Source organism: Rhinopithecus bieti, unplaced genomic scaffold, assembly GCF_001698545.2.
Source record: "Rhinopithecus bieti isolate Rb0 unplaced genomic scaffold, ASM169854v2 scaffold_11803, whole genome shotgun sequence".
Classification (NCBI taxonomy): domain Eukaryota; kingdom Metazoa; phylum Chordata; class Mammalia; order Primates; family Cercopithecidae; genus Rhinopithecus; species Rhinopithecus bieti.
The window spans coordinates 546,682-618,770 of record NW_016807064.1 but is presented as its reverse complement, the minus strand read 5'-3'; the positions used below and the strand labels follow the sequence as shown (position 1 = coordinate 618,770).

Genomic DNA, 72,089 nt, shown 5'->3' with positions numbered 1-72,089 from the left:
ATTAACTATAGTCACCATGGTGTACATTAGGTCCCCAGAACACATTCATTTTATAACTGAAAGTTTGTACCTTCTGACTGACATTCCCCCTTTCCCCCACCTGTCTTCCCCTGAAAACAGCCATTCTACTCCCCGATTCTACGAATTTGATATTTTTGATTCCACATATAAGTAAGATCATACAGTATTTGTCTTTCTAGGTCTGGTTTATTTCACTTACCATAATGTCCTCCAGGTTCATAGATATTTTCACAAATGGCAGGATTTCATTTTGTATGGCTAATTAATATATTCTAGTGTGCATGTGTGTGTATATATATATATATATAGAGAGAGAGAGAGAGAGAGAGAGAGAGAGATTTTTCAAAAGAAGACATACAAATGGTCAACAGGTATATGAAAATGTGCTCAGTATCACCAATCATCAGTGAAATAAAAATCAAAACCACAATGAGATATCACCTTACACCCTTTAAGATGGTTATTATCAAAAAGATGAGAGACAAATTCTCAAAAAGACAAGGATGTGGAGAAAAGGGAACCGTTGTGTTAATGGGAGTGTAGATTGGTACAGTCATTGTGGAAAACAGTATGAAGGTTCCTCCAAAATTGAAAAATAGAAGTATCGTGTAAAAAATATATGCACATATATCACTTCTGTGTATATATCCAAAGGAAATAAAATCAGCATCTCAAATAGATATCTGCACCCCCATGTTCACTGCAGCATTATTCACAATAGGCAAGGTATGGAAATAACCTGTGTCCACCAATGGATGAATGGATAACTTAAGTAATTTTTAATGAAAACTCTCTTTGTTTCTGAAAATGCTATTATTTCTAATATATGTTTGTACTTGTTATTGTGTTCGTTTTAAACATTTTGCCTTTTCAAAACAACATAATAATTTCCTAGCTTCAGGCACCTCTGGCCTGTGCTAATATAATGATGTAATGATCAGTTCTCTCTGAGAGATTTTTCTGATACTGTCTTTCCTAAATGTAGTCTCCAAACTCTGAACAATAAAACTCTTAAGATATACTTTTCACTCAAGTAATCCTTGGTGCTTCTCAAATGGCCCACTCAGTTTACTTTTATACATTATAAGGGATGCATGCTGGAAATAATTAATACATTATATTCTTCATATATTAGTTATCTCACCATGAAGGATACTAAAATAAATAATCCAGAGACACCTGTTGGGCCCTAGTACCAAAAGAGTCCTCTCCTTTCTTAAGCAGGAATTACAATTCCTGAATTCCCTAACTGTGTAAAACCCTTCTCATTATAGGTAAAAGAAAACGCTATGATTTGTGGTGCTTATCCCCTAAAGTGGAACCCTGTCACAAGCCCATTGCTTTTCTTAGCATGTCTCTTGACTCTGTTAATTCATGTTTGTTTGCGCGTGATAGTGGCAGCAGCTTAACTACTTGAAGCCTCAACAGAAAGTGTTCTGGCCTCACCTCTCATATCATGACTCCCTAATAGAGTGCAAGCCTCATTACTTTAAAATAACATCCAACACCTCCTAGCCAAACTTATTCCCACTATAAATTTTTACTTTGCTGATTCCCATATAATAGTCAACTGTTGCTCCAATCTAAGAGCAGCTACCTTACTTTCTCTTCCTGGTAAAGATAAACTTCATGACTATTTAACTGTTTTTCATAATGTCCTATCCTGACTTGACTAATGTTTTCCTAAAAACTTCAGTATATTTTGTTGATGACCCATGTCTTTACAATGGTCTCTATATTTTGTGCTAGGCACTCTGTTACGGAAGCTCCCTTATTTAAAATTTTAAGTTAACATGCCTTAGAAGTTGTTCATGATTTCAGCTTTGTTGCAGGTTGGGTTCCCGAGAAACAAAATCTAAGACAGAGATTGGTTTGTGTAAAACATTTATCGGAGTGTACACTTGGGTTCAGCACCTCTGGAAGGGAAATGGAAAAAAAGGCAAGATTAGACAAAGGATAAGATTGGGCTGTGATGCATTCTTAACCAAGACCTCAGGCAACCCTATGGAGAGCTCTGCAGCTGGGATGCCCTTTCAGAATTATTCCCCATTACAACAAGAAAATCAGGCATTTTACTCAAAATCAATCAGTCCCTGGAGGTAGGCTTCCCCTGAAAAGAGAGCATGACCTTGGACAAAACAAGTGGAGAGAGCAATTTCTAGGAAGAGTTGATAGCTGAGGGCCTAGGTCCTTCCATCCTAATAAGGAATGCAGCTGCCACATTGCAGTTTCTCCTATAGGCATGACATAAAAACTTTTCTAACTTTTCTAACTTCTTGAGATACCCCAATCAAACATAAGGAAAGAAATGACTTATTAGAGGCAGTTCTACATACAAAGGAAGACTTAAATATGAATTAAAGCTCACACTTCTGATACCAGAAGGATTACTTTATCCGTAACAAACTACAATGCACAAAGCACTTCTGTGAGGGTCAATTTTATGTGTCAACTTGACTGGGATACAGGGTCCCCAGATGTTTGGCTAAACATTATTCTGGATGTGTCTGTGAGGGTGTTTCTGGATAAGTATAACATTTTAATCTGTGGATTCCCACCAAAGAGGTTGGGAATCATCCAATCACTTGAAGGCCTAAATAGAACAAAAGGCTGAGCCCTCTCTGCCTTATGGTCTTTGAGCTGGGATGTCAGCCTTCTGTCTTCAAACTTGAACTAGGACTTATACCATCAGCTCTCTTGGTTTTCAGGCTTTTGGATTCAGACTGAAACTTACACCACTGACTCTCCTGCTTCTTAGGTGTTTGAACTGCAGAGCTTAGGCCCTCAGTCTCCATCATCATGTGAGCCAATTTCTTATCATAAATGAATGAATTAATTAATTAATCATATTTTTAGATATGGAAATATATGTATAATATATATGTGGTATTGGTTCTATTTCTCTAGAGAACTCTAACATAACTCCCTATTGATTTTTATATTCTTGGTGTTAAAAGAAAACTTCTCCTCTAATTTCATGACTCCAAAAGTACTTATTCAAAAATAACAGTCTTTCCCTCCAGAAAAGAAATCTCAGCATTGCCTAATGAACAGTGATGTATTTGGACATTCCCAAGACATTTACTCAATGGCACCCAAGTATATGTCCAGTCCTTCAGTGCACATGCTACATGAAATACCCACAACGGCAAAGGCAAATTGGTTCAAACTTTTCAAAAATATTTATAAAGACATTTCCTTTGAAAGATTCACAGGTGACCAAATCTTGCCTTTTCTGTAATTATAACACAGGAAAAATTGCAAAGGTAGAACAAAACTCACAACTCCACTTCAAGGATAATTTGAGTACTTACAAATGGATTTATTTTTGCCCACTCACAAAGGCCTTTAAGCAGAGCCTTAGACAGTTCTATGTTAGACTGAACTTTCCCTTGCTGAAGTCCTAACCTTAACCTTTACAGAGGAGAAAGATGTGGCTGCCTACAGCGGGTGTACTTTATTTCCATTCCTGTTACATGTCCAAATGCTTAAGGGCTACATAAGCTTTTCTTTAAAACAGAACCGTTCATTGACTTCACTCTCAGAGCCTCTTAAAGTGGTTAAAATGATATTTTATTTTTATATATAAACATTAAATAAATTTTAATGATTTTATATTTCTATTTTGAAAAAATCCAAATTTATAGGAAATTTATATGAGCAGTTTAATGAATTCCTATATACCCTTCACCTACATCACATTTGCACATTACTTTATATTTCTCCTTCTTTCTATCTTTCTTTGATATACACTCATATAGTCATATAAATAATAAAGTTATTATTGCTAATGTTCATTGCTATTACCAATGGTTGCAAATGTCCCAGCCTTTATTCCTAAGTACTTCAGTGTTTATCTTCTGTAAGAATAGCAACATTTTCTTACATAAACCAACATACAGTTACCAAGTTCAGAAAATCTAATATTGATATAATATCATAATATAATATACAGTTAGCATCCCAATTTCACCAATCATTCCTAATCTTTATGTGGTTTCTTTTTCTTGATCCAGAATCCAATCCAGGATCATCTATTGCAATTAGTTATCATCTCTCTTTAATTTCCTTTACATTTCTTTGCTTTTATGACATTGATATATTTGAAGAGTACAGGCTAGTTGTTTTGTGGACCTTCTCTCAATGTGAACTTCTCTGATGTTCTGTAACAATTTGTTTTTGCAAGTTTGGCAGGAATACCACACAAGTAATATTGCTTCCTACTTGGTGCACCTTAATGCCGAGAGGCACATGATGTTAGTTTATCACATTACTAGTGATGCTAACTTCAATCACCTGGCTCAGATGGCATCCACAAGGTTTCTCCATGTAGAATCATCAATATTTTCTTTGTGATTGATAAGCGATCTCTGGGGAAGTCCTGTGAGACAACATAATTATCTGTTTCCCATCAAACTTTCACACAGTAGTTTTAGCATTTGTTAATGATTCTTTCCTGAGTCAATTATAACTATAATAGTTGCATAATTTTTTAACTATCTTTTCTTCTATGTTTTTTACGTAACATTATATCATAATGAAGAATTTTTCCTTCTCTCCCATTTATTTATTTAGCTTCAGCATAAAGCCATTGATTCTTATTTTATTCAGTGGGTTACCAGACATTAGTTATATTTCTGTTGATGGTTAGATTGTCCTATAATAGATTTAGCCATCAAGAGCCCTTCAAGCTGGTTCTTGTGACCTTTAAACAATCTCCATTGTTCTAGAAATTCCATACTTTTGGGCACAGTAAAATGCTTCAGACTCAGGTTGAGTTTTCTGCCTCAGCTCTGGATTCGGCTATGGCTTCAAACTATTCAGAAACCATTACGTGGTTTATTTAAGTCTACCCAGAGTGTTTGTTCTCTACAGTTATATCAATAACTTTTATCCCTTCAATATGCTCCCTTAGGAACTCTTTTTCCTATGTAATTAGATGGCCTTCCCATGTTGATCACATGAAAATGTGACCTATACTTTGACAAGATCCTCCTGCCTTTCCAACATTCATCTTGCCCTAGTTTCTTTTAGTGGAGAATGGTATTTCAAAAACAAAATCTGGATGCCAGTTGTGCTCATTGTACCAAGGTGTAATTGCTTCTAAGCTCATTTAGTGAATAGAGCTAAGAAATACAGACTTTTGTTATAAATAGGATATCCTTTAAATCATGAAATAATATTTATTATTAAGAAATATATGTGTGTGTATGATTCTATCTCTAACTCCAATCTAATGCCACAAGATTCTTTCCTACTTTCCCCGGTTCCATATATGTACCTTCTTCTTCCCCAGTGAGAACACTGGCTCCCAACAATGAGATTATGTTTACCCACTTTCTTAATCCCACTAGATATATAAAATAGTTCTAGAATTTCCACAGCCATACTATACACACAAGAAACTATTAAAGAGTGTTCAAGATTTTTTTGCAGGTTTTTTTTGTCTTTAAGTGTATGTAGCAAAGCACTGTTTAAAAGTATAAACTAATAATATTTAAAATCATAACAATTAATATTTACAGCAGAGTTCAATATATCTTATCTAAAATTTCCACCCTAGCCTTAATGATAATGTAATCTACATCACAAAATCCCCGTAAATTCTCACTTTCCTTCTGACCACATTACCTTATTACATTCTGATCTTGTCAGGTGTTTTCAAAATCTAATGTCATACACAAGAGTCATACCTAAGAGTTACAAACTGAATTTCCTAAAGAGACACCAATGAATACACCCCTACAGAACACACAACCAGAAGACATTATATAGAGAAAGACACCAGTGGGAGTCAGCCTTAGAACTATATTGAAAAGGGCCATTTCAAGTGTTTCAAGCCACTACTGCTGCTTGTAAACTCCAGAACACAGGACCCATGGACTTATACTTCTTAAAGCAAACATATTAAGGATCTTACAACATGAATATTCAGCCCCACTGGAGATCTAACCCTGAGCTCACTAAAAGGCCTCCAAAAGTAAGAAACTTACAGAGGTAGATCATTCAAACAGACAGTTTCCACCGCTGCCAACACTGCCAATTGCACAATTTTTTTATATGGCTCAGGTACTTCTAAAAAGTGTTAACTCAAACACATGTATTCCACATGCCTCAACTCTAGGTCCCTCACAGTTGCTGTTACTTATATATCCAGAGCCTCAAAGTCACTTATGGCATGTCAGGATAGCAAGGAACAGGTGACTAATAATGCAACTTATCATTGAACCGTTTTGTCATGAATTAATTCAGAAACTTCACGACTTGTTTAAATTTACCTAGAATGTTTGTTCTTTGCAAGTAGACCAAATGCATTAAGGTGGCAACTGATAACAACTGATTATTTTTATGTCCTTTCTACATGCACCCAAAAGATTATTTTTCCTATTTAATTAGATAGGCCTCTCATGCTAATGACATCGAAATGTGACCTATTCTTTGTCAAGATCATCTTTGTAAGGACTAAAAAAAATTCTACTATTTCTCTTATTTTGTGGGGAGCCTGACATGGTAACTTACCAGAAAATATGCAAGACACCAAATATCACTAGCATTTTTTCCTTAGACTGAAATGTGCGATCTGCATTTATAACTAGGACCAAAAAACAAATAACGCAGCTCAAGTTTGAGAAGTCCAACCAACCAGCATAAATGTATTGGCTAGATTAATCTAGCTAATAAAATTCTTCCTATTTACAGGTCAACTATCTATTGAGTCAATACAGTGACCAATACCTGGATAAACACTTCAGGAAAAGTGGAGGCATTAATTTGATTTTTAAAAAAAGAAACATAAATAAGGTTGCCCAAACTAATCCATGGGACTTGTTCTCCTAGTTGGTTATAGGCCATTTTAAAACTAAATACAAGACAGGATTTCGAATGTTTCTCTTGACATTTATGATGGTCCTCATACCTTTTGCATTTTCTTCCGAATGAGATGCAATTACTTAAAAATTACTATACTGCCATTATGCTAGGCTGACACTCAGCTATATCTGAATCTATGTAGGCTGCTATTACAAAAATACCATAAACTTTATAGCTTTGAGACAACAGAAATGTACTTCTCACAGTTCCCAAAGGCTAAGAATTCCAAGATCAAGGTGCTGGCAGATTTGATTGCTGGCAACGGCTTGTCTTCTGGCTCATACATGGCATCTTCTAGCTGTATCCTCACTTGTGAAAGGAGCCAAGGAAGCTTTCTGGGGTCTTTTGTACAAGTTTATTAATCCCACTCATGGGGCACCCCTGCTCATGATCTTATCCCCTGCCAAAGGTGCCACCTCCTAGTACCATCACCTTGGAGGTTAGGATTTCAACATATGAATTTGAGGGGGGACATAAATATTCAGTTCCTTGCAATTCTGCATCAAAAAGACTAAAGCTGTCACAGCTTACTCAGCAGACTTTGACTAAAAGAGGAACAACGTTACTATAGTAGAGAAATGATACACTCCTAGCTTAACTAAGGTGAAGGGCTCACCAGAAGTCCAGCAGAGCTCAACAGCAGCCACACCCAGAAATAAAACATCACTTTCTGTCACTTTTAGTAACAAGATTTCTCCAAAACATAAATTTTATAAATAAAGTTATAAATAAAGTTCCCTTCTCTGATAAACGCCAGTCTGCTTTGGGAAAATGCTCTCCTTGATAGGTTTTAATTAATCAGCTTGCCCATGGACAAAAAACAATATTTCACTGTTCCTCAGGCTGCTGTAGGTTTTGTTTTATAACTCCCCTTTGCCTTGGTTTTATGACTGATCTCCAGCACATGTGAATAAATATCAGCCGTGCTTTTAATTAAACTGAGTTATTCTTTGGTGAGATTATCCTGAATTTAATCAAGCTTCAGAATTGGCTTTCGTTTACAGAGGACAGGAACAAGTGACTACATTGGAAGTAGAGAGTCACATCCAAAATGTAAGAAAGTTTATAGGACAATTGACCCAGTTTCTACAAAAAGCCCATGGTGGGAATTTTAAAAATGAAGGGAAGATTGTACCAGATTAAAAGAGATTTGAGAAACATAAAAGTGAATAGAATATGTGGACCATATTTGGGTCCTGTTTTAAACAAAGCAACTGTATTCTTGAGACAATCATGAAAATGCAAATATAATTGTTAAGTATTTTAATAGATTTGCATGTATGTAAGAAAGATTCATGCTTTTAGAGATACATACTTAACTACAAAGAGTGAATTTAAATGATGATTATGACTTCCTTTTAAAGATTTCAGCAAAGATGAAAAGGAAAAGAAACAAAAGCAATAAAGTTTTGGTAATTTCTTAACTTGACTAATACAAATTCATTATTTGCTCTCTTCTGTCCATTTGAAATAGTTTATGACAAAAATATAAGTAAAATACTTCTATATTTTTATGTAAATGTTCAAGTTATTGAAATCCTCTTTCCAAAAGAGGACATTTCCTGTGCATTCTAAATAAACCCAAATAACACATCTGCAAAACTCTGGGAAATTTCTTTTCTGCCGCAATAGGCAGCATTTGCCGCCTAACTGCACATTGCTCTGTTTTTGCTGAACTGAACTAAAAAGATAGGTGTAGTTCAAGAAGTAATCAAACCAAAAGCAGAAAAGGCCATTAAATATGTGACAAGAGAAAAAAAAGGGAGTGGAATGGTGTTCTGTTGCTCTACAGTTGGAGCTTCAAGGTCTAATGTGTCTTTTTTTTTCTTTTTCTTTTTCTTTTTTTTTTTTTCTTTTATTTATCTTATTATATTTATTTATTTATTTATTTTTTTTTTTTTTTGAGAACGGACGTCTCTCTCTCTCGCCAGCCTGGAGCATGTTACAAGCTGGCATGCACCTCAGCTCACTGCAAACTCGCCTCCTGCGGTTCACATCATCTCTCCTGCCCTCAGACCTTCCCAAGTAGCTGGGACTATAGCACCCACCACCACAACAGGCTAATTTTTTTTTTTTTTTTTTTTTTTGGAGTAGGGGTTTTTTGTAGGAGACGGAGTGTTCACCGTGTTAGCTAGGATGGTCTTGATCTCCTGACCTCATGATCCTCCCGCCTCGGTCTCCCAAAGTGTTGGGATTACAGGCGTGAGTCACCACGCCTGGCCAAGTTCAAGTCTAAAGTTACTGTCAAATTAAATTTTTGATGAAATTGTTTTTTTAAAATACTACCTACATCCATTAATTCAATTCCATTTGACAAAACAGCAGGATGGGGGTGGGGGAAGTTCAGAGGGTCAGAAAATTAGTTAATAAATGACTAACGGGAGAATCTCCCAGGAAGGCAGTATAATAAAATGCTTTTGCTTTTCTCTTCTCTACATCCTCCTCCTCCTCTTTTTAGCTTGATTTAGAAAAATAAGGTTCTTAGGCAACTAATGTTATTGTACATATAATGCAGTCCTCACAGTAGGGGTTCTGTTTAAAAAGTAAAATAAATTGAGGCTTGTGGGATAAACAGAGTGAGTCACCCTTCTAGATTTCTCTTCCAGGCACTTCAGTGTTGTCTCCACTGTTTTCTCATTTGAGGATTGTAAACTAAGATGCTGAGTGAAATCTCAAGGGGAACCAACTTCCCAGCTTCAATGGTGTCTAACTAATGTTCTCCCTGGATTCAAGCTGTAAATCAACTCATGGAGAGAAGGAAAAAGTTAGTAACAGTAATTGCTGCTAAGATAGTAAGTAGTTTTCAACATTATCAATGTAATGTAAAGATTCAGCTTATTAAATTTATATCAAGCCCTTCTTATGATTAGAACAAGTTTATTTCCAGAAAAGTTCAATTATAAAACTATCAATGGGATTTACTAATTTCAATAAGTCATTTTGCTTCAGGGTGAATTATACCAATTGTTAATACATACAAGTCCCATTTGGACATGAAGAAAATCCTAGGTAGATAAAAGAAAACAATAATTAACTAATAATTGTTCATTTTTAAATAACTAATTTAAGAAGAAAACAATAAAGTATGTTTGTTCTGTACTTCAGACATAACTCTAACACACTGGCAAAATCCTGAGCAATACAGAGCTCACTGCTAATAAAGAACACTAGCTCTCCCTCCTTGGAATGACTTTCCTTTTGAATAAACCGTATTGGACAGTTCTATTAAAGGACATGTGATCCTTTTTTTTTCATTAATCCTTTTTTTCATTAATCTATAAGAATTTAAACATGGCAAAATAATCAAAATGTTAATAAGTCAACTATTTTTTCATGTGTGATTATTTTAGATGCATCTCTAAATATCTTCAGCTGTAACTATATCCTAAATTTCTAAACATCTAAAAAAAATTCAGTGGATTTTATCTCTCATATTTCTTTTGTAATCAACTGAGGTCAAATCAAAACAATTAATTTGACCTTAACAATGTTTCTCTTATCTCACTAACTTCTAATAATCACTTTAGGATTCTTTCCCAGGCACTTGATTATAAATAGCAGAAAATCATATGACTGTGTTAGATGGCATCAGCTAATCCTCCAAAGCAACTGTTACTCTCTGGTTTGGAAAGAAATCAACACCTCAGGCCTCCTGACAGAGATAATACACGATAGGCTGTAACCCACAATAATTAAAATTTCTGTTAGCAAGTCTTTGATTTCCACAGCTCCAGCTTACTGCTGTTAGAGAAAACAAAAATTAACAATGGCCATCTACTGTTGTGAGCTCTACTCATTTAGGTTCTTTGGGAATAGGGCAGGATATAAATAAATAAACACTGGTAAACAGCCTAATACCTGCTCCCAATACAAGCTAAGCAAAGGAGGTTAGAAGTATCAATATGGTTTCACTGGATTCAGCCATCTTGAATCATTTTCAACAGTGTATTATTTATTATTTTACAAATTGTTTTTAACTATCTACCATGTAAATCATGAAACCAACCACTAGGAAGGATATAAAGATATACACTACTCATTATCTACCCTTCAAAGGGTTACATGTATTGGAAACACTAAATATAGTCATAGTACTTAAAATTACTAAATATCCATAATGGCTTAGACAGTTCATACATGATAACCCTTCAGTCTACCCAAATCCCCGCAAGACAGATACTGGTTGTCCTTAGTTTACATTGTGCAAATGTAATACCTATTCTTTGAGTGTCCACCCATTCCCATCAAAACTATTTGCTTCAGGAAAAGCTGATCTCATCTCCAGACCTCTGGTGCCAACTGTATCTCTATGGTTAGATAAAACAGCAAATGCACTTTTATTATTAGAGCCAGTTTGGGTTATTTTTTCAAATTTTTGCAACAAAAGGTGATCCAAAATACACAAGATCATATTCACTGCCCCAAATTAATATTTTCTTAAAGAGATACATGTTATATTTTCCTTCAACTTCTATTTTTTAGACATTAAGGAGACGCTTGGCTAGCATCACAAAAGTCTGAAACTTCATCAAATAAATATTTGTTGAATAAATTAGCTGAACAAATGAATGAATAAGTGAATAACATACTGAATATGAAATAATTTTTCTGTTCATATTTTGCCCTTACTTTCCCATGTGAATATGCATAATAGCATATTGTAATGTTAAAAGAAAACAAGAAACAATTTGATAATGGCACAGCCATTTGAATTTATTTGGTTTTTCTTAGCTGATTGACAATTTTGCCTAATATCTTTTTATTCTATGGTAAATCATATTAACCTACTCTCTTCTCTGTTTGACATTATTTAAAAATAATTCATAACTAACATTAGGTGGCTAACACCTAGAAAATTGGAAATAGAAAAGAGTCACACATGTGACACTTACGGCAGTAGAATGAGGGTTTTGTTTTCCTCATAGTGATCAAAAGTGCAATCGATTTCATTCAGCAGCCAACTGCAGTTGTTAAATACATTAATGCTATGACTTAGGGCCCTTATTCTCCAAAGAAGCTGAAGAATGTGTAGAGATGACACACAGCCTGAGGGGAAAGGGTGTGGTGGGGAGAAGAGAAATAGTTTGAAGATATTAGTCACACAGACATGCTGAAGATCCTTCACCTCATAAGTAATAACTACTCCAGTGAGAGGTGGTGAACTCTTACATTTAAAGTGGGAAATGCCTATATAGAGAGAGAAAATGGTTTTTTATTTCTGGACCCTGCCAACTTCCATATCATTCTCTTGCTGTGTCATAGTCACAGACCTGTTCAAAGACAGGAACTGTAATTTCTAATCTTCCTGTTCAAGAAATAATTGTATTGATCCCCACTTCATCTTTTATTTTCCCCATGATTCAGCAAGTCAAAATTGTTCCAGTTCCAGTAGCATCCTATCATTCAGCAAAATGTCTATCAGGTTAAAATGTCTTACAAGTAAGTAGGAGGTGAAGAAATTTATTTCAGCACCAAGGAGAGTGCCCTGCTATTTTCAAACGGTTTTATGTGTTTGAAACTGTGTATTATTCCTGAGGACAGAAAAAAAAATTGAAATGTGATTAGACAGAAAGTTGCTAAAAGCTTATTTTAATAAAAGAAAAAAATCTATTCATTTTCTGAAATTAAAACTTGCCAGGATTTCATACCTCTTCATGATTGCAACAATGTGCTCTTCTTTCAGCTTTCAAGTATGTCGGAATTAGCGATTCTTTGCCTATTTTTCTAATATTAAAATCAGTTTCTGCATGGAATTAGACTGGCTCAATAAAGTCACAGAAGTGTTAAATTAGCAGTAATTAAAAGCTTCATGCAGCAACTGCTAAACTTCTTCTCACCATTTTCAGAGCTGTGCACATGGTAAATGCCTCAATATATATTTAAGTCAAGTGAAAGAGAACAAATGAATGACTGGCATCCATTAAGTGAGAAGGAGGGACTACTGAATGCCTTGTTTGTAATGAAAGTCATTTTTTGCAACTAGTCTCAAAGATCCTCACATATACGACATTGCTCAATCCAAAACTTGAACACATCTTTCCTGGGCCTACATAAATGTAGTCTCTCTGGATCTCAGAAAAATAATGCCCGACCACACCTTTCATCTCTTCTAAGTTTTCCATGTAAAGCATTCTCCTTAGAGCCCTAGAAAGGTCACTAAAATTTTGACCCACTTAATCCTACACCTTCAGGGCAACATGCCATTCACCTGTGGTTTCCTTAATGCCCAAACCAGTCAGTCAACCTGGTTCTGCCCTGTTAGCAAATGGACAGGACGCAGGCCCCAGAGGTTAAACTTTCCTCCTCTTCCCCCATGTCCCCAGGTGGACCATAATTACCATCCCTATTCCCAAGCAACCAGGCAGCCCCTTCGTCTGTGCCAAGGGAAGAAAACACCATGCTAGTTTAGAGATGCCTAAGTCCAGCTGTGCTAAAAGATGAAGGACAATAATGCAAGTCTGCTCTGAGCTGCCACCATAGCCAGACATAGGGTAGCCCTGAAAGACTAGAACCAAGGACAGAGCCAAAGGAGAAAGAAAATATGAAAAAGTGAAAACACAGTGTTTAAACAGAATTTTTCCAAAAGCCTGCATATAGTGAGGACTTCTCAAGCCTCTGAATCTTTTTCCATTGAATTGTGCAATGGCACATGTATGAGCAAAGTCAAGACTCCTGGCTTCCAGGTAGGCACAGCCCAGTTCTTAGCTCCTAGGAAGCTTCAGGGCTTAAAGCGCCACTCTACTTGGACTGTACTATCAGGCCCCCAAAATGGGGGGAGCCGCCAGGGAAGGACTGATTTCCATTTCAAACTGTATTCTGGTACTTTGTACTCCAGCACCATTGGCCGATCAATATTTAATGCTTGGAGATTCTGACTCTGCGGGAGTCATGTCAGGGGACCTTGGGAGCCAATCTGCTTGAGCTTCTGAGTGATAATTATTCATGGGCTCCTGCCTCTTGCTCTTTCTCTAGCACGGTCCCACTCTGCAGACTCAGTGCCTTATTCAGTCTTCTCTCTCGCTCTCTCCGCTGCTGTAGCCGGACCCTTTGCCTTCGCCACTGCTCAGCGTCTGCACATCCCTACAATGGCTAAAACAGCAATGGGTAAGGCACTGCGCCTCGTTCTCCGTCGGCTCTACCTGGAGCCCACCTCTCTTGAGCTCTAGAAGCATTCAGATATATTTTATAAAGAAAAAGACGTTAATGGTAACACAGGACCAGGAAGGACAGGGCAGTTCTGGGGGAGGTGGGAGGGCAGGGAAGAGGTCTATGGAAATCTAAAGCGAAGAATTTCTTTTAAAAGGTAGAAGCAGGTAAGTTGCTCTCCTGTGGGTAGAGAATTTATTCTGTTTCCATATTTAAAAATTAGTACTCAGTCCTGAGGGGAGGAAGCTACCTTAACTGTTTGCTTTAAATGGGCTTAAGGGACGTTTTGAAAAGTGTTTTATAACGACCTTTTTTTTTTTATTTCTTCTCTAGTTTAAGAAGAAAATAGGGAAGGGGAAAAGGGAAGGTGGGAGAAAGGAAAAAGAAAATTGCAAAGTCAAAGCGGTCCCATCCCGCTGTTTGAAAGATGGGTGGAGACGGGGGGAGGGGATGGAAAGAACGGGGCACATTTTACGGTATTGTCTGGTCAGAGAAAATGCTAGTCCTGGGGTGCGGTGCAGGGAGGTAAGACGGCGGGGGACAAGGGTAGGGGTAGGAACTCCGCTCCTTTGTTTTAGGGCAAGGGAGGGGAAGGAGAGAGGAAGTCGCGGAGGGCGTGGAGGGCGCGGGTGGGCAGCTGCAGGGGCGGGGAAGCGCGCGGTGGGGAGGGGTAGAGGGACAGCGGCTTCGAAGGCGCTGGGGTGGGGTTTCTTTGTGTGCGGACCAGCGGTCCCGGGGGGAGGCACCTGCAGCGCTGGGCGCACAATGCGGACAGCCCCACCCAGTGCGGAACAGCGCAGCCCCGCCCCCCGCCCGGTGCTGCATCTTCATTCGAAAGGGGTCGGGTGGGGAGCGCAGCGTGACACCCAGAAGCCCAGCCCTGCGGGGACAGCGGCGCCACGCCCCGCGCTCCGCGCTCCCTACTCCCCGCCGCGGCTTCCAAGAGAGACCTGACCACTGACCCCGCCCTCCCCACGCTGGCCTCATTGTTCTGCTTTTGAGAGAGATGGGAAAAGTGGGTTAACATTTTTCTTTTCGGAAGCACATTACATAGAGTGTTTAGACATAGACACAGATAAAGGGTTCTTTGAAGACCTTTGATCGTTTGCGGGAAAAGCTTCTGGAACCTAGACATGTGTGTGTATAATAATAGAGATGACATGAAATCGTAATATAAAGCAAAAGAGGTCAAAGTCTTAAGTTGAGCCACGCGAAATTTCCGTTTTGTGGGTCAGACAGTGCCAAATATCGGCAATTTCATAAGCTCAGAGAGACAGACAGTAGAGACACAGGATGACCCGAAAAGATTCCGGATTCAGGGCCTTCATCCGCAATTGGCCTTGTGCCTTGAGTGCCCATGGTTCTGGCGCTCAGTGGCCCCGGGGTGGACAGGCAGGGTGGGGCCTAGGGTCCTGTGGCAGCTGGAAGCACGTGTCCCCCGGGACTCGGCTGAGGGATGCGGAGACAGGGAAAGCTGCCAAAAGAGCTCCATCTGGGTGGCTCCGCCCTGCCCCACCCTCTGCGCGAAGCGGGGGAGACCTCAGGCTCCGAGACTGGCGGGGAAGAGGAATATGGGAGGGGCAGTTGAGCTGTATGCAGCCCCGGAACCTCTTTTTTCAGTCCCGCAGTCCACAACGGTCCAAGCACCCTTTGATGTGCACAGACCCCCGGCGTGGCTCTCAGCCCCAGCACCGACCCCCCTCCCAGCGGAGCGGGTGGCTCTGCAGAAAAGCTGGCTCGAGCCCCGCCCGGCCACACAAAGGCGCGGCCCCACCCAGCCCGGGCGCGAGACCGCAGAGGTGACCCCTTCCCAGGGATTCAGGGAGGGCTCTCTCTTCTTGCCCACCCACGGTCCGCGGAGCTGGGGGCTTTTTTTCCCCCAGCCCAAGCCCACCGCCCACCTCTGTTCTCTATGATTTTCCAGCATGGAGACCCCGCGAGGGGCTTCTGTAAGGAAGACCCTCGCTCCTCCAGCGGGGCGCGGCTCGGCCCTACCCCTCCCAGCTGAGGCCCAGAGCCGCCTACCGCTGGCCGGGTGGGGGCGCACGTGGGGATTGGGTGCGTGGAGCGCAGCCAGCCCTGCAGAGTCCCGCGCCGCGCCCTGCGCTCCCCTCCCCGGAGCTGGGCGCTCGCCCCCGCGGTGCAGCCGGGGAGACCGATTTCTGCGCAGTGTCCTGAGCTACCCCCTCTTTCCACAATTCGCAGTTCACCCGCACGTCCAGAAAGGTTCTGAGAATGGGTGGTGGGGGCGATCTCGCTTCGCTTTCTGCACTCCTCAGAAAGGTTTCCGCTGCAGGCTAGCGGCTGCAAACTCATGGTCATCATCAGTATTACTATCATTTAAAATCATTATTATTATTTAATGATTCAGTAGCCTTATTTGTTCTCATTAGTTCAAAAGGGACGTGGATTGCTCTTGGTTAAGGATTAACCCTTGTTGCGTTCACTTTGCTTCCTTCTAATTGCCCTCATCCCTTTCTCCCACAGAAAGGAAATTTTGTCTCCAGATGTTCATTTTAAGTTATAAAGCAAATATATTTTTGCTTCCTGCCAGCATTATGTATGTTCATGTGGCTAAGATACATGTGCAGGTGCTTGCTAAGAGCAGGGTTTGTGTGCCAACGATTGCTGGAAAATTCTCTGCAGAGAATTGTTTGTGGCTGCAATGGATGAGTATACACATATATAATTGAGATGTTGTGATCTTCAACATAAGGTTATATCTATAAATATATAAATATAGTTTATGCACAAAATTTTAAGGTTTTTCCCCGAGAAACTGTTCTTCCAACTGCTGATTCTTGATACAGCCTCAATCCTACACAGATACATGGATCGTGAAATGGTAGCCTCCATCCCAATAAAAATCCCACCCCAAATACGACAAACGCAAGGATCCTTTCTGGCCATCATTTAACTGCATTTGCAAATCATGAAAAGAACACTACTTCTGCAGTATTAAAATAATAGGTTTTGAAATTAATTCCAATTTCAAAGATAATCAATTAATTATCAGGGTGAGTGCTTTTTTCCTGATTCATTAAACAATTACGTATTCAGCATGATTGTAAGAGGTGCATATAATATTCCCCATTATCTTTTCTAATGAAGTGGGCATCTTCTGAATGGATATATAAGTAACTAGAAATGAAAAGCTGAGGATTTGGTCAGGATTTCAGGATAAAGCTGAAAGAAATGGCAGTAGTTTATCAATTAATCTCATGTATTTAGTTTATACCAGGTGAGTAAGCTGAGCCTGCAATAAACACTCTCTGACCCAGTGTAACACGTCGCAGGTAGCTAGAATGATAGGATAAATTAATAGACCTGGTGGTGTTTGTCTATGCGTGTTAACATTCTCTGAAAGAAAGTATCTTTTAAAATGATGATTAAGATTGGACAATTTGTGCTATTAAAATCTAGAACTTTAGTCATAGTTCACAATGGTTTTACAATAATGAGACTTACAGATTTGTAGTAAAATTTTCTATTCTGAAACAGAAATGAGTGTTTTTATTGTTAGAGCCATTACCTCGTTAATATTTTTAGCAAACTTTTATTTGTCACATTGAAAGCAGTTTTAATTACTTTGGGTTTTATTTTCAAATTACTAATGGATAGACTGTGGAATAAGCATTTGATCATTTGGCACAATATGACTTCCCATCAAATAGCTCATTCTCAGTGATTAAAAAATGCTACAAGAGGCTACATTTTACTCAGATTCAGGAAATGTCCTTTCAGAGTGCCACAAAGCTGATTCATATAATAAAATAGTTTTCTTCCCTATAATTTAAGATCAAGTAGTTACTTAGTTCTGTAAATACCTAGCAGTAGCTATCAAACAGAATTTTAAAATTAAACCTGTACAACTAACAATGAAGTGGAAGATTACACTGTTATCTGTACAACTAACAATGAAGTGGAAGAATCACTTACATATTGAATGGAAGATTTTGTCATTGATAAATTCAGACCATCTTTAGGAAAATTCCGGATTTATCAATCACCATTATTTTTTACTTCAACTGAGTGTGACTGATCATATGCTCAGGCTACCTTGGTAGCTCATTGCTCACAAAAGCCTGAAAAAAGCTGGCCTCCGAGCCCGAGGAAGCTCACAGCACAAACCTAGGCCTGGGCGTGGCCACCGGGAGCTGCTGATAGCGAACCCCAACCCACACCAGTTTCTTTTTTGGTCGTGGGAAGAAAACCACATATTATCCTGTTGTCACAAGATCTGTGACCTTATATGAAAAATGCTAGAATTTTTTCATTAAAAAAAAGAAAATACTGAATTAGCCAGTGACCCAGATGTTTTCAGAACCTAAACTGGTTCTGTCAATTGGAAAACCTCGGTGTCTGCATTAACTTTTCACCACACTAGAGGGCAATCATGTTCTCTAAAAAAGTAGATGATTGATGTAAACCTAGTTCCAAATATTAATTGTTTCATAAAATCTTTTCTTTTACCAGGAACATTCAAGTGTTTATTCAATAAGCTGATGCCATGCTTTACCCTAGTGGATGAACAGAGCTTGTGCAATTTGCAAGGAGACAGGATGAAATGAGTGGTCATAATCTGAAAGTAGATACACGCCCTGGTTAATAATTCCCTGATGGTTTTACTTCTCAGTTTTATTACATTGTTACTATAATACCATTTATGTTACTTCTGAGATTTTGTAGTGGATAAATAGTAGAAAAATGTCAGTAGTAATAGCAAAATTATTTAGCAGCCGAATATTTTAATGCTTAAAAATAAAGGAATAAATTAAAGAAAATCATTGTTTACTCTTTCATCGATCTGAAATGTACCCCCTGTTCAGAGCACATCTGAATATCAGAGTCTCCACCTGCAGAGAACATGCAGGTTAGTGAGTAAAACAGGCAGGTATGTGATACTGAGGAGGTGTACCAAAAACTGACTGCTATTATTTTTCCCATCTTCTAAGTCTGTCTTTCTTTTCCGTTTAAAGATACTTTTTTAAATCAAGTCCAATGTGATTTCAATCTAATTTTATCAGATTTCAACAATTATTGAGCATCTCCTTGTAGTGGTGTTCTGTTTATTAGAAAATCGATGTTAATTTTAATGAAGTAAGAAGAAATATAAAGCATAAAGTAATTTGGGGTATCATCAAAAGTGGATTTTTTAAATGTATGCATTGATAGAATTATTTTTCTATTATATTTTATGTAACTCTAATCCATCTGTAAAATATTTAATAGTGTCATATTATTGTGTTCCTCAAACTTTGATGTGCATATGAATTACCTTTGATTTCCATTAAAATGCAAATTCTGATTCAATACATCTGACTTGAGGCAGACATTCTGTCTTCCGAACAAGCTCCCAGATGATGCTGATTCTGACCACCAAACACATCAGTTTTAGGGATATTAACTTGTAATATACAGGTACCCCTCCTAGTAAGCTCTGGTATTATGTCTCAACATTTTTAAATCCATGGCAATCTTTACAAAATATTTTACTTCTGAACTCATATACCTAGGGATTTTATTACTCTGGGAATTATGTGTTCTGCACCATCACTCTCTCTTAATTGGATTTTTAAAATTATATTCATATTGCAGGACTCAGCAGAAGACCTTCGAGAGAAAGGTAGAAAATAAGAATTTGGCTCTCTGTGTGAGCATGTGAGAGAGAGAGAGAGAGAGAGAGAGAGAGAGAGAGAGAAAGTCTGCCTAAGAAGAAATGAATGTGAATGCGGCTTCTGGGACAGTTGACAAGAATGATAAATCAATAATGCAAGCTTACTATTATTTATGAATAGCAATACTGAAGAAATTAAAACAAAAGATCGCTGTCTCAATATATCTTATATTTATTATTTACCAAATTATTCTAAGAGTATTTCTTCCTGAATACCATGTGAGAAAATTCTTAAGAATTTATAGAGTATGACTATGTATTTGAAAAGAGTATGAGTGTTTTCTTCTGCTTATCTCAGTCAATAAAGGATCTACATTATTCAATTCTAACTTTCTAAGAAAGTCAACTTACAGATAAAAGAGGATCTTCAAGGCATAGCATCAAAGACATAGTCAGGTCTCCCCTGCAGTGACTGGCTGACCACACAGCCGTCACCACCTTTCTGGAAATGTTATGCTGCAAAAATAATACAATACCTGAAATATCTCAAATTAAAAATATAGCATTTCCCAAATAGGGCACTAAAAACATGATCTCAAATAAAACTAGCTTCAGGGTTTGCAGAATATACTGTTACTCAACACAGAGTTGGACTAAGTCTCAAAGTTAGCCATTCAGTTGTTAACAGTTCATTTCAGAGTCTCTCAGAAGCTGGGAAACTGTCCATTTTTGCAATTTCTTGTACATGGAAGGAAAGGAAGACACACTAAGACAGCATTACAAAAGTAATTCATGTTTTAAATGTTTAATTCTGGCAGTCGGGCGTGGCTATCTGTATAACTTCATTTGGAGATGGCAAAAATCTAAACTTGAGGGCCTCGAGCCAATAAGTCTTCCTAACTATTTCTTTACTCAAAAATTTTCCTGCAGTGGTGTTTTCTTTCAACAGTTTTTCTGGTGTATTCATACATTCCAGATTCTCTATGGGAAGTAACTTTTATCAATTGATTTAACCCTTGTATAGCACATATAACATGCAACACAGTGTTCTAAGAACTTTCCACATATTAACTGTGTTAATCACATAACAATCCTAAGAAGTAGGTTCTATTACAGATACAGAAACTGAGGCACAGAAAGTTGAAGTATCTTACTCAAGATCACACAGTCAGATCCAGAATTTGGGCCCAGGCCATCTGGCTTCGGAATCCATGTTTCACCAGTTCCTGCTAGTCTCGTATCTGTTCCATGTTAGAGGTGCTCCCACTGTAGAGGTCACACCTGTGATACCACCATTTTATTTAAACAGACTTGAGATGGTCTTCTCCTTTCTGATCACAGACTCACCTTGAAGAGAAAATACTTCCAAATTGATGATTAGTTTTAACAGCTTACCTGGAGCTTATTCAAATAATTGTCATGATTTAGGCTTTGGGAGAAAGAGCTATGAGGCCGTGTGGGTTGTAACGTGTGAGACACATGGCATTCTGCAGGCTCAGCACAGCATCGATTTCTGGTGTGAACACACTCTGATGACTAGTTCCAGAAATAATGTTGACTTAATCCCCTCAGTCCCATCATGGTTAGCACATTTCAAAATGGCTCCTTAACTGCTTCCATAGGCCACAGATATTTAGTTTTAACATTTTGTTGAATAAAATAAATTTACACATGCACATTTAATATAACAGATATTATTTCAAGATTCTCTTCATATTATTACCACCAAAGCAGGCAGGCAGGCAGGCAGGAGAGAACCATAGCAAGGTTCTGAATCCCTTGTGAAACATTTTTAATTATCCTTTAATAAAGGAATCAGGCCCTGTCATTTGTCAAGGAGACATTTGCAATAGTAAAACTTGTGTTTATAATAACCATTTTTATTAGTCATGATTAAAGATAACATTTTGTGTACATTTATTCTCACAAAACACTTTTATGTGAATGTAAAGGTTAATTAATGCATTTCAGCAATCATCTTGCTAGTCATCTGGAAATATAGCTTCTCTAGGAATTGTACTTAGAGAAGGAGCCACATATTATACTATAAAACGGTAACAAAATATTTTAAGTTTTCCTCACTTGTTGACCTCCAGAGTAAAATATTTAATACTCTGGAAAATTATAGGTTTCAAAATTTATTTTATGGCAAGAAATAGATAATTACAGTTCTCATAGAGCACGTTTAAAATAATTTATTTTTATAGAGCAAGAATATTGCCTAGGACTGAATTTTTTTTTACAAAGATTGTAAAGCAAGACCTGCAAGAGTGTCCATTTAGCAGTTATTCTTCTGGAATAATTATATTTTGGATGGCGTTTGTACATTATCCATTAGGACAAGTACCCAATATAACAATAGATCATCAGGATAATAAATCTGTCTATCTTTTAGTTGTATGTCTTTATATCAGGATAAAGAGAATTGAGTAAAATTTATCTAAACCTAGTCCCACAAATACTTTTACAAGAGAGCATGTTAAAGTGTAAATTAAATTTTTATTAGCATTCTACTCTGTCTTTTGGAAGATTTTTTTTTTCCCTATGAAATGCAGCCATAAAGTTTAACTTCCATTAACAAAGCTGCTCACGGTAAACCTATTATAATAATAGTTTTCCAGTTTGGGCTTCCTAGTGAGGAGCAACCTAACTCACATGAAACAACCCCAATTTATAATATATTGACTGTTACAAAACTGAGACCAGAAAATCCCATTATGATGGTACTGTTATCATTTCCAGACTCTCAGAGGAAGAACATCAATCATCTCAGACACTGTTAGGATAGACTTATTGCAGCTTCCCTGGTAACTCTGCTTCAGAACATAATTATTTTTATTACTGCAGAGTTATTTTTATTTCCAACAAATATATCTACTGTTATTATTTCAGTCTTACAGCTTTATCTGAGAAATTCCAATTAGCACCTTTCTCATAATAATTATTCAAATACATGAAAAATTACCAAATTTGTTCTAGTCTTTTGATGACATATTACATGATCCTGCACTTTTGTCACTTTAAAAATTATCTTTTATTCTACTTCTGATGATTTTTTTCTTATATAGTTTTAAAAGGAGCAGGCAAGCATAGAAGACTAAAAAATGTTCAAAAGAAAAGTTAAACCGCATGATCTATCCATATGGGACCTTGTCATTTTTAGAAAACATTCACCTGCTTCATCCTTTTTAATCTTCATATAATCCCTCTGAGATGGGCATAGTACACAAGTTATCTTATTTAAAGACTGGTGAATTTAAGCTCAAATAATTTATTCAGTGGCAAGCCTCAGAGGCAGACTCGGGACACAGGTCTAATGTATATTATATATATAGAGAGAGAGAGTAATATATATGCATTACATATAATAAAGTTGTGTGTATTATTTACCTATTATGTTTATATGTAATATATAAATATGTTATATATAATGTATGTGCCTATTTCATACATATATACACATTCATACAAAATAAGGTTTAGCACTCCCTCCACTGTCCTGTAATAAAACATGCACAGTGAGAAAAGCCACACACTAGGCATATTTGTCTTCAGTTTAAAGTCATTGATAGTGTCACTAGCTAAAGTAACATAGATTGGACCACCAACTTTGTTCTGAAGCCTGTGCTAGGTATTATGAGAACAAAAATAAAAATGTTCCTCACTCTTGGTGCATTTAGTCTTTTGCAGAAAAAAAAAAGATCCTGTACATGTCAAATTTATAACTATAAATGGAAGTCACCATCTCACAATTTCACCATCTTAACAATTTTATTATACTGTCCTACAATATTATAAGATAGTACATAATGATACACTAGTAATATCAACTAGGAAGTACTAAGATCCACCAAAAGGCTGAAAATTTTAAATATTTAATGAGTCCATCAACCAATCTGGCCAGAGAATTCTTTAATTAAAATGCTTCCCAAATTTTACTGAGAATCAGCAGTGTTTGAGGAGCTAGCTTCCACCCCCAGAGGTTCTCACTGTATGGGTCTGAAGCAGGTCCCATGGATTTGCATTTCTAACAAGCTCTCAGGTGGTGCTGATGAGGCTGATTCAAAACTATACTTGGAGCAAACCTAAAACAGCAGTGACCTGTAAGGCCCCAAGCAGCAGGCCAGGACAGCATGTGAGTTACCTCCTCTCTGGAACTCTGCAACAAGGCATCAAGAGGTCAGAGCCTAAGTTCCCATCAGCTCTGCCTTTCTCCACCAGTGCTGCTGGCTGCATGGAAGGAAGAGCCCAGAAGGGATTCTGAGTTTTAGTCTTTACTCCCGCTGACTCACCTTGGTCAGGTCAATTTTTCTCGCTGTTCCTCTAATTCAGCATCTGTAAAATAGCCATGTGAACTGCCTTGTCCATATCAGAAGGTCTTTTTCAGACTCAAGGAAACAAACGTGAAAGTGATTACTGTCTGTCAAGTACTATATAAATGCAAGAAGTTGAGTTTTTAAGTTGTCATTAGATATAATATAAATACCCATGTGCATGCATTTAGAATGAGTAAAGAGGGAACAAGGAGCACAATCAAAAACTGAGTCATTGGCTTTTGAAAATACTTTCTAAGTAATGAAAAGTGAAATAAAATGTTACTTGAGTCCCTCTGACAACAGCATCAGACATTTTGCAGTTCTTGTGATTAGAACCCACCTGGCCAGCCCTTCTTCCTCCTAAAGAAGAGCCTTCTTCTTCTTAAATGAACATTGGCTCAGAAGAAGCAATTAACTCATCCATCGTTTCATTACAGTCAGTCCACACCCAACTTTTCCCCAACTCAATCTGCTTTAAGGGAAGGGTAGTAAGTGGTGGCCCAAGATGGCAGCCATCAAGCTTAGAGAATCTCTGGAAGCAGGAGTGCCCCCAGCATGTAGACACTGAAAATAGGAGAGGGATGATAAGCCAGAGATAAAACTCAGTACTTACTTTGCTTCTGGTCCATGTCTACCCCTTCCTGGCGCCACCTTGACACTCTACCCTCTGGGTCCACCTTCCTGAGATGGTACAAACTCTGCTCAGACAAAGCAGCCCATGTCCAAATGTCTTAAAGTTTAGTTTAAAGCTGCCTTCAAAAGTTAAAACAGAAGTGTAAAGCTCTGTGCAATTAAAAGTAATCAGCTTGTCTTGGAAATCAAAAGAATGTAAAATCCTATGAAAATTAAAAAGCAGTACCACAAGTTCCCCCCAAAAGTCCTTAGGTCAGTAACTGTTCCTGTTACAGGTAAGAGAGAGCTCTAGTGGATTAGAGGCATGTGTGGGTATCCAGTGGGCATGGTTTTGAACCATGCTCCACTACTCACTATCTGAGAATTCTTAAGCAAATTTATTAATCATTTCTATATTACAATTTTCTCAGTTATGAATGAAAAAACAACACCTAAATCACATGCTTGTTAAGTAAGCAATTGATTGTTGAGCATTTGGTAATCAAAAATATTAATCCCCTTCCCTGATTCCCTAGATAAATGCTGAAAATACTAAATAAAAATAATAAAAATTTAAAGTAAACATCTCAATTCTTATACTTCATTAATTTCTACATGTATTACAAACCTAGAAATTACTTGGAATTGAGGAAATGATTACTACTCAATAATTCTCCATGGTAGAGGGAGAGTTGTTATCATATCTATGAGACAGCAGCCAATATAGTATATCTCCAAGGAAAAATCCATTCTACGCAGTGCCAGAATTTAATAGTTAAACATTTTATCTTGGTCACAGCACAATAAGCAAGATGGGTATTTAAAATAAAAGTATATTTATCTTGCATATATTTCTTATTTCATGTTTCCCTGTCATATTTTATATCTCACCCTACTTCAAATACCTATATGCCTTCAATAAAACTGAGCCTTCTTGCTTACCCAGGAAGGCTCATCATTCAGTAGAAATAAAAAATGACTTTAGAAATATTATAAAAGTCTACACTGAGGTCTTTTGAATGCAGGAAAAAGAATTATATCACACACACACACACACACACACACACACATACATGCACGCATGCATATACATGCACAGAACCTCTCGTTCTTTCTTAACATCTTATCAGTCCATCAGTTTCACTCCCACCCCATATCACCTGACTGTGCACAATATCTCATTGCCACCTCCCAGTCTCCTCCATGCCTGGCACCCTCCTAGCTCTCCTGCTTCTACTTTAAACACCCTTCCTTCAGCTAGATCTTTTCTTTCAGGGATCCTCCAGTTACTTTATTATCTGGATCAGTTTAGCCTTCCTCTTCTTCACCCATTAGTGGATGAGCATGACAAAGACACTTGAGTCAAATAATACAAACAGAATATACCTTAGAGGAGTGTGGTGACGAAAAGGATATGGATCCTTAGAGTTTAGGACTATTATCTCAACCACACATGAAAGCAACGCCTTTACAATCAATAGTGTTTCAGGTACCAATCAATAATCTGTTATTGCTATTTTTAAAATCTGTAAGGTTTCAGTAAAATGTAATTACTAGAGCAACAAAGATATCTTGTGAAATAAAATTAGTATTCATCTAGCATCTGAGTACAAAGGTTTAAGGGAGGATAACTACTAATACCAAAGCATTTTAAGCATTTTGTTTTGCCTCCAAAATATCAAATCATGTAAATGTATGGTATATAAACCAGGAATTACATTTATGACATAGCTGCAGACATATTAAGAGAAATATGGGCTTATACTTACTAGTATAGTACAGTTCTTTTTCATCTTAGATACTGTTGATGATAATCTGCATATAAAAATCCTCAGTATTTTTTCACATTTATAAGCCATAAAATACAGGTAATAAAATATGTTCTACTCTCTCATAAACATGGAATAGTGACAAAGGAGGAGCTTTATATGAAAGCACCATTACAATTTAAACTCTCACAAGGTCATAATATATTGCACTAAGCAGGAGAGTTCAGCTTTGAAAAAAAGGTAGGCATTTCCCTTACTTATTTAAAAAAAAAAAAAAAAATTCTAATGAGGTTCTGGAATGCAGAGCCAAAGCATAAAGGTGGAATTAAAAGAATTGCAAGTCTTATGAACCAAAGACTTGGTTGATGATGTTTTTCAAAAAAGGTTTTGTGGTAAAACAAATAAGGTAAATGAAATTCAGTATTTAAGATGAAAAGTTTTTCTAACTTCAGGAGCAACATTGAAGAAATATTGAACTAAGCGGCTTTGAAAGAATCAGATTCCATTTGTTGAAATTGTTCTGAGAATGAATTTTTTTAAGACAGTGTACACAGTTACAGTGTGTATTAGTTATGGATTGTGGCAAGCTATGTTACAACCTACCCAAGATAAGAAATAAGGAGGCCGGGCACGGTGACTCACGCCTGTAATCCCAGCACATTGGGAGGCCGAAGCGGGCAGATCACGAGGTCAGGAGATCGAAACCATCTTGGCTAACACGGTGAAACCCCGTCTCTACTAATACAAAAAAACTAGCCGGGCGAGGTGGCGGGCGCGTGTAGTCCCAGCTACTTGGGAGGCTGAGGCAGGAGAATGGCGTAAACCTGGGACACGGAGCTTGCAGTGAGCCGAGATCCGGCCACTGCACTCCAGCTTGGGTGACAGAGCGAGGCTCCATCTCAAAATAAATAAATAAATAAATAAATAAATAAATAAATAAATAAATAAACAAACAAACAAACTGGACTTTGTGTCCAGCTTGCATAGCTGAAAAGAATAAAAACCTGTCCACTTAAACTCATTGCAAAAAGAAGATGTCACTCCTACAAATAACAAAGAGCCATGAAATTATTCTATCCAGAAAACTATATGTTTCATCCCTTTGGATAAATTTTAGAAGTGAACTACGAATACATATGGTGAGGACAGCCAGCTAAGAAGTCAAGGAGGATTTCTCAAATTTGCTGCTCAGAAAGATCATGCTCTCCACAAAACAAATAATAGCAGGCTTTTCAAGTCAGCCTTGAATCCAGCTTTCCTTGATCTTTCCTTCTTGTGAACTCTCACAAGTTTACTGTCTAACAATGAATTTGACTACTAGCCATATACCATCTTGTAGCAATATTTGTTATCATGTCCCTTGTTATTTATCATTCACCTACTCTGTTTGAGCCAGCTACAAGTCACATGTCCCATGCACTTTTTCCTATTTGATTTTTGTAGCACTTTGAGACATGTCTCATTATTCCTGATTGACAGGAAAGAAATACAGAAGCCATGGAAAGTTGAGTGACTTGCTCCTGATCACAAATGTGGGCCAGGGAAGAGCCAAATTTCAAATCTAATGCTCTTTCCACTGCACTCTAGATTCCTCATTTTGAACTTTTTTTTTTTTTTTTTTTTTGCACTATAGACTTTTTTCCACATTTTGAACTATTTTTTTATTTTTTTACACTATAGACTTTTTTTTCTCTTATACCCAACTATACTAATGACTTCTTTTAGGCTAGAAACTCGTTTCACTTACTTTGTCTTTCTTCGCATTGCTGCATTATTGACCAACATGTATTGGGTACTTACTGGGTCAAGTACTGTGATTGTGCCAAGTATCTTATAGGAGGATTATCATCCTCATTTTTACAGGTGAGAAAGGAAAGGAGGTAAAGTCACAGCCAACAAAAATGGTAGCACCAGGATTTGAAACAAATCAGTCTGACCCAAGTTGACTTCATTAAACACTGTACGCACAGTCTTCCTAGACATAGTAAGAGCTCTAACTGTGTTTGGTGATTTGATTATTATGACAAAGTAAGTAAGAGAAGCAGGGAGAATTGTAAGAAATAAGGCTCCACAACACTTGGCTATAGCAAAGCCCCTTAACACTTCAAAAGGTCACCCAAAGAATAAAGAACAGGCCGGGCTTGGTGGCTCACGCCTGTAATCCTAGCACTTGGGAGGCCAAAGTGGGTGGATCACCTGAGTTCAGGAGTTCGAGACCAGCTTGCACAACATGGTAAAACCCTGTCTACTACTAAAAATACAAAAATTAGCTGGGCGTGGTGGTTGCCGCTTGTAATACCAGCTACTTGGGAGACTGAGGCAGGGAGAATCGCTTGAACCCAGGAGGTGGAGGTTGCAGTGAGCCGAGATCACACCACTGCACTCCAGCCTGGGCGACAAGAGCAAAAAACTCTGTCTCAAAAAAAAAAAAAAAAAGAATAAAGATCAATTTGGAGAAATTAATGCTTATTAGCAATGTCTTATACAGCACTTCAGTTTCTCAATACATTATCTAACTCAATCCTTACAACAATACCCTATCCCCATTTTGTGGATAAATATACTCATGTTCAGAAGGTTGAATAAATTATCTAAGGTTGAATAGTTCCTGACCTAGAGCTCGAATCTTCAGTTTCTATCATATTCTTGCCCTTACCCTGGGGTAACTAACATTCACTCACTAGTATAGGAGCTCAAATAAGCAAGAGAACATATAAATGAATACAAAAGAGACATTCACCTGCCTTCTCTTTTCCTTACATAGAGAAGGTTGATTATCTGCTATTGTGAAGTTTGCCTTTTGAAGGATAGAAATGAGAACACTTTCTTAAATTTTGCCTCTATGCCAAAAAATTAGAGTGGTACCACCAAGTAGTTCCATTTTCAAACTATCACTGTAGCTAAAGCTATGTGGTGAGGGCCAAGGAAGAGAAGAAGTATTCTTGCACTTCAAAATGCACAGAAATACCAGTCAGTAGCATAATATAAAGGAATTTAGTGGACAGAAGAGTTGACCTCAATCTGGCTCCAGGTAGGCTCTTAACCCCTACCCTACACTTCTTCTTCATGGGGAAGCTAACTGGGCCACTGGAAGATTCAGCAGCTACCATTTGCAGCTAAGGGACAGTCCCTCCCTGCTTAGCAACCAATGAATATGCATTTATGGAACACCAGCTAACTGCAACACACACTCCTATGTACGAGGGAAAATACAGCAGATGTTAAAGGAGATGCCTTCCCTTGCCCTCAAGAAACTTAAGTATAGTTGCAAGGAAATGATTAGCAGCAAACAAAGCCATAGAGAAGTAAGGGCTAAGGTCTGTGAAACAAGCCTGGAAAATAACTTTGTCCTTGAAAAAAACAAAAAGAAAGAAAGAAAAGAAACTCCAAGCCCCTTGTGATGGAAACCAGTAAGTTTGCTTCACTTCTGTTTTTAGGAAGATACAAACCCAGTCTTAATGAACCTCAAGGCCACAACTACTGGGGACATTTAGGAATTGTCACCACATTCTAATCTATATATCCTCTGTCTGGCCCTTCCTGTTATTATTTTGTAAAACTTCTGAAGATCTGAGCAATGTTTAAAACCATGAATCCCACTTTTTTTTATAAGTAATATTTAGGCTGAATAAACAAGAGAAAATAGGACATAAAGGGGAGCTAACATTGTGCCTTCATTTATAATGTCTTCCCAAGTTGTGAGTTTGGTTTATCAGCAATTTATCATGCCAAATTCCAAGTCAGGTTTATCTATGCAGATCAAACACTTGATTCTACTTTTGCCTTAATTTTTGGGAAGGTATGTTTATGACCAAGTCATACGGTATTTTCTGTGACAGATAAAATGCACAGGTTATTCCAATCTGACTCAGCCAGTCATAGCAACATGTAGTCCTTCTCATGTCTCAAGAATGAGTATCAAGGATTCCAATGGAGTTCCAGATGGCATTCAAAAAGCTTATATTTTATGCATCACTTATTCCGTCTAACAGTAGAAAAAGACTGTTTGAAGCCAAAATAGACCTTGCATGTAGTATGTGGAAAAGTAGAAATTGCCCTGATAGTTTAACAATTTGAAATTCGAGACATTAATTGCTTTATGAAGCATTTGTCACATCATATATAATATTTTATGCCTATCATATATATACTTATTATGAAATATAAAGAAATTATGCATTCTATCTAACTAAGACTTTGTATCCTTGACTAATATCTCTCCATTCTACCACCTCCACCCTAGCCGCTGGAAACCACCCTTCTACTCTCTGCTTCTACAAGTTCTACTTTTTTACTGAGATCATGCAGTATTTGTCTTTCTGTTCCTGCCTTATTTCACTTGGCATAATGTCCTTCAGGCCCATCCATGTTGCCACAAACAACAGAATTTCCTTCTTAAGACTGACTAGTATTCCATTGTGTATATGTAGCACATTTTCTTAATTAATTCATCTGTTGATGGACACTCAGATTGATTCCATATCTTGGCTCTTGTGAATAATGATGCAGTGAACATAGGAGTGCAGATATCTTTTTGACATACTGATTCCACTTTTTTGGGGATATATACCCAGTAGTGGGACTGCTGAATCATCTAGTAGTTTTATTTTATTTTATTTTTTTTTATTATTATTATTATTATTTTGAGACACAGCCTTGCTCTGTTGCCCAGGCTGGAGTGTAGTGGTGCCATCTAGGCTCACTGCAACCTCTGCCTCCTGGGTTCAAGTTATTTTCCTGCCTCAGCCTCCTGAGTAGTTGGGATTACAGGCACATGCCACCATGCCCAGCTAATTTTGTATTTTTAGTAGAGACGGGGTTTCACCATGTTGACCAGGCTGGTCTCGAACTCCTGACCTCAGGTGATCCATCCACCTCAGACTCCCAAAGTGCTGCAATTACAGGTGTGAGCCATGGCACCTGGCCTAGTAGTTCTGTTTTTAATTTTTTGAGGAACCTGCATACTGCTTTGCATAATGGCTCTAGGAATTTACATTCCACCAGCAGTGCCCAAGGATTCCATTTCTCCACATTCTGGCTAACCAATCTCCTGTCTTTTTGAGAACAGACATTTCAACAGGTGAGAGATGATATCTCACTGTGGTTTTGATTTGCATTTCCCTGATGATTAGTGATCTTGCGCCTTTTTTCATATAACTGCTGGACGTTAATATGTCTTCCTTTGAGAACTGTGTGTTCAGGAGAAAATAACCACTTCTCAGAGGAGCTTTTATTTCAAAGTATCCAGGAAAAAAAAATTTTTTAATGGAAAATTTATCCTAGAGTAAGTTGTCTTTTATATTTTGACCCTATTTGTAACATAAACTGGATGACAAAAAACTGGAATGCAAAGGCTTCAGGAGGATTACTTACTTGCATTGTATATTGCCTTAGGTTCTTTGCAGAAAATTATACTCATTAAAGTTCAAGGCTATGATGTGATAAAACCTGTTTCAGGAAATGAGTCTACATCGCAAATCTTGAGGAAGTAACATTTGAGTTTCAAAACAAAAAAGCAATTTTCAATGTCATATCTAGGTTAACCCAAAAGACTTATTTCACCCTATTTAGTTGCCTCTAAGATGGATGCTGAAGATAATTACACTGTGGAACAAACAGTACGATGCTTCACACTCACCTCACAGGCTCTGTTACTCCCACGTACTGCCAGAGATACGCCAAAATAAAATCACTGCAACCTTTTGTGTAACACCAGGCAGTTATAAACCTTGACAGTATTATTTTCTATTTATATATAGTATATGTTATATTTTATAAGTATAAAATATAGAATATATTTATTCTATTCTCTTTGACACAAAGTGACCATAAGACATATTACTTAAGTATGACTAGCAAAATCATGGGGCTTGTCATTCAGGTGGAAACTCTTACCTAACTGTTCAGTTTTTGTTCACTGCACCATTTACATAAGGCAAACTAATGCCACAAACTGTGCAAAACAATGCACAGTGTTTGAATGAGTGGCTAAAATAAAACTCTAATGAATGGGGTTTGAAAAATGCAACTTTGAGGACACTATTGAGTAAATGCTACACACTGCACATTTTACAAAATTTCGTTGAAGAACATGCGGATATTCTTTTTAGGATTATGGAGGGAAGCAAAATTTCAGCTCCTACATGCAGCTTTTGTGGCCTTTGTCTGAAATAGTTATCTTCCATTAATTATTTAGATATCATTCATTTCCTAATACAACATTTAGGGAGACTGCCTTAAGTACAATTTGTCCACTACCCAGACAAGAATTCTTTTTGGTGGAACGTTGATAAATATTAGTTGGCAGTAACACCAAGTTAAAATATTTGTTTCACAGTTGATGTTAATAACTATTATACATAAAGTGAATTTTACAAGGCATACTCAGATCTAAAACAGCAATATGGAGGCTCTTCAAATCCATTGAAACTTTATACCAGCCTACGGAAGTAGAGGTTTTTATGCAAATTCTTCAAGAAATATGCTCTGAACTTTTAATTCCTTAGATTGATAGAGGAATTAAATCATGATATAACTAATAGGTTTGTGGTACATATTGCTGCTGCTTAATCTAACTCTGTGTCTTCCCAGTGGTCTATATAAATTAGATATTTCATTATCTGAAAACAGTCAACCCCATCCCCTGGTGATAGCTCTAGGACTCCTTTTGAGTTCATTAAATCTGTATTCTCAGTCTCCAAACTTCTGGTTAATTCAAGCAGAAAAGTCAACTAGCCCATGAACTGAAATAGTGTCATCTGAATATTTTTTTATTTTGCAGTGTGATAAAAGTCTTACACTTCTTATTTCTGAAAGTTTCTGCTTTCACTGAGAGCATAATAGGCAATCCACCCTTATGTAGTCTTATATACAAAGTCATAGTCAGGCTAAATTCAAACACCCATATGAGATAGAAGTCAAGGTTTATTTTCTGGAGAAAAGCCACACATTACAACAAGGTGAACAATGAAGCCAGCGTCCTTATCACTGGTGACCAAAACATTTGTGACTCTGGGCATTGGCCCCACAAATGTAATAATCATTCTGCATAGGAAGTAAGTTTTGCTAATTAAAAATGGATCTAATATATTTTCTACTCTTCAGCCAAGAATTAAAAAGTAATAGTGAGAAATTTAAATCACTTGGGTGCTACATTGAGCCATTTTGGAGAAACAGTTCAGAGAATGTCATGGCAGCCTCAAATTGCTGCTCAGCAGCAGCCCAGCTCGGAAGATTGCAGGAAAGGAAGAGCATAGTCATTCTTACGTGAGAACTGTCCTTAACCAGGTGAACAGACTCTCCATTTTTCACCCTGGCTTTATCTCATTTAAGTCCCAACCAATCTACCTATCATTTTAGGTTTTACTATCTGGTAGTATTTAGGGGCCTGGCGGAGGCCCTCAATACTCAGAAACCCTCAATACTCAGAATTAGACTTGGTGATAAAAATCTTGACACATAAACAGAATAAAGGGCTTTCATTACTCCTTTAAACCACGGTGTCATTCGGTCTCCAATAAGGACTGTAAGAATTTCTTTCATCAGGAGAAAGAAAAAAAGGACAAGAGCCTGCATGATGTAGCAGAACTCTCATTAAACACAGCACGAGCTTTAACTGGAATCCAGGGTAAGGTGAGGTACCAGGTTAAACAATTTACTGCTTCTATTACAATTTTGATCACAAGGACTGATTCATGTCATCTAGTTTCTTTTCCTTGTCACTATCACTGGTGCCAAGAATACATCAAATTGAAATTTAAGAGCCTCATATGTTTCTGTATAACCCAGTGATGGGTTGTACCGCTTTGACCTTCTTAAATGTCCCTTTATTTGATTTGATATCTATTCCCATAGAAAACCTATAATGCTTTGCTTGGTCAAAATATTAATCTTTCAAAACCTCCCTGGCTTAGAAAACCATAATTTCTGTAGAGAGAGACGGGTAGAATGTGGACTGAATCTAATTTTATTCTAAAGCAATTAGCATTACATCATCATAGCAGAAATATCTAGAATATTACCTCACGTCAGTGATCTTCTGAGATGTTAAAAGTATTTAAAATCTGAGTTATTTCTTTTCTTTTAAATGTTACATCATTAATTACATATTCATCAGCCAAAATATTTTATGCTCCGAATTTGAGCCGATATAATATGTAAGAAGTGTTCAAAATGAAATAATCGGCCAGGCGCGGTAGCTCATGCCTGTAATCCCAGCACTTCGGGAGGCCGAGGCGGGCGGATCATGAGGTCAGGAGATCGAGACCATCCTGGCTAACACGGTGAAACCCCGTCTCTACTAAAAAATACAAAAAATTATCCGTGCATGGTGGTGGGCGACTGTAGTCCTAGCTACTCAGGAGGCTGAGGCAGGAGAATGGTGTAAACCCGGGAGGCGGAGCTTGCAGTGAGCCGAGATCGCGCCACTGCACTCCAGCCTGGGCGACAGAGGGAGACTCCGTCTCAAAAAAGAAAAGGAAAAAAAAAAAAGAAATTATTTTAGTCTATTTTGTCTTTTAAAAAGAATATCACAGGGATGGACCTCCCAAAAGGATTTTTAAATGGGATTACATATCTGACTTTAAAAAAAAAAATCTGATCTTGAGTTATAGTGCCCCAAAGTAAGCAAACTTCCAAACACACACAATATGATCAGAATTGAGTTAAAATTATCATCGGGGCTTAATTTCTGAAATTAAAAAGGAAATGTTATTTCCTTACGGAAAAAAAAAAGGAACCAAAAATGAACTGCAAGGTAGCTGATTTCTGTCTATGTTAAGACTTAGGTAATGGGAGAAAGAGAAAAGGGAGGACAGAGTTAGGAGAAGCCATGGTTTAACAATTGCGGGTGCAAGACTCGGGTCTTTTTAGAACCCATTTGCAGAGAGCCCTGTTCCTCCCATTAACTGCTGCCTTTTTAAATCCAGGCACCAGCTCTGAGGACTGCAGGGTCCACAGCTAGTGCCCCACTCTACCCAGTTTAAAGACACCACTGCCTGGAAATGACAGGGGTTTTTTTCCCTAAGGAAAGAAGTGCTTTCTGCCACTGTATACATAAACTGGCAAGTTTCAAATAAAGTGCTTTTGTCCTTTCTGTCTATCAGAAACTGTGCAAATCGAATTGCCGTAAAACCAAGGGCAAGAGACATCTATCCTGCATTCTTTAGCATCTGATTTTATCCTTTACTTTATCCCCAGGCACTTTTCAAAAGGAAAAAATGAGGTTGCATTTAAATTGAGTATTTAGGACTTGCCAAGAAAACCTCCCACTAGGCTAATATGATTGCAGGGAAAACAAGAGAAAGGAAAAGTGGAAAGGGAATATGCTAACAGATCTGGGCCTCATCAGCAGAGCCATCCTGAACACAAGGCCATGGTCAGCCATCTGGTCCTGCAAATGACGTTTTCCTTATGGTCATTAAGAACACCAGTGTGTCGGGACACAAACAAGTATTCCTTTCAGAGATTATGACACATTTTCTCCCAAAGTAGTATATTAATGACATTTCCAGAGCATTCTTTACTATCTTTTATATGTGACCAGGAAGTCTAATACATATTGCTACTTCTTTTACAAAACACAGCATTAGCCAAAACTAAGGTGTCAAATAAAATTTTGCCTAGGATGAATAAACGGAAGAAATTCTTATGCTACTGCACTATCAATTCCAAATTAAATAACAACAAAATGATAAGTGTTAAAATTCATGTTAATGATTGTTCCCACACAAGCTGGAAAAAAAATCTTTCTGAGAAGAGTCTTTCACCAGTTAATCCTACCTTTCAAAGTGTTCAGTGGCTCCAAATTCAGTTACTGTTTCCTATCAGTTCTTCTTTCATTAAGTCTCTTCCCTTTTTTTTCTCTTTGCACTATTTCCCTTAGCCAGGTACATAACCTGATGTGCCTTATTCATTTGTGTCTTAAGTTTGTTTCCTGATGACATACTTTTCCAGCAATGCCATCTGGGGAGTTTGGGCAACTGTACCACGTTAGGAGGAAACCCTTCTTCACAGCAGAGTGTGCCTTTGCTTCAGGGAAGCAATCAGGATTTGCTTGGACTGTGGTTGCAGCTCGCTTTTAAGGATCTCCCTAGAATGCAAGCAACTCGTCAATGAAAATCTGTGCAGTGGCTGTCACTGGGTAGCGTTATGCTATGTGGAGTCATAGCCTTTGATACAAATAACAGTAAAGATAAGAATGCTATTAAAGGAATCGCCCACAGAGGTTAACTGGGTTTTGTCTCCAGAGCACCTTGAACAAGAAAGAACATTGTTGTCAGTCATTTTCTTAGTTTTAGCTGCTAAAACAAAGTACCATAGACTAGGTGGCTTATAAACAACAGAAATTTATTTTTCACAGCTTTGGAGACTGGAAGTCTGCAATCAGGCCACCAGAATGATCAGATTCTAGTTAGGGCCCACTTTGGGTTTGCAGACTGCCAATTTCTAGTTGCATTTTCATGTGGCAAAAAGAGATTGAGCTAGCTCTCTGGTCTTCTTATAAGGACACTAATCCCATTCATGAAAGCTTCACCTTCATAACCTAATTACTCTCCAAAGACCCCACCTCCAAATACTATCACATTGGGAATTAGATTTCAAATACAAATTTTGGGGGGACATAAATATTCAGTCCATAATAGTAATGATTATTCATTACACATAGGGCTCTAAATGTGCTGGCTCCTGACAATTTTTACTCTAAACTCTCTTTATTAGCTTGTCAAGCATAATTAGGGCAGTAGCCTTAGTGAAAATTATTGAATTTCATTTCCTAAGGACAGATATTGAGTTTTCTTCACTAAAATTCATGTTCTGCTACAGCTTTCATCTGTTACTATTTTGTGAGATGGAAAATCTTTTATTTTATTTTTATGTTTGGATTGACCCCTCTTAATAAAGTTGGCATGTAATATGCTTCATATACTTCTAATATGTGCTTAATTTTGCAAAATGTTTTGGATACCAGATTGCATTTCTCTTCCAAAAAAGACACCAGCCTACAAAACCTTGCTGTTATTGTTTTCAATTAGTTCATGGAATTAAACGTATTAAATCACCAAATGTTTTATCCTCTGGCAGAAATTATGATTCTCACTGAACATCCATATGAATCTGGATCTGACTGGGCCTTTATTAAGTGACACAATTTCACTAACCAAATAAACAATTGATACAAAGAAATTTGGTTTAGCCTTCTAAAATTCCAATGGTGTTCAATAAAGTATCTCACAATGGGTGTTCCAGGACTTTTATGGCACAGGACAAAATGTATTGCTTATTTTAAGAAAATAAGCTAAATAGTGAGGAGATGCTTTTAGCAGATCCTCAGGATGTGTTAGGTTGAATCATAGGCAAATGATATTTGATCTTTGCACCTGTTAACACATTGAACCTCACCCTAGAAATGTAGAGCTAGAAGAAAGCCTTCTAGCAGTTTTAAAATAGATTGATTTACTGCAATTTATCCAGAAGCTTCACCATTTTCACTGGCTACATGTGACTTTTGCCTCTGTGGAGCTATATCCTCATTTGTAAAATTGGTGGTGAGGTAAGTGGACAGTTGACTAAATAATCTCTTAGAATAATTCTAGTATCTGTGGATCTAAAGCATCCAGGGGTTGAATATGTTTCTTTCTGGCCAAGGAAAGATGGACCTGTCCATAATACCCAAACTCATCTTCCGAGAATCCTCTTTTCCAAGATACCCACTCTCCCTTGGGTTATATTATCGTAATGACCAGAAGCCCCTGCCAAGAGGCAACTGTTAACCTGGGAGGTCTATATTTTAGGTCACAGCCATCTGCTTATACTTTCTCACAAGTTAGTGCACGGTATACCCATCATTTTCTTCCATTTTCCTTAATTTATTAATTTTACTAATTGCATAATGAACAAAGATAAGAAGATTTTACCTCCTTACCCCCATCTGGTAGTTTGCAAATACCTGGCCTGATGACAACTGACAGTGATGAGATACTCACCAAGTTTACTGGGGCAGGAGGCCTCCTAGAGGAAAAATGAGAAAATGAAATGGGGAAGGGGAGTGAAGGACTAAGGAGGTGACAATCTGGACTCTTGCAACTGCATGGCAAGATTGGCACCCAAGCTGGGTTGCAAGGGAGGGAAGGAGATCCTCATCAGAGGTAATCAGAGCTCAGATCCAGGGCTTTGGTGTGTGTAGAAAGAGGGAAAGACAAAAAACTTAAAACAGAGCTGCCATTTGACCCTGCAATCCTATTACTTGGTATATACCCAAAGGAAAATAAATCCTTCTACTAAAAATACAGGTGCGCTGGTATGTTCATGGCAGCACTATTCACAATAGCTAAGACATGGAATCAACCTAGATGCCCATCTATTTAGGTTGGATAAAGAAAATGTGGTAAATATATAGCATGCAATACAACATGGCCATGAGAAAAAATAAAATCATGTCCTTTGCTGCAACATGGATGCAGCTGGGATCCATAATCCTGAGTGAACTAACACAGGAACAGAAAACCAAATACAGCATGTTCTCACCTATAAGTGGAAGCTAAACACTGAGCACACATGGACATAAATATGAGAACAATAAATTCTGTGGACTACTAGAGGGAGGAAGGAGAGAGGTTTGTAAAACTACCTATCAGATACTATGCTCAGTACCTGAGTGATGGGATCTGCACCCCAAACATCAGCATCATGTAATATTCCCATGTAAAAAGACTTCACATATACCCCTTGTATCTAAAATAAAACTTGAAATTTAAAAAAAAAAAAAAAAAAAAAAAGAGGCTGAGCATAGAGGCTCACACCTGTAATCCCAGCACTTTGGGTGGCCAAGGTGGGCAGATTGCTTGAGCCCAGGAATTCGAGACCAGCCTGAGAAATCTGGTGAAACTCTGTCTGTACAAAAAATACAAAAATTCTCCAGGCATGGTGGAGCGCACTTGTAGTCCCAGCTACTGGGGAGGCTGAGGGGGGAAGATCACTTGAGCCCAGGAAATGGAGGTTGCAGTGAGCTGAGATCACACCACTGCACTACAGCCTGGGTGACAGAGCAACTCTGTCTCAAAGAGAAAGAGAGAGGAAAGAAAAAAGAAAAGATGGACAGATAAGAAAATGCCCTTGGAGATTAAGAGAAAGCAGCAACATAGGACCCTGGATAATGTGTTTGTTTAATAACTATCCTCATGAGTTCTCTGACTATTCCCAAATGAGTACGAGGCAATTCAGGCTGAACCAACAGAGGAGCCCTCCAGAATCTTATTTATGTACAACAGACCTGCACGCACATTTACTAGAATGAGCCTCTCTCTCTGGTAGTCTTGTCTGTTTCCACCGATTCCATCTGTTTCCTCTCTCTCCCTCCTATCCTGCTAGATCTTAATTCCTTCGACCTTCCCTGTTTTTCTAACTCCCTTTTTTCCCCCTTGTTATTTAACCTGCTATACTACGCAATTCATGTCCTCTGCAATAGGGAACATGCACTTCAGAGTTCTGTTGACATCTTGTATTCATTTATATTTAGTGAAAGAATGCAAAGGAGTCTACCTGGCAATATTCACTCTACAGGAGGCAATAATTATTATTCAAATTAAAAGAAGCAGTAAAGGGAAATTCAGAAAAAGTGAAATACACTAATCTTCAGCTTTTCATTTCAGCCTACAAGGAAAAAATGAAGGAGCTGTCCATGCTGTCACTGATCTGCTCTTGCTTTTACCCGGAACCTCGCAACATCAACATCTATACTTACGATGGTGAGTTACCTATGATAGACATGCCCCTGCTAGCTAGATCATTAGGAAAGGTTGATATATACTTGTTTCTCACTACTCCTGATATAATTACATCAATACTTTGTAGATCTCACTATTGACTTGCTATGTCTAGCTATTATGTCCAATTGATTACCTATTGCTCAAAACAGTTTGAATTTGGTGCTAATAACACATCAATGTCTGTTAAGAAATGTGGATGGATTCTTATTAACAGCCACATACAGCATATCAACATCCACAATATGTCTAAGGCCTTTCTTTGCAAATAATATAATAGGCTAAGACATAATTGGAGTAGATCATAATTTATAAGAAAATGCTTTATACTTAGAAAACTCAAGAGAAAGAATCAACAACCATCACTGTTTTTGCTTTATTGTGGTCTTATATAGTTTCTATATTTGGTGTATACATGTCAACAAGCTAATGATCATAATAATAATTGACTCAATAAATAAAACTGACTTACAACTGAGGCCCTAGAGAAAGAGGGTCTGAAAAGAAAAGCCTAAAGAATTAGCATGGCAATTAACATTATTGAGGTGCAGCTCTTTAGGTTTGATTTATCCTGATTCATTTTGCTTACTTCGGCTCTGCCATAATCCACATGACCTTGGGCAAATTGATACTTGGATTATCTGAGTCTCATTTAACTCTAGCGTCTTCCTCTTCAGGTTGTTGTGAGGTTTAAATGGTTTAATGTAAGTCAAATACTCAAAACCAAGCCTAGCTCGTTATATCACTCTACAATGATAGCTATCATTATCAACATCATCCTTACCTAATTGAGTCAATTTAACTAAAATATTTTATACAGTTCTATGTATCCTAGATATCCCTAAGGCATATTTTGCTAACTCTCAGGCTCACAATTATTTTTCTTTTCCACATATGTAAAGGAAGACATTAACGACAAGACAAACTGACCTGTGGCAGTTAACCCCTTCTGTGCCTTTAAAGCCTATTCGAAGATTCAAAGGCATTTTCCTTCCAAAGTTATTCTATCATGGCACAAAAATCATAAATGCTCGTTAACTGTTCCATAAGGAAGTGTCCTCCATGTGAAAGGAATTCTGTCTCCAAACAAAACATTCATTAGAATGCAGGGCCAATGCCTACTTTGTACAAATTCATTCGGTCAGCAAATAAATTAGACAGACCTTTATTATTTGCTAGATGTAGCTGTGAGGAAGGATCCAGCTATGTTTCTTATGAGACTCTAATGTCTAACTATGGGTTGTCACTGAGGATCCAGAGTTCAATACGGCGTAGTCCTCACCTTCAAAGAATTCAGGGCTTAGTAGAAGAGTCTTATGTGCACTATGTGCACTATGAACGACCAGAATGTAGAACACAGAGTGGTTAGGACAAACAAGCCAGGGATGGTTTTTGCTCGGTTAGGGATTGAAAAAGGGGGAAGAAAAAATGTGAAGTTATATGTGAGTTGATTCTTGAAATAAGCTGTTTTTATTTGCCTGTGTTCTCTCATAATCCTTTTCCATAGGCTTCTATAATTTTTATTGAGCTGTATTTAAAGTTGAAGTTGAATAGATAATTCAACAGTGCTTGTAAACTGTGCTTCCTAAAAGAGTCTGTAGAGAATTTCAAATTTCTGCAGTCTTTAACTTGACCTGATATTTCTACGTTGGATAATAATGTGACTTGTTTATTACAGGCAAACATTATAACAAGAAATTATTATTATTGTTTACATTTGTAAGCACTAAGTATTTGGCTTGTGCTTTGCATGCAGCATCCTTTATCTTTTAATCTTCACAACCACCTTAGAAAGAAGGCACTCTTTTTACTTCCATCTTTTAAATGAGGAAACAAAAGCATAAAGAAGTTAATTAACTTACCTAGTGTCACACAGCTATTAAGAGGGGCTTACTATTTGGATGCAAATATAGGCAGTTCTAATTCCAGAGCCTCTAACCTAAGCCATTTAAAACACTATCACCTTATCAAATAAGCTGTTTTTATTTGCCCATGTTATCTTATAATCCTTATCCATAGGCTTACATACTTTTTATAAAATTGTATTTAAAATTTAACTATAATCTTGGACGCCATCAGGAAAATGAAAAACATTTTACATTTGTGAAGGAAAAGCCCACATCATTTCCAATATACTTATTGAGTTAGTTTTATCTAGACTATCTATTAGCAGCTAAGGATCTGAGGTCAAGTCCTGCCAGTCTGTCATTTTACTTGACCACAGCCTCTATGTGCACTAACCAGGCTGCTAAAAGAACATTAATGGGGACATAACCTGCTGGCTTGGTTGCCACAACTTTAAAAAGACATTAATAAATTAGAGAGCACTTAGAGGTTAGGAAATAATATGGTGGTAAAGATCTAGAAACAGTGTCATTCTGGGGCACTTGAAGATGTTTAGCCTGGGGGAACAACTTGAAATGGAACATAACTGTTTTCAAATACTTGAAAAGTGGTGGTGCACTACAGAGAACGGCCTAATCATGGGTAGCTTCACACCTCAAACAAGGATCAGTGGGCTAAAACCAGAGAGATGGAGTTTGGTACTCAAAGAATGCTCATCTGAAATTGAGGGCTGACCAACGAGGTTCTTTTAAAAATCATTATATTTTACTAAATTGTGAGTTCTGTAATTATAAATGTCTTAGCAGGTGCTAGTTATCATCTTTTCTATTATAAATTATACTATTTTATATTATAATTTGTATTATGCAGTCTTAAAACATAAGAGTCTGATCATCTGCTTATCTTTAATACATAAGCCACTGATAGAAAAAAAATGGCTAACTATTCTTCAGTTCTTTTTCTTAATTGACCAATAAAAATTGTATATATTTGTGGTGTATAGCATATTTGGAATTATGTATATATACATTAGGGAATGGCTAAGTCAAGCAAATTCATGTATTAATTACCCCACACACCTATCATTTATTTGTGATGAGAACAAAAAATCTACTCTTTCAGTGATTTTCAAGAATACAGTACATTGTTATTAACAATAGTTAGCAGGTTGTACAATAAATCTCTTGTGGCCAGGCGCGGTGGTTCATGCCTGTAATCCCAGCACTTCAGGAGGCCAAGGCAGGCAGATCACGAGGTCAGGAGTTCAAGAGCAGCCTGATCAACATAGTGAAACCCTATCTCTACTAAAAGTACAAAAATTAGCTGGGCGTGTTGATGAGCGCCTGTAATCCCAGCTACTCAAGAGGCTTAGGCAGGAGAATTGCTTGAACCTGGGAGGCGGAGGTTGCAGTGAGCCGAGATAGCACCACTGCACTCCAGTCTGGCAACACAGTGACACTCTATCTCAAAAAAAGAAAAAAGAAGAAGAAAAAAGTATCTTGCATTTGTTCTTCCTGTTTAACTGAAATTATGTATTCTTTGACCAACATCTTCCCAGTCTCCACCCCTATCCCCTGGTAACCACAATCCTACTCTGCTTTGAGTTCAATTTTATGAACAGTCCACATGTAAGTGAGATCATATGGGATTCGTCTTTCTGTGCCTAGCTTGTTTCACCTAGCATAGTGTTCTCCAGGTTCACTCATGTTATCAAAAATGACAGGATTTCCCCCAACTTTTTAAAGGCTGAATAGTATTCCATGTGTATGTGTATAAATTAGATTAGTCCATGTTGCCCCTCCCTCCTCCACCACAGTGGCTCTTTCCCTGGCTCCTAGCTCCAGCTGAGGTACACTAGAGGAGGATATTCTAAGCAGCAACAACACAGGAGCAAAGACATTACAATGGGGTGTTGGCTTATTGCCCCCGTTAGACTGTAAGCATCTTGAAGACAAGGACCCCATCACAGAGTGATGCTGTCATCCCTGGAGTGGACACTGTGCATGATTGATGACTGGAAGCAATGAATATAAAGAAGGGCAAGACAGAAATCAGCAGGATGCTTTGCATATCAGCAGTGACTTTGCCAAATATGCCCAACTGTTCAGGGGGTTATATTGGTTCTAACGTAGCTCCTGTGATTCCTAAGCACAGGAATGGTGATAATATATATAATGGTGTATGCATATATATTCATATCTATATAATGATATCTCATTATATGTGAGAACTGGAGGACTCCATTATTTTTCTTGTCTAACCAAAAAGTGCCTACAGCTATGATAATTTCCAAAAAAATAAATCTGTGCTGCTTGATTTTCATGCAAAGCTCATATTTATTCAAAAGGGAAATAAAGCTTAATTTAAAATTAATTTAGGCTAGGTTTTTCTAAGTATGCTTACCATTATTCAACTCCCTACAGGTATTGTCAAATTTCCCAATATTGTAAATATTCTGTTAAAATATATCCATAGTTATACTAAAGACAGAGAGGTCTTATATGTTCTAAACAACATAGAGCAAATGCTCATAAACAGCATTTTATTCCTATCTCCCGGAATAACAACGCTGCTTCCAATTGCTGTAATCTAAATTATTAAAATAAACCCATGCTATAAGCTTTATATGCTTAACATTTCTCAAATGTTCATTTTTCAGATATGGAAGTGAAGCAAATCAACAAACGTGCCTCTGGCCAGGCTTTTGAGCTGATCTTGAAGCCACCATCTCCTATCTCAGAAGCCCCACGAACTTTAGCTTCTCCAAAGAAGAAAGACCTGTCTCTGGAGGAGATCCAGAAGAAACTGGAGGCTGCAGAGGAAAGAAGAAAGGTAACTTTTTCCATAGGTTTTCCTTCACTCTCTCCCTCCCCTTCTCCTCCCTCTCACACATGCGGGCACACCCACACGCACACACATACAGAGAACAATGACAGCTGAACCTGCGCCATCCCAACATGTATAGGTTTTCAGTAAACACAGAGCCAGGCTAGTTGGGGTAAAAACTGTAGATAAATGCTAATTTTAGGCTAGCCAAACCAGAGCTCTCAGAAACGCAAAGAGCTTCAGTGCCCTAGTGCCCCTTCCCCTATATCGAATCCCCTTATCATAAAAGCCTCCCTTCCCTAGACCATCAGGCAGACGCACTGTAGAGAAAACACAGCCCTGTCAAACTCCAGTGGTGGGGAGGGGAAGGAGTGCTGCTTCCTCCCTCTCAGGATCTGTGTCGCCCCCTGTGTCAGGCGTGGTTTTCCTTGGAATTACAAATTACAAGATCTTCCCTCCAAGATCTTTCCTGCCCAGATGCTGTTCTCTTGTTCTCTTGGCCACAGAGTAAGGGCCAAGAGCTTGCCCTATTCCTCCTCAGAGTCCCACTGCCTGCAGTGGAAGTTGGTCCTTCCAATATCAGGACCTTCTCTGAGAGCTTTGAATATGTTCTTTATCTTTTTCTAAGCCTTGATGGGTTTTTTTTCTCTTTTTGCCATTGGTCCCTGCTTGTATTAAAGAGCTTTTCTTTTGCCAAATTTTTAACTTTCCATAATCACATGGCTAAGAAGAGCCAAGGGTATTAATATTTGAGAGCATTCAGGAATCCTAGGGACTCTATACACAGACAGAAGTTGTCTGAATGTGTCTGTTCCAACCATGTGGTTATGGTAGTTAATCCCATCAAGGTACTCTTGATCATCCAAACATGATATTCTTTTAGGTAATTCATCTCCTACATTGTATTTCCCATTACTTTTTATGATACAATTTTAGAATCAGGTAATCACTAAGAACATGTTCCCTGCACAGTTTTATGATATTGTCTGTAAAAAGTCAGCCAACACTTTGGACACTTCTATGTTGGATAATTAAAAAGAGAATGAAGATAGTCCTTCTCCTAAAGATTGAATTCTCCAAGAGAGAATCCAGGACAAACACAGATGTGCTGTGCATAGTATATGTGCGTATATACACACATATATGTACACAAATATGTGTATTATCAAATAATGAGGCTCAAACATTAGAAATCCTTAGATTAAATTTTCTAAACAAGAAAACACTAATATTTGTAGATGAAAAAAAATCCTCCTATGATGTGTAACATGCTGATCTCAATTTTCACCTAAGAGTGATGTTCTCCAAATGTCTGATGAGTATTTCATATATATATATATATACAATTACAATGATAATTGGTATATATAGATATCTATATTATAGCTATATTATATATAGCTATCTCTATATATTACATATACCAATTATAGATATAGATATAACAATGGTAACTGGTATATATGTGATGTGTATATGTGTATATGTATACTGTAATTATATATTAATATTGGTATACATATACCATAATTATATATTAATATTGGTGTGTGTATGTGTGTGTGTGTATGTATATATAAAATACTAGTTATCATTGTTCTAAATTTAAAAAACAGGAACCTGAGCTACTAAGTTGACTGTATATATACAGGAAGTTGCTTTAAAACATTTATATCAGTTTTTTGTTGTTATTTATAGTTTATTCTCATAGTAAAGCTAAAATAAATTATTCAAAGTTATCAAAACTTTGCTACCAACAGATATAAGCAATGCCTAAAACAGTAGAGAGCATGTTGCACCCAAAGCAGTTTAAGTTCTGACCCAAGCACTGGCATCTTATAGGCAATAGGTAGAGATATGAGTCATAGGTTGACATATATTGAGATGCTATGGCTTGATTAGAATACAGAGCCAGTGGCCAGGCGTGGTGGCTCAAGCCTGTAATCCCAGCACTTTGGGAGGCCGAGACGGGTGGATCACGAGGTCAGGAGATCGAGACCATACTGGCTAACCCGGTGAAACCCCGTCTCTACTAAAAAATACAAAACTAGCTGGGCGAGGTGGCGGGCGCCTGTAGTCCCAGCTACTTGGGAGGCTGAGGCAGGAGAATGGCGTGAACCCGGGAGGCGGAGCTTGCAGTGAGCTGAGATCCCGCCACTGCACTCCAGCCTGGGGACAGAGCGAGACTCTGTCTCAAAAAAAAAAAAAAAAAAAGAGAATACAGAGCCAGTGACTGAGGTGAAATTAAAACTCAAACCAAAATTCAACATCCTGATTTAGGATGTTGCTGGTGTTTCTAGGTAATATACTTCTTAATTTGAAAGAAATAATTGAGGATAAAAAAAGAACTGGGATCATCAAAATTAACTAGGTGTCCTTATAAAAGTCCCTGAGGTTACTAATTAATGAATCTGATAAAGCTCCTGCACCCTGACAGCAAGAAATTATCAATGATTATACATTTAAACAATTGAATTGAACTAGAAACTGGCCACATGTTTAAAAGACATTTACAAATGTAATTATCCAGTGTTATGATGCCCAGAAAAAAAGTATTCCTTGGAACACTTTAAAAGCTATATTTCATCACCTTTCCAGTTATTTGTTAAAATTTTGTAATGCAAAATCACCATACAGATTATGTCCTAGTGGTCGGGTTTTATTTTATACTTTTTATTTTTTGTTGTTAATGGTAGAGTTTTAATTAAAAGAAAATACAACTAATTAGCAGAAAGTGCCAACTTTAAAAAATCACTAATTGATTTTACTCTATTGGGTTATATTGACTTAATTAGCACTAATTTAAAGAACTATTAATTCTCTTTTAAGAGACTTTAGCAAGTGCATATATCTCAGTAATTATGTTAGTAAGGACATGCCTATAACCAAAACCCAACTCAACTAGTTAAAACAAAAAGCAAATATGGGACTAAAAAGTCTAGGAGTGGCGACAGCATTAGAAACAGCTGGATCCAGGGATCACAGTATTATCAGAAAGTTTTCTTTTAATGCCTGTCATCTCTTCCTGCATTTAATTGGTTTCATTACCAAGAAAGTTAAATTTCAATAGTCAGTTCCAAATTATTTTTCTCACAACTTAGTGCCTCTGGCAGAAACAGAGCTTCTTTTTCCCAATAGTTTAATGAAAGTCCTGAAATTGAGTTTCAATGGCCTGACCTGGATCACATGTCCAACCTAGAATCAATCACTGTGGCCAAGAGGATGTAGTAGTTTGATTTGCCAGCCTGAATCACATGCCCACCACTGACCTGCAAAGGGTTTAACTAAGATCCCTGGGGTAAGAATTGTGGAGGAGTAGTTCCCCAGAAGAAAATCGAGGTGTTCTCCCAAGAGGAAGGGATAGTGGATCTTAAGTAAACAAAACTATGGATGTCTACATTTTCTATCTATAAATGTTTAGTGTTCCTATAACAAGTAGAATAATTATTTAGTTCATACACTATTCAATTTGCAACTCTCTTCTGTTGCCCTGCTGCAGTTATTTTCTTATAGATGGAATGAAAAATATCAATCTAGGCAGCTCTGTGAAACAGTACTGTCCAAGGAATATAATGTGAGCCAGGCCGGGTGTGGTGGCTCATGGCTATAATCCCAGCACTTTGGGACGCCGAGGCAGGTGGATCATCTGAGGTCAGGAGTTCAAGAACAACCTGGCCACAATGGCGAAACCCTACCTCTACTAAAAATACAAAAATTCACTGAGCGTGGTGGCGGGCACCTGTAATCCCAGCTACTGGGGAGGCCGAGGCAGAAGGATTGCTCGAACCCAGGAGGTGGAGATTGCAGTGAGCAGAGATGGTGCCATTGCACTCCAGCCTGGATGACAGAGCAAGACTCCATCTCAAAAAAAAAGGAAAGAAAGAAATATAACTTAAGCCATATGTGTATTTTTAAATTTTCTACAAGCCACATTTTAAAATAAATGTGAAATGAATTTTAATAAAATATTCTTCACCCAATATATTCAAAACATTATTTCAATATGCACATAATCAATATAGAAGTATTAATGAGCTGTTTCACATTCTTTTATTCATACTAAGTATTTGAAACCCAGTGTGTATTTTACATTTACAACTCTTTTCAGTTCATGTTAGATATATTCCCAGTGCCTAGTAGCCAAAGGCAGCCAGTAGCAGATATACATATTAAAACAGAAAACATCTAGGGAATAATGGGGAAACTTTAGGCCTAAGTTTTTAAAATCAATACCAGATAATTATTCAGATTCAACTTCACTTTTACATATATATATTCTTTAAAAATTACATTGATATGGGAACTCGGAAAGTTCAAAATACATTTCCATTCTATGGCTTTAATCTTTACATTGTCAGAGCTAATGCAAGTGTGAAGTTTAGGATGCACTGTAAGTAATAGGATCTTCTAAATCTCACGCCCTCTTGTTCAGCTACCTACTCTATTTCTATTTCAGTTCCTCACTGTGGGGAGGGGACTTCTCTGAACCTGGGTTTCACCTCTTACTCTCTTTCATGGTAACTGGGTTTTCCTTTGCAGCACCTAGCACAATTTGTAAGTAATTAGTATTTATTGGCATATTAGTATTTATATGCATATGTATTTATTTAACCCTATGTCTCCCACTAGATTATAAACTCCATGAAGATAGAACTTGTCTTTTGTTTAATAGTGCTTGGCAATAGTTACTACTACAAAAAATATTTTTCTTTCTTATTCAACTCCTGTTAGCCATTGCCTGAGTACTACAAATGTTTTTAAGTGAATAAATAAATAATAACTTACAGGGCCAAATGTGAAAGTGGCAATATATAGCTTGTTTTGATTTTTTATTCCATCCTCCCATCCTAAAACAATTACAGGCACTAAGTTTCCAAATGACATCTGAAACAGTAGTAAGGAATTCCTAGTCTGGGCAAAATCACTCAGTCAACAAATATTTATCAAGCACTTACTATTTGGCAGGCCCCGTTCTAGGCACAGGGGATACTCATCAACCTTACATTCGAGTGGGAGAGAAAGAGCTAATAAATACATATGCAGCATATTAGATGACACAAAATTATCAGGACAAAGAGAATTGGGGGTGTGGGGGTGAAAGAAGCTATAATATATTATATAATTATTACTATATATAATAATATAATTATTGGATAGTCAGAAAAAAACCTCTTGAGTAAGAGAACATTTGAAAAGAAGCACAAAGGTAGCAAGGGAGTAAGGCAGGCAGCTCTTCTCTGGGATCTGAACATTCAAAGTAATGAGAGTAACAGGTACGAAGGCCCTGAGATAGCAATGTACGAGGTGCATTTGAGAAATAGCACAGAGGCCAGCGTGGCTGAAGCTGAGAGAGCAGGGGGAGGGTGGTAGCAACTGAAGTCAGAGGTAGCAATTAAGGACTTTGACTTCGCATGAAATGGGAGATTATTAAGGATAATAAAGCCATTTCACTACTTTATGTGAGTTGCAGCATCTTTTTAAAGAAGTATCTGGTTTTAAAAGGGGAGATGACTAGAAAAATAAATAGTATTAGATAAATAGAGAAAACACGAAAATGTTCTAGACTAAGACAGTGATTCCAGAACTAAGGATCCACAGAGGCAAGAATGCGGAAAGTGTGTGTTTCAGAGAAGTGGGTAGACCAGTGGTTTGGACTAGTGGATTTGGATAAGGAGTTTGAGAGTAGTGAGGTGAGATTAGGGAGGGCTATGAATGCCAGGTGAGTGGGCAAATTCCATTATGTAAAGAGTAAGGAGTCACTATAGACTTTCCAAAAATACATACACGTTCCACCTGGCCCAGAGGTTAGCAACATTCCATTGCCCTGGACTTATTTCCTTTCCTATAAGTTACAGGTTTCTGAAGATTCTACCTAGCGAACATATTACTTTTAAATAAGTATTAATAAATTATCTTACCATGATTATAACCAAAGGAATCTGTAATTGCTAATTATTTCTGATTCAAAGATAAACAGTTTTGCACTAAATTGACATAATTCTAACTCAAAGTAAATATACAGATAGACATGGATATAGATGTGAAATGTGATTTCTGTTAGGGCGTTTTAAACATAAAAAACTTATGAGTTCTCCTCCCTCCCCCTACCCTTAATGCCTTGAAGGCCTCTTCCTGGGACTTCAGGGACCCCTTCAGGGAACGATTCACTTTGTGTTCAATGTTTTGGCAATTTCCTCACCTCCCCACTCCATCTGTTGACATTACTGCAGCACTGACCATCTGGTTACTAGGTTGGAGTATACTCCCTCAGGCGTCTTTGAGGCAGAATTAATGCTCCAGTGATTAGCTAGTAGAAGAAGCTTGTCATAAAAAGAATAAGCCCTTTCCCTGCTTTCTCTCCATTCTGTGATTATTGCTGGTAGTCAGTGATAATCACTTCTATGAGTCTGTATCAATCTCATCTGGGCAGCTTGAAGCTCATCTCCTAAAATCAAAGTTTCCATAATGCAACTGACCCACAAGGGTGAAATGACATGAACACTTTAACCATCCATTTATCATTTATTCATTCATTCAACCAACATGTATTTGGCCAGAGGCAGCAGAGCTAGCCTAACTATACATCCCAGTTGGCCCAGGACAACCCCAGCTAACTCTTGTTGTTTTGATACCATTATTAATTATTTCTCTTTTATTCTCATAAGTGTTCCAGTTTGGACAATCAATTACATGGGCATCCTTAGCAGGGCACAGTGTTTAAGAGCATCTTTAAAACATTGTCTTTAAGAACCTGTGGTTAAGAGAATATCTGTGTTCAAATCCTGGTTCCACCACTTAAAAGCTGTGTGACCTCAAGCAAGTGACTTAATCTCCCTATGTCTTCTTTCATCAATTTGTAAAATGAGACTAGTAATAGAACTTATGTCATGTACTTAGTGTGAGAATTGGAAGGTTACTCTACATAAAGACATATAACCAGCATGGTAAAAGGGTTAGCAATTACTATGTGAAGATGCATCCAGTTTCTGACCTCACAGAGATTATCTAGCAAACTCATGATTTTATAAAGAAAAGAAGTTTCTCATTAACAGAGACTGAAATGCTGCCATACAATACATTACTTTTTTTTTTTTTTTTTTTTTTTTTTTTTTTTTTTTTTTTTTTTTTTGAGACGGAGTCTGGCTCTGTTGCTCAGGCTGGAGCACAGTGGTGCCACCTTAGCTAATTGCAACCTCCACCTCCCAGGTTCAAGCAATTCTCCTGCCTCAGTCTCCCAAGTAGCTGGGAGTACAAGCACCCACCACCACACCCGGCTAATTTTTATATTTTTAGTAGAGACAAGGTTTTGTCATATTGGCCAGACTGGTCTCGAACTCCTGACCTCAGGTAATCCACCCACCTCAGACTTCTGAAGTGCTGGGATTACAGGCATGAGGCAGAGTGCCCAGACAATATTTTTAAATATTATAAAATATTCTTTATCAAATTGCATAGGAGAAAAGAAAGTTTGATAGGTAATAGATATATAAATAGGTCAGGCCAATTAAAAGTGTCTTGAAAAAATTAACATTGTGAAAACGAAAGGATCTTAATGACATTGATAAAATCTCACCCTAAAAGAGATTAAATTAAAAAGCACGCTACTCGAACCAGTCCAGTGAGATTTCATTAGCATGCTCTCATTACTGGCATAATCAGCTTCAAAGTCACTACGCCTCTGAAAGGAAGATGTGTTGCTTATTCTTAATAAAATGGCATAAAAGTGGATCATTAGTCACCAAACATGATAGACTTACCTTTACCGTTTGTTGGTATCTCACATTGTAGATGGCAATTAAAATGGAATCCAGGGAAAGAGGGGGTGGTTTGTATAGCAATGGATTATGAAACAAAGTACTGGATTATTCACAACTTGACATTCAGGAAACATTCTGCTCCTTACAGAATATGGCACGTGGGCCACAGAGTCTTCCTGTGTGCTACCTTCTCGGTGAAGAAGAGCACCCCCACGTTTCTTTTCCTAGGAGCTAACCACAGTAAATCCATTACACACTTTAGCAGAAGGGCTCATTCTAAAGGTCTTTGGATTTTAATCATTTTAAATTTCCCGTTACGCTTCGGGCTCTTCAACGCGAAGTGAATATTGTACTCTTTGGTTTTACATAATTATATTCAACTGTCATATTTGGAATATAATTATTTATATTCAAACAGGACATTATTTGTGACTTTAGATGGGTCGATAATGGTTTTTCATTGTTAGCAGTAAAGTCAGTAATTACAGACACATCACCTAATCTACTTGTGTAAAGGCATTTTTGGTACTAGGAGATTTAGTGTCTGATCAACGGTCCTGGATAGCAAGTAATGTATCCTCCAAATAATGAAAAGTGACAAGAAAATAAATATGTTTACTTCAGAAATAAATGGAAAATTAGTGCTATCTAAAATGTAGTCTTAAGTCTCATCTGTGTACATAAAATAAAATGAGTTTTATGTACCAGTTACTCAAATTTATCTTCCACTCCATTTGTACAGTAATTAAACTTTTATACTCAGTAATATAAAAATTGGTAATTAACCTCTTTGCAAAATGTTAAAGTGTTCCTAAATGTACAATAAGTCTCCTTCCCTGTCTCATTGTTTTTCCCTTCATGTACCTCTCATGTAATTATTTCAATGATTGAGTTCAGTGTGAGGAGGTTTATGCCTAGAAAAGGTGCTCACCAGTAATGTGCCTCAGTTCCCATAATAGCAAGATGGAGAAGGTCCCTTAGTCTCCCGGAATGTCACGTTGAACATCTCAGTTCTATATTTTGCCCTGATATTTGCATTATATCAGCTGATCGTTGTCTTGCCCTAATTTTCCATTTTAATATTTTAGTGACCTTCTATGTTAGGTACAGGTTATTTAGAAGTGTTCCTCCAAGGCCAGATACTTTTTCCTTGGACAATTTATTTTTAACAACTTTTAGTGATTCTCTCACTTCACCACCCTCCCTGTCACAAGTCCATGCAATCACAATTCCTTTCTGCTAATCTGCACAGTCAAGATATAAAGTAAGAATACCTATTTGAACATGTAGTGAGAACGTTACTTCTTTGCCAAAAATGAAGGAAAATGCTGCTACTTTTGTATATCACATGTTTTTTATTCTACAGCCTCACTCATTTCATGTCATGTTTTAGTGCAGTTTTCTGGACTAACTGCTTATTTTCTCATTGACTAAACTGCCTATTTGCTCATTGGAATCAGAACCAATTTTCTTCCTTGAGGGTCTGACTAGAAAATTAAACTATGTTCATGTGAGAATCAAGTTCTACCTAAGAAATGAGTTAGAGGAGTCATGGGCAGCAATATCTATCTGGATGCTACACTGTGAAAAAGGAAGAGAGGTTATGCCTTTCTGCCCCAATGGGGTAGCAGAGACCTTAGGAACTGAGGTAGATGCCCCCATGGTTATTAGCTCCACTGAATAATTAGTTCAAAAATTGGCTGCTGGACAGGTGTCGTGGTACACGCCTATAGTCCCAGCTACCCGGGAGGCTGAGGCAAGAGAATCTCTTGAGCCCAGGAATTTGAGGCTGTACTAAACTAAGATCACACCACTGCACTCCAACCTGGGCAACAAAGCAAGACCCTGTCTCTAAATTTTAAAAAAATTCAGTGCTTATGAATAGAGACTAATATAGGAAGTTATAAGTATTTCCTCAGGATAGAATGCTTTCCACCATAATTGACTTCACATCCTGTATTTTTGTGTGTGTGGACATAAGCTTTAAATATATGAAACACAGACAATTATTAGGTCCTGCAAATGTGTGAGTTGAGATAATAGTGGATATAACATTCCCTTCCAGAGTGTAAGAAAAGGCACCACAGAAGTGAGCAGCCCTGAAGCACAGCTTGGCCCAGTTTGGCAGGTCTCTGTGAGTTAGCAGCAAACTCACGTGACCACACTCTGTACTGCCTTCTGTTTCTGTTTCACCCCATTAATTGTGCTAAAGAAATGCACTTGACACCTATGCTGTGTAATCTCATTTAGCCCCAATAGCTACAAAAGTACTAACCCCATTAAATTGAGGCATTTCAAACTGAGCCAAACGTTGCACTCCAGTAAATGCAGTAGGCATTGGTTATAATGGGAATTCTCCATTATTCATAATGGGAACTGCAGAAGTTTGTTCATGCAGATCAAATGTGTCCCACCAAGGCAAGAAATAAGGAAAAGTGTGTGTTGCTGTATTACCTTGTAATTTCAAAGCCTTCCCGTCTGAATCTATATTTGGTTCTTTCACAAAGGAAAATTAAGAACGCAAATGTAAACATTAAGTTAAAACACAACTGAACGAAGTGCCAAAGTTAATTGGAGCATCTGAAAATGAAACATTTGGCAGTTGCAGTGGCCTCTTGATAATAATGCACAGTAACTCTCTGTAAACTGATCCTGTCTGAAGAGCAGCAGGCGCATGGCCCCTGGCCATGAAGTCTATCTCAAAACGCCAGGGTCAACAAAGCAGGATGCAAACCCAGGCTTTCTGAATACCAGGTTAGGGCTCATGTCACTGTGCCGCAGGAGTTTCTGTAGAAAGGCTACTTTTAAAAAGTGGCCATTAAAAATTCAGGTGGATCCTATCTAGGGCAGTAACGGAAACACTGATCTATGAGAAGAGGAGCAGGAAGGAATTGTTAAACCACTGTTACATTGCACCCGGCGCGGTGGCTCGTGCCTCTAATCCTAGCACTTTGGGAGGCTAATGCGGGCGGATCACGAGGTCAGGAGATCGAGACCATCCGGGCTAACACGATGAAATCCCGTCTCTACTAAAAATTCAAAAAATCAGCCGGGTCTAGTGGCGGGCACCTGTAGTCTCAGCTATTAGGGAGGCTGAGCCAGGAGAATGGCGTGAACCCGGGAGGCGGAGCTTGCAGTGAGACGAGACCGCGCCACTAGGCGATTTACACACACATCTCTCCCTGTAATAATTCCGTAGTCCTGATAACAGCAAATAAGCAAAGTCTATGTAGGATGATTTACCGACAGTCCCACCTAGAGGCAGGAGAGTGAACCAGCTAGAAAATGTTTTATTCATACTTCTTCCAGAAAGGCGTCATTGGAGTTTGAACTCTATTTATGTTATACTTTTCTTATTTTTTTGTATTAGTTTTCCTGAAACTAATCCAAAGTAAGAAAGTGTTGGTTCCACTAAAAATGTCCTGAAACCTGCCAAGCACAGTGGCTCACACCTATAATCCCAGCATTTTGGGAGGCCAAGACAGGGAGATCACTTGAGCCAGGAGTTCAAGACTAGCCTGGTCAACATGACGAAACCCTGTCTCTACTAAAAATACAAAAATTAGCAGGACATGGTAGCACACACCTGTAATCCCAGCTACTCAGGAAGCTGAGACATGAGACTTGCTTGAACCTGGGAGACAGAGGTTACAGTGATCAGAGATCACGCCACTGCACTCCTGCCTGGGTGACAGAGCAAGACTCTATCTAAAAAAGAAAACAAAAACAAATAAATAATAAACTGTCCTGGAACCATTATGGGTTCCAGGACATAAGCAAGAGGCAGGGCTGGTTCCCAGGATTTTCTGTCTAATCTCCAGTGAGCCACAGACCCATTCCTGATCAACTTCAGAATAAACACATCAATAAAGAAGTGTAAGGCTGTCTGACCTTACCATTTCTATAGAATTTTATTTGAAGAGAAGTTTCTCCTTTCTCCAGGCCCCATATTGTTTATACAACAAGACCTTTCCAGTAAATGCCCACAACCACTACCATCAACTAAAATGTTTTCCCATTAATGCTTTCAATGGTAATCAGTATTTTACAGGGCACTTAGGAATATTTTTTGATCAACCATTGTTTAGATATTCCCATTTATAATTACTCTTGTGAAGGATCACCTCAGGGTATCAGCTGATCCTAAGAAATTATCCAGGAGCCATGAGTGTGTAATAATTTAGTCTTAAACCTGGATAGGTCAGTATTAGGTAGGACTTTTCTCAGCTGCATAATGGGGAGAATAAAAAGAATATGGAAAGAAGTTACATAACACATCCTGGGTCACAAACAGAGGTAAGACTTGAACACAGACCTGACATCAAAGCCCATGCCAGTAGGACTTACAAAAGGTAGACTGGACTACCTGCATTTGAATCATTAGTGATGCTTATCACTGGGCCTCACCAAAGAACCTTGGAATCAGAATCTCTGGAGGTAGATGCCAGGCACCTGCATTGTTATCAAGTGCTCCAGTGATCACCATCCACTGTACAGAGTCATACAGCCTCCTGACGCTGGAAGAACATTACAGTGCTCAAAGTGTGGGGCAGGGTGTACATCTGGATCTAAATCACTGAGCAACCACAGGATTTCAAGAGAGGGTCAAAACAAAGACTTTCTGCTCTCTGTGGCCAAGTGAACACTAAATCTGCACTGTTCTCAGATCTCCAAAGACACTTTGGTGTATGGGGGATGGGGGTGGAGAAAGGGAGTGAATAAAAGGAGAAAGTGAATTTGATGATTTGATTGATGAAAGTTGAAAAGCTCATTGTAAGGCCTAGCCTACAGTTGATTAAAAAACAATGGATCAGGAAGATCAGAACTTGCCTCAGTCCTCAACCATTTTCCTCAGGCTTTAATGGGATATTGCCATCCAGTAATTCATTATAGAGTTTTCTGTTGCATAAATGCTTAGCAACAACTTCTTTTTTAAAAAAATTTGTAACTCCTCAATGAGGATTAAATGCTTTTTCTTCTAAGACAGTCTGAAATATATTCACAGCTGAAAATTCAGCTAACCACATTTCCCAACTAGCCACATTCTGTAGAAAACTCTAAGCCATGCAGATGAGTACAGACTTGACAATAGTGCTCAAGGCTGGAAGTACTATTCATCGGAAAAGAATGCTCCCTCCAATTGGTGGGCTATTATTCTGCTAGGTTTGTGTTTGGATAATTATAAGATGGCTATGTTTTTCTTCCCCAGTCTCAGGAGGCCCAGGTGCTGAAACAATTGGCAGAGAAGAGGGAACACGAGCGAGAAGTCCTTCAGAAGGCTTTGGAGGAGAACAACAACTTCAGCAAGATGGCAGAGGAAAAACTGATCCTGAAAATGGAACAAATTAAGGAAAACCGTGAGGCTAATCTAGCTGCTATTATTGAACGTCTGCAGGAAAAGGTAATCTCAGCAGAGTCCTGAGCAGATGGATATATTCATATGCAACACAGCTGGGTGAACTTCCATATGCCTGAGCACCGGAGACTAAGTCAAAATTTGTTGCAGGTGTGAGGACAACTAACTGCCATGGGCAGGGTCTCACAGTGCAGCAATGACTTAGCAGGGGGTGCAACATGGTAGAGGAATGGGAATCCAAATTAGGCTGGAATTTTTTTCAATTTTTCCCATGATGAGTGGATTTAGGGAGGCTGATTCATGCTTTTGAAATGTGTAAGACTTCTATACAAGCCTCACAAGGCAATCTATAGGAAAAATGTGACATTGGAAATATTAATGTCAGTATATTATATTGATATAAAATATAAATAACATTTGATTTAATATTTAACATATGGCTTTAAATATATATATTTAATTAAAATATTAAATTAGAAAAATATATTTGCCAGAAAAGGCCAAGGTATTTATGAACACTGGTAAGCCCATTCTAGGGTATAACAGCATCACATGGGACCATAGCAAAGATTAGCTCATAGGGGATGTTTCATCCAGTTCTGGTATCCTGGTGCCCTTCTCCTCAACAACCTAAACGTATACTCATTCCCATGAGTCAGGAGGAGCTGTGCTGGAGTTGCTCTGAAAAACGCTCTCTTTCACTTTTGTACTCTCTATGCTGTTTCCCACCTATCCCCTCAAAAAACCTTTCCTTTGAAAATATACAGTATAGCTATGAGTAGTTTAGCTGTGTCCGTTTCCACAAAATTGGATTAAGCATTGAGAAACAGGATGTTTCAGAAAGATGCCTCAATCCTTTTCTGAGCAGTCAGTCATGCTTCCCGCCAGTAGCGAGTGCCTTTGTGTGATAAGCATTGGAGATGCAGAGCAAAACAGGAGTGTGCCTGTCATCAGAGCCCTAAGAGTTTAGTCAGATGAGCCTCCTGTTTTCTGACTATTTCTCAGAGTTTCATGTCTTCTATTAGAGATGTCCCATCTCATCTAAGTTTCAAACAACCTTATCCTAGGGTTCTGATGATTCTGTTTTCATTCTCAGTCTCTGACTGCAAATACCCAGCTAGAAACAAAGGAAATCAGGCATGAAACCTTTTAAGGATACAGTTGCATGGAGTCTTCATTTGTGCTCTTGAGGAATTTTTGAAAGCATTGCTGGGAAAGGGTGCGTGGGCTCTGATGCAGCAGCAAGACACTGAGGCTCTCAGAGGTACATGGACAAGGACTGCTGACTTGGGCAAGAGCTGGAATAGTTATCTGATGCCTGATCCAAAACATGAAAGTTCGGATTAAATTTTTATTTATAAGCTGGTGTTTTTATACTCTCCGAACAATGTCATTGCTTTTCACCCAAATGAGTCAAGTCACGATTTGGAAGAGGCAACAGAATTTGGCTCTCTTCAGGTGATTTATGGTGGTATAGGAACATATGTTTTACTCAGACACAGGAGAGCAAAGTTCCATTTGCTGAAGTTTACTCCCATGGCCATAAACCAGTCAGTCTTCTTCCATCTGCCCCCATTTTGCACTTCTCTAGAGAACTAAGGATGTTCCTGCTTGACCAGTGCTCGTAACATGGACAGCAGAGGGCCACTATGTGATCTCTTTGAGATCACTGTGACTCAACATTCATCTCACATCCTAGGCCCTAAAAAAATTGAGTGACGTTGCTAGGAACAGTACCTGAGGATCCTATTGCAGCATTCTCAATTAGGCCTCAATGCAAGATTTATATCACTGGAAGTCCCAGAGCATTTTTATTTTTCAAATTGCACATACCCAAACACAGGGCATAGCCTCCTTTTTTTTGTTAGTTTGTTTTTTTGAGACAGAGTCTCGCTCTGTCACCCAGGCTGGAGTGCAGTGGCACGATCTCAGCTCACTGCAATCTTTGCCTCCTGGGTTCAAGTAATTCTCATGCCTCAGCCTCCCAAGTAGCTGAGATTACAGGCGTATAGCACCACGCCCAGCTAATTTTTGTATTTTTAGTAGAGACAGGGTTTTACCATGTTGGCCAAGCTGGTCTCAAACTCCTGACCTCAAGTGATCCACCCGCCTCGGCCTCCCAAGGTGCTGGGATTACAGGTGTGAGCCACAGTGCCCAGACAGGGCATATCCTTCTTGATTTCAATTGTAAAATAGTTCATAAAATTTCCGTATTTTATCTAGTATTTCCAGAAGTGCTAGCTTTTAATAGGCCATTTCTTTCCTCTCTCTGTGTTTTTTCTCTTTACCCAGCCCAGCCATGCTCAGCTCGTTTTCTCAATCTTTCCACTCCCACCCAAATTTAGTGCCCTCCTGCATACATACATACATGCACACCTGCAGACCACTTTTCCTGCAAATAACCTGAAGAGTGCTTAAAAGTCCTGACATCAACCCACAGAATCTCCAAGGATGGGACCCAGCTTCCATGCATTTTGAAAACTCTCCGTATGATTCCAATATGCAGCCAGATTTGCAAACTAGTGGTTTGTAGCCTTTTCTGATTTAAATCTCAGCTGTCAGCATTCTATCCCATGTCAAATAATGCAGCCCAGATAATTTCTAGGACCACATTTTTTCTGGTATTTCATAGCTAATGAGGTGCTTTTCAAATCTAATAGGATCTTTGGCCAGTGGCAGTCAAGATCTTTTATCTCCTCAGTAAAGAGGAAATACCAAATTTACTTTGATTTGATGTATATCACATAGGTGGATTTAGTACAAAATTGTTGTTTACATATTGTGAATGTGTTTGTGTATACTAAAACTACTTTGCTTTTTCCTAAAATAAGACAAAGTTTTATATTATAAGCAATATTTAGCATTTTGTTTGAATGAAGTTATTCCTATGAAACTAGAAATTTAAAAGAGGGTCAGTAATAACAGTAAAGCCAAAAGGCATGAAACTGCCAATGTAACATAAGCTGTTCTGAAATCTACCATAGCAAAAGATAATTATGCTGGGCATGGTGGCTCACACCTGTAATCCCAGCACTTTGGGAGGCCAAGGCAAGAGAATTGCTTGAGGCCAGGAGTTCAAGACCAGCCTGGGAAATATAACGATACCTCATCTCAAACAAAAATTTAAAAATTACCCAGCAGTGGTGACACATGCCTGTAGTCCTAACTACTCCAGAGGCTGAGGTGAAAGGATCGCTTGGGCCAAGGGGTTCAAGATGGCAGTGAGCTAATATCGTCCCACTGCACTTCAACCTGAGAAAGAGAACAAGACCCTGTCTCTAAAACAAAAAGAGAAAAAAAAAATGACTACTTCTGAAATGATACCTATTAATGAGTTAACCATTCAATTAATATGTACTGAGTCCCTACTATATGCTTAGGAACCTTTGTAATATCAAAGACATTTACCAACCATGTCCTTCCCAATACAGATGATAAATAATTCAACAATAAATTATATAGCACCAACAATTAGAGAATAAGACAACATGTAGTATGGTCCAATATAGACAGTAAATGCAAAGACACTGAATAATATCAGTAAAAGTAAATTCACATCAAGGTCACTACACCATGCGCCCACCCTTTTGATAGCCCTCACTGGCCCTATCAATTAAGCAAGAGACATGATACAACTTTGTGCAATCTTTTCCACAATCTGCCTACCATTCAGCACTCAGTCCCTTTTCCCTTCAATTAAGAGAATTGAGCATTCAAGCATATTTTCACTATGATGCCCATAATGGTATCTTCAATGTCACTGACTGACAAATTCCCATAAACCTCTCAGAGCCCCAGCCATGTTAGCTCAAATCCTTTAGCTCAAACTGAAAGCCTAAAGCAAAAGCAGCCCTGACTGCACTTCAGAATCTACTGGACAACTCTTTAGGGATTCTGATTTAATTGTCTGGAAAGGGGCCAAGAACCTTGTATTATTTTAAAGGCTCACTAGTAGGCTCTAATATTTAGCCATGGTTGAGAACTACTGTGCTAAAATATTTCTCAAATATGCTTTGTGATGTCATCATAAATTGTATGTTAGTATTTTTTGTCTTTGTTGCATAAGTGTTCTTTCTTCCTCCAAAGAAGAATGTTACACTCATTTTTTATTTCAGTTTCCTGTTTTTATAGCACCTCATCTTAACACTCCAAGCTATTACATAGAAAAGAATCAAATGTGGAGAAGGCTGTGGGAGAAGGGATGCGTGTGCCACAAAGACCTGCATTAGCTGATCTATTGATGTCACATCCAGGACTCAAAAGACTAGTCAGTGGATTATGACTGATACACTGGTGAAGTTAAAAATGTTCTTATTCTTAGAGTGATATGAGAAGTAGAAAGAGAGAGAAACAGAGAAGGGGAGGAGAGGGGGAAAGAGGAAGCAGAGAGAAAGGAAAAGAGGGAGGAAAACACCTGTTCTTGCCATACAGGAATGATTCAAGACATTTTCTTCCTCTCCTGATGTGTCCCTTTCTCCCCTAATGCACTAGGCAGCATCCTGCAGAAAATTCACCACCTGACTCTTTTAGGAACCCTGAGTAGTAGGAGCTCCAAATGACCCAATCAGGAATTGTAGTGAGACAGTTAGTTTTGAAAAATCAGTTAATGCAGGTATAATCATTTTAACAACAATACATCTACTCACTAAACATATAATCTTAATGTCAAATATTTAAATGTAAACTTATTGACCAATCTTTTGATGTAGTTGGGCCCAATACCTTTTCAAAAAATTGATCAGTTAATGGGAGTTCTATGGGGGTTTCTTTTCTTGCCATTATTCACACATTAGCTATGATTTGCAGTTTTAATTTCTTTAAAATAGGGTAGGGACTAAAGACATTTGCAAAATAACCTGGATATAGACTTTTTACAACTTTTCCATAGCTTTTATAGTTGATTCACCCAACATCTACTAAATAGTTCACTTTCTCATGTATTTCCAAAGGTTTCTCTCGACCCTCACAATTCTCCATTAGTGTAGCATTTAATTAAATTAAATAGTTAAATTCTCAAATGCAAATTGCTAAACAGGTGTGGAAATGCCATTGGCAACACAACCAATGAGAAGGAAAGTATGTGGCGATACTAGGGAAGAGCCTTTTCCTCTCAAGCAATTCAGCCTTTAGGAGCCATCAGACAGCAGGACGATGGAAGGAACTGAGAGGATCAACATGGCAAGTCACTGAAGAGGACTTCTACTGAACCTTGTTTAATTCCCCACTTAAACCAGATTGTATCATATCTTCTTTCTTTTGTAATTCTATCATATCATCTTAGTCAGTGCCAAGACTTCCAAGCTCATAACATGGTAACAAATACCAAAGGAGCTTTCAGTATTGTTTAGAAAGGAGAGAAGCAAGTAACCCAGACAAACTTGACAACAGCTCTTCCCTATCCAACCATGAAGTACAGTACTTAGGAAATAAAAGAAATTGTTTCACTATAATTCATCATTTCACTTCTAATATCTAGAAAATGTCAAATGAAAATATTATAGCCATTATTTTAGTGGCAATAGTAGCACATAATACGATGTAACTTAAAATGATAAAAATATTTTCAGGGAATAAGATTCTGCGATTTTTTCCCTAAGAGGTAATTTTGATAATATGTAATTCTTCTATAAATGTCAGTAGTCTTGGGAACACAGGTGGTGTTTGGTTACATGGAAAAGTTCCTTAGTGGTGATTTCTGAGATTTTAGAGCACCCGACACCCAAGCAGTGTACACTGTGTCCAATATGTAGTCTTTTATCCCTCGCCCCCACTCCCAACCTTCCCCCACAAGTCTCTAAAGTCCGTTATATCACTCTTACATCTTTGCATCCTCATTGCTTAGCTCCCACTTACAAGTGAGAACATGTGATATTTAGTGCTCCATTCCTAAGTTACTTTACTTAGAATAATGGCCTCCAGCTCCACCCAGGTTGCTGCAAAAGACACTATTTAGTTCCATTTTATGGCTGAGTAGTACTCCATGGTGTATATATACCACATTTTATTTATCCACTTGTTGGTCAATGGACACTTAGGATGGTTCCATATCTTTGCAATTTCAAGTTGTGTTGCTATAAGCATGCATGCCTGTGTCTTTTTCATATAATTACTTCTTTTCCTTTGGGTAGATACCCAGTAGTGGGATTGCTGGATCAACTGATAGCTCTACTTCTAGTTCTTATGTTTTCCATAGTGGTCATACTAATTTACATTCCGATCAACAGTGTAAAAGTGTTCCCTTTTCATCACAGCCATGCTAACACCTATTGTTTTTTGGCTTTTTAGTTATGGCCATTCTTGCAGGAGTAAGGTGGTATTTCATTGTGGTTTTAATTTGCATTTCCATGATGCTGATAATATTTAACCCTTTAGTTATAGATTTCAGCTATTATCAATTTACATCTATTGCATTATTTTCATCTTTTGTTTTCCTATGATTCTGATTCACGAATAGCATTTGTGCAACCACTTACTATGGAACATATCTGATGAATGAATAATGAAATAGGAAAATGGATTAAAACTAGCCTTTGTTAATTGTTTGCTATAGGCCAGACATTTTTGGATGTACTATCACATTTCGTCCAAACAACAACACTAGAAGAATATACTGTGATTATCCCCATTTCACATGTAAGGAGTCTGGTCTTTAGAAAGGTTAAGTCATTCAGCCAAGATCACAAGTAGACCACAGAGACTAGATTTGAACGAAAGTCTCTTTGACTCCAAACCTTCTTACTAGCTGCGCATGACTCCCAGTCACCATCATCTCAATGCATGAACATGTGCTTTCTTAGCTCACACAACTCACTCCTGACCCCTCTTTCATATTGCAAGTGCATAGTCATCAGTAAAAGAAGGATTTTGATTATATTGACCTCATCTTGAATTTAATTAGGCTCATATGACAGAATTCCATAGATGAAATTGGCATCCTAGGTCATGTAGTCCAAGTCCTTGTTTATATTTGATACCTAGTGAGATTAAAGGGACATTAAAAAGTAAAGAAAGAAAAGACTCCATATTTCTTACCTTCCAGGAGAGAAACTTTTCTATGAAATTAGAGGAAAGAATTAGAGGACCAGAATTTTTCCCAAAATCAACTTTCATACTTTATTTCATATAAAAGGCATAGTTGCACACAATGCTAACATACTGTATTACATTTCCTTTATATTGATGGGAGGAAGGGGGTAAATTGCAGAAAACATTGCAAATTTGGATATGCTTGGGCCTCTGACAGTGGCTAGCAAATATCAGGAGCTCAATAATAAAAAAAATATTATCAAAGAGTAGTCTTCTTGATGAACCTTCTCTGAGTATCACAACTGACTTAGGAACCTCTGGATTCAAGGTCTGATAATTGCGAACAGTGAGCTGATAAGAAAAACAGACTGTGTGGGAAATTATATGCTTCCAGGATGATTGCCTTTGGTTCTCCCACATTTGAAATAAAGTCACATTAACATTTCATGAGTAGATATTTGATAATGTGAATGTAAAGTGTTCGAATAATAGAGTAACTAAAATGCCTGAAAACAAATAATTTTTAATTAGAAACTCATAATTATTTATTTTCTCTTTTCCACATTATTTCAAGTTCACAAATTATATTTATTCTTTCCTATGGCAAAATCCATTTCGTTAACACTAATTTTGAGTTTAACAAGAAGTGTACTCCAAAGTAGTCTAATAATACTAATTATAATGTTTCTTGCTATGTTATCATTTGAATTTATATGAATCTTTAGACTTGAGGCTTCTTTTTCCTAGCATAGTGATGGTCTGGGCTTTTCTCAATTTTGCCAGAGCTCAGCTCTCACTAATTAGTTTCTTTCTGCATGAGAAAAGAATTTGCTTCATCTTTTCCTCATAATAGCAGAACAAAAGAAGAATCAGCTGCATCCATGCTAATTTCCCCTGTGACATTTCCAAACAGGATTTGATTTCTCTATACATGCCTTTTCCTTCTCTTCATGGTTTTGAACATATGCAAAAGCTCATTTAAACCAATTAAATAAAATTGTCTTTAATCTCTTTCTCTAGAGTCAACTTCCTGCTTACTCCAACTCTGTATCTTTGAAGGAAATGTAGGGTGGTTATGCCTTTTTTCTCCCAGAATCTACACTTGAAAAGACACATTTTTCCATGCAACTATAAAATGTTCTCCTCACTCAACATCAAAATTGTACAGCAGGGATTAAGAGGGTGAGCTGTAAAGCCAGGTTCCCTGGGTTTAAATCCCACTTGTTAGAATCATGAACATGGGCAAGTTACTTTACCATTCCTGTGTTTCAGTTTATTCATCTGCAAAATGGGGACAATAATAGAATGTCCACTGTAGGATTATTGTGAGAATTAAGGGACCTAATACGAGTAAAACCTGTACTGATGCAGGTCGGGTACATATTAAGTGTCTAATAAATATTCATTATTATAATATAAAGAAGCCTGTAAATATAGACCCCTTGAGATTAATAGAGTTTAATGATAAGATTTACTTTATAGGTGGTCAAGCTTATTTCCCCTGAACTAAAAGAATCTATGGAGTCTCAAGTAATTTCTGGAGCTTCAGAGGGAAGGAGAGAAGCAATATAAACAACATTCTAAACAGAAATATAAATTATACTAATAATAATTAGCATCTTAAAATTTCAATTCAATGAACATTTATTTAGCACCTATGATATATGCAAGACACTGTGATTTTAGTCATCTGAGGTATAGCCATATACTAAAAAATACTGAGGCCACATTTTCTCCATCAGTTCCCTCCTCAGGAAATTCAGTTCCCAACACAAGGCTAGTACCTTGGTTCCTTACGTAAATAAACATCCACCAATCACATGCTATCTGCAAAGCTCTCTGCTAGGCCCTGCAAATGGAAGAAAAATGAGAAAGCATAGTCCAGGCCCTCAATGAGCTTACAGTCAAATATAACAGAGGAGACAGGAACAGAGAGGGTCATAATAGAAGCTAGAATAAAATGACTGCCGAATAAAAGGAAAGACTTATGCAGGTGTTCAAATGGAAAGTAAGATAAGTTTGCAGATTAGTCTTTGCAGTCTCATAAAAATCTTTGTGGAGAAAAGGACAGTGGTCATAGGGTTTAAAGAGTAAGTTTACAATACTGACCAGTGGAGATGAAAGACTAGCATTGAAAATTGCATGACAAGACAATTCCACTAAACTGAAACATCAAGTGTGTGTAGGAAAAGATGGGGGTTATGACTGGAAAAGTCACTTGGACTGCAGTTATGAAGGGCCTTGACAAACAGGTCAAGAGTTTAAGAAGCAGTATAGAAAGTCTTCATCCCGAATCTAGCCCTCCCAGAGTGTCCATCAGGATTATAAAGTCCTTAAAATATTAGTCAAAAGGAACAACATCATTAGAAATGATAGAGAAACAATAATGTGATGTTTTATTGCCTTTCTCTGGATTTACACTGTGATCCTAATCTTCAAAATTATCTTAATAACATGAACGTTTGGTCATAGTTTTAAACAAAAACAATGTTAAATATATTTTTTAAAACACGATATGTCTTGTAAGATCTTTTCTAACATGACATTTTGTGGGGCCTATATTTTCCTCTCTTCTGAAATGAGAAAAGCTCCTAAAAGTAGACAACAAACTGGGTTACTTCTAGTCAAGCACATGGTATGCAAAGGACCAGACAACAAAGGCCTGTGACATTTCTTCTTCCTTTTGTGTTTTTTAGGAGAGGCATGCTGCGGAGGTGCGCAGGAACAAGGAACTCCAGGTTGAACTGTCTGGCTGAAGCAAGGGAGGGTCTGGCACGCCCCACAATAGTAAATCCCCCTGCCTATATTATAATGGATCATGCGATATCAGGATGGGGAATGTATGACATGGTTTAAAAAGAACTCATTATAAAAAAAAAAAAAAAAAACAGAATCAAAAATTTAAAAAAATCAATGCGGTCTCTTTGCAGAATGTTTTGCTTGATGTTTAAAAAATACCTTGGATCTTATTTTGTAAATACTTACATTTTTGTTAAAAAATACAAGTATTGCATTATGCAAGTTATTTCATAATCTTACATGTCCTGTAACAGGCTTTTGATGTTGTGTCTTTCCACTCAAATGAATTTGCTAGGTCTGTTCTTTTTGAAGCTCCCCATGTCTAACTCCATTCCAAAAGAAAAAGGAGGTCAGTAGACAGTCTATGGTGCTAGAAACCCACCATTGCCTAATGACCTAGAAGGCTTTGTTATCTCTGAGCTTGATTAAGACCATACCTAGATCACAGGTATTATGACTCCACATGAACCTTCACATTTGTTCGCTCATAATCTACTTACTGCCTAAAAACTACAAAACCAGGCTAAGAAATACCACCAGTTAGAGCATTTACTTCTGCTTCTCCTGGATTATGTGCTACAAATGTGCTTTGACTTTAGAAAGGGATGGATGAGAAGACAGATCTGAGACCAATCTGGGTAGAAGCAAAAAGTTGAACCTTTGAAAGTGCTGAACACAAATCCAAATTCGAACGGTTCAAGCAGCCGTGAAATCGCTCTTCATAAAGTGGGCTTAATTCTCTAGTTTAAGTTCTTTTGATGGAATGAATTAATTAATGTGTCAGGTGGCTTATTTGTGGATGCCATGATTGATGATGTTCATTTTAAGCTCTTACCTATAGTACAAGTACATGATGCTACTGAATATTTTTCCACTTGGAAACTGTGAGCTGGTTGTTGCATTAAAACACACATACAAACAAAATCAAAAACACTGCGGACTTTCACTCAAGCTGGTCTTTCTTCCCCAGTGTAAGGCAATCCTGCCTACTAACAACTCCAACAACAAAACACTCCATCTGTGAAGCTGACGCAGTTAAGGGGGCTAGGCAGGGCATTTGTGCCAACTAAGAATCACCAGATACCCAACATAAGTACCTATCGCAGTTTTGAAGTCGTTTCTCCCCAACTCCCAACTCCTGAAGGTTGCTGCCTGCATATTTACTCTTCATTAGTGCTATTTTCCTGTATGTCATTGTGAGCAAGCTGTGATTAATAAAGAATTGGAGTTCTGTGAACTAATAAAGGTTTGGTCTGTTCTCTTGCCCCTTGGTGTGTCTGACCCTGGAGTTCAGGTTTTAAAAGGGTGGCCACTGAATTAGACAATCTCACAAGCAAAGAGATAATAAGGAGAGTTTGAAGGAAACCAGTGCCTTGCTGAGTCATTTCCCTTTGGGAGCAGCAGGCCGCATCTCTTTTCTCTTGCCCTCTGATGGACCAACACAGTGGGAGAGGTCTTCAATCTGTTCCCCTTAAAAATATACAGGACTGAACAAGGTACCGCAAGATTCAGACTGGTAATTCTGAGGGAGAGAGCCCTTTTTGAAACGTTGAAGGTTCCTGGCATTATCTCAAGTTCTCCCCTGTGGCCCACAGAACTCCTCCCCCAGCCTAGGCCGTCTGTTAAGATGTGATCCCTGCCGTACTGCTGAATTTTGTACTGCCAATAAACACACGGCACACATGGGCCCAGCAGGGTCCTATCAGTGACCCAGATGGATCTTACAGGACCAAAGGAACCACATCCAGTTTTAGCAGAAAATCATAAATAATTGAAACCACACAGATTTGTGAATAAGTACAGTGGGCTGTGGTCCATAGGAGCTCTAACAAGCCAAGTTTAGCGTTGCGGCCACCTGGTCTCTATTTTGAATATCCTTTAATATTTGTGGGAATCTAACACTGCTACAAACGATGCCCATGCTTGATGTGATACACATGAGCTTCCAATTAGCATGAAATGAGCTGTCTCTTCATACTGGTTTTATATAGCTTAGTTTGGAAAACATTACTCATTGGGTCAGACCCTGTCATAAGCCCTGGAAACATGAACATGAATGACCACAAGAAGCTCACAGTCCAGTAGCTTATTTGGGCCCAAAACAGCAAACACAATATGTTGGTCAACCTCTGCAGCATACTGGGGAGAAACAGATCATTTCTAAGAAGTTTCTGAAATATTAGAAATAGTTGACAAACTTCTCACATTACCTTGTATGAGAACTGAAACTGCTGACCAGTCCAACTGCCTAATCTTAAAGATGAAGAAGCAGGCTGGGCACGGTGACTCATGCCTGTAATCCCAACACTTTTGGAGGCCAAAGCAGGCAGATCACTTGAAGGGAGGAGTTTGAGACCAGCCTGGGAAACAAGGTGAAACATCGTTTCTACAAAAAGTAGCAAGGCATGGTGGGAAGCATCCATAGTCTCAGCTACTTGAAAGGCTGAGATAGGAGAATGACCTGAGCCTGGGGACATCAAGGCTGCAGTGAGCTGAGATCGCACCACTGGGTGCGCACCAGCCTGGGTGACAGAGTGAGACCCTGTCTCAAAAAAAAAAAAAAACAATGTGAAAAAGCAGAGGAAGGAAAGGTGAGTGGTTGGCTCCAGACCACAGTGCCTACATCTCATGACTTCTCCCCTTATTTGAGGTTCCTCAGAAGAACATCTCCAAGTTGGGTGCAGCGTATACTGCTTGGGTGATGGGTATACCAAACTCTCACAAGTAACCACTAAAGTACTTACTCATGTAACCAAATACCAACTGTTCCCCAAAAACCTAAGGAAATAAAAAAGCAAAAAAAAATTTAAAAAGAAAAATTAATAAAAGAGCGTAATTCACAGTGCGGGTAAAAAAAGAACACCTCCAAACCTTCCAGACCAGTGAGGGAGAATTGTATCTAGGAAGCTTCCCTAGACCAGGGGGCCTCAAATGTCAGTGTGCTTACGAGTTACATGAAGGGTTTGTTAAAAACAGATTGCTCAGTCCTGCCTCCAGGGCTTTGGATTCCTGAGGTCTCTGGAAGCCTGAATATGTGTGTTTCTAACATATTCCCAGAAGATGCTAATACTGTTGTCTGCAGCCCTCACTTGAGAAGCCCTGCTGTCAACAATGTAACTGATCCAGGTGTGTGGATTCTCTATGGCTGCCACACTGAGGGCATCGTTTCAATTAGGGCATGTTCCATTGGAGGCAGGGCATGAAAAGAAACTCATTCACTCTTATTCAAAAATGTTTGGGAGCGGGAGGATGCAAAGGAATCCAAAAAAAATGGAAGATGAACAGCTGTGGTTTGCAGGATAATAAAACAATGGAAGCAATCGTGCACCCAGGGGCTGGAATAGAGCTAAGGTGGAATCAGAGTACCAATGTCTTGGCATCTCTCACACAACATGATTTCAGTAAGTCTCAAAAATATGAAGATGCTCCCCACCTTTTAACAGATGAACTGAGTGTTTTTTGTGAGGATTTGCCATTCTGTGAATTACCCAGTTTGTTAGCCTGGTTCCATTTACAGATTTTTTTTCTTTTTTTTCTTTTTCTTTTTTTTTTTTTTTTTTTTTTTACAGAGTCTTGGCTTCTTCAGCACTGTGTTTAAATTGCGTAAATGTCTTTGAAATGTTCTGTGAAAATTCACAAAGTTCCACTGGTTTGATGATTCACCCTCCTCTCCTATCTCTTCTACACCCAAAAATGTATGGAACAACTGAATGTTGACAAAGGTCATTCTCTTTCCTAGCAAAAGTCTGGCCTTTGTGCTCTTCATCAGCCTTCACAACACTTGAGAGGAGAAAACAATGGGGGGGAAAGTGCTAACAGGCATATTTTGACCCATCTACCCTCCTCCCACTGAAGGAGAGGTTGAAAAGGGGGAGACATGACTTCTGTGGCTTTAGCAGCCAAATAACCCATCATCTCTCTGTTCCTAGCCCCTGGACAGGACATCCTTGACGTCTAATCAGGCCGTTTGCTGAAACTGCTGAGGCAAGCACAGAGCCCAGAGCAAAGATAAGGCTCCCAAACTCCCCCAAATTACCTGAGTCGTCTTGGATTCCTCACTGGCCCCCATCACCCACCTCCAGTTGAGTATCAAATAGTGTCAATTTGACCTCCACACTGTCCCGCAGTCCTTGCTTCTTTTCTACTTCCAGAACCACCGTCTAGTTTGGGTCCTGGTAGACACTTGCAGCAGCCTTCTAACAAGTCTTCTTTGCTCCAATCCACAGCCCCGACACATAGTGATCAAGTCTCTCCAGGACTACTGCCCCTCCCCTCTATCTGCAGAATGCAGTCTGCACTCCTCTATATGTCACTAAAGTGCTCATAAACCATCTCTCTTTCCTCAAGAACACTACTCTTGGCCAGG

At 38.2% G+C, this 72,089-nt stretch overlaps 1 protein-coding gene across 2 annotated transcripts; it reads left to right on the top strand.

Moving 5' to 3' along the window:
• The first annotated feature begins 13,594 nt into the window (after positions 1-13,594).
• Positions 13,595-68,964, top strand: STMN2 (stathmin 2). Of its 2 annotated transcripts, XM_017879841.1 has the most exons (6): positions 23,746-23,750; positions 25,395-25,398; positions 40,001-40,096; positions 44,619-44,791; positions 57,752-57,943; positions 67,621-68,964. In XM_017879841.1, the coding sequence occupies exons 2-6, from the start codon at positions 25,395-25,397 to the stop codon at positions 67,678-67,680; spliced, it is 525 nt and encodes a 174-aa protein (XP_017735330.1). In that variant the 5' UTR covers positions 23,746-23,750; the 3' UTR covers positions 67,681-68,964. The 2 variants fall into 2 exon arrangements, with proteins under 2 accessions (XP_017735328.1, XP_017735330.1); XM_017879839.1 differs by lacking the exons at positions 23,746-23,750; positions 25,395-25,398 and adding an exon at positions 13,595-13,995.
• Positions 68,965-72,089: the final 3,125 nt, after the last annotated feature.

Excerpts from the sequence above, each read along its gene's own strand:
- STMN2 (XM_017879839.1), top strand. Across the intron at positions 44,792-57,751 it reads CTGCAGAGGAAAGAAGAAAG|TCTCAGGAGGCCCAGGTGCT; the intron begins GTAACTTTTTCC and ends TTTCTTCCCCAG. Across the intron at positions 57,944-67,620 it reads TTGAACGTCTGCAGGAAAAG|GAGAGGCATGCTGCGGAGGT; the intron begins GTAATCTCAGCA and ends TGTGTTTTTTAG.